The 60,948-nt window shown below is 41.3% G+C and overlaps 2 protein-coding genes and 1 long non-coding RNA gene across 5 annotated transcripts in view; 1 reads left to right on the forward strand and 2 right to left on the reverse strand.

Moving 5' to 3' along the window:
* The window catches only part of LOC134295827 (uncharacterized), a 6,399-nt gene extending 5,658 nt beyond the window's left edge, over positions 1-741 (reverse strand). Inside the window, exons 1-2 of the long non-coding RNA XR_010002425.1 lie at positions 510-741; positions 329-405 (exon numbers count right to left, since the gene is read on the reverse strand). This is a non-coding gene — a long non-coding RNA (uncharacterized LOC134295827). The remainder of the gene's footprint in view (positions 1-328; positions 406-509) is intronic.
* Positions 742-26,486: 25,745 nt separating this feature from the next.
* Positions 26,487-35,597, reverse strand: pttg1 (PTTG1 regulator of sister chromatid separation, securin). The gene is made up of 7 exons (XM_003225204.4): positions 35,468-35,597; positions 33,385-33,492; positions 32,002-32,112; positions 28,858-29,030; positions 27,810-27,900; positions 27,382-27,531; positions 26,487-27,127 (listed from the first exon to the last, which is right to left on the reverse strand). The coding sequence occupies exons 3-7, from the start codon at positions 32,090-32,092 to the stop codon at positions 27,036-27,038; spliced, it is 597 nt and encodes a 198-aa protein (XP_003225252.1). The 5' UTR covers positions 32,093-32,112; positions 33,385-33,492; positions 35,468-35,597; the 3' UTR covers positions 26,487-27,035.
* A 110-nt stretch (positions 35,598-35,707) lies between these two features.
* slu7 (SLU7 homolog, splicing factor) lies at positions 35,708-58,151 on the forward strand. 3 transcript variants are annotated; one of them, XM_062970496.1, is made up of 17 exons: positions 35,708-35,767; positions 38,800-38,902; positions 41,931-42,114; positions 43,240-43,393; positions 43,752-43,832; positions 45,016-45,180; positions 46,134-46,202; positions 46,852-46,899; positions 48,253-48,384; positions 49,540-49,637; positions 51,073-51,140; positions 52,231-52,370; positions 52,714-52,875; positions 55,942-56,046; positions 56,176-56,247; positions 56,767-56,889; positions 57,581-58,151. In XM_062970496.1, the coding sequence occupies exons 3-17, from the start codon at positions 41,948-41,950 to the stop codon at positions 57,758-57,760; spliced, it is 1,764 nt and encodes a 587-aa protein (XP_062826566.1). In that variant the 5' UTR covers positions 35,708-35,767; positions 38,800-38,902; positions 41,931-41,947; the 3' UTR covers positions 57,761-58,151. The 3 variants fall into 3 exon arrangements, with proteins under 3 accessions (XP_062826566.1, XP_003225251.1, XP_062826567.1); XM_003225203.3 differs by lacking the exons at positions 35,708-35,767; positions 38,800-38,902 and adding an exon at positions 38,909-39,043; XM_062970497.1 differs by lacking the exons at positions 35,708-35,767; positions 38,800-38,902 and adding an exon at positions 38,969-39,083.
* Positions 58,152-60,948: the final 2,797 nt, after the last annotated feature.

Raw genomic sequence — 60,948 nt, forward strand, 5'->3', positions numbered from 1 at the left:
CCTCCCAGGGTCCCCTCCCTCCTCTCCCTCCCTTGGCCAATCATCTCCCACATGCAAATTTCCCCCTTACCTCACAATCCCCACTGACCAAACTATATATCCCACTCTCTCCCAGGGGCCCCTCCCTCCTCTCCCTCCTCGGCCAATCATCTCCCACATGCAAATTCCCCCTACTCTCAAAGGAATTTCCTGAGAGTGGAATTGGGACCCGAAGAGACAAGGCAGGCCTCTACTCCTCTGAGGACCTCTTCCCTCTTGGGCCAGGGATTTCTTTCAGAGTGGGCGGGGGGGGGGGGACCCCTGGAGGGAATGGGGGCCCAGGTCTTACCTTTGAGGAGCCACAGGAATGTCCTCTGTGCTTTCGGGGCCCATCCGGTGGAGATGTGGGCCCCTCGTCCCGACTTTCTGCAAAAGCAGAGGGAACCAATGAAGGGGGCCCTCAGTACCAGAACAGGGCTGGCCCCAGGGCCCCAGAGCGGGAGGGCTCCCAAATGGAGTATGGCCCTTACCCTAAACCACGTTTCCAGGCCCATCCTGAGCGGGGAGATGTGCAGGGGCCTGGGCCAGAGAGGCATCCATGGGGGGTGGCCCTGGCTGGACCTGCCTAGACAGCCCTCTGCCCATGTTGGTGGCCAGGAAGGCAATGACGGGGCCAACTGCCTGGAGACCCCTTGGAACCCCCGGTCTCCATGGCAACCAGGTAAACACCACCGGCCTTGGAACCTGTGCAGGAATGGAACCTTTTCAAAGGAAAACAACCACAAGCCTGGAGCTGCTCTTTGGGAGTGTGGGCAGCAGGAGGGAGGGAGGGAGGGAGGGAGGGAAGGAAGGAAGGAAGGAAGGAAGGAAGGAAGGAAGGAAGGAAGGAAGGAAGGAAGGGTGGCCCTGTGCATCTTCCCTTTTCCTCCCTGTCAGTATATGTTATCCGGTATGAAAATTGCTTATTTTATTTCGTGTCAAAAGCATTGTACAACAAATACATTTCAAATAATGGGAAAAAAAGAAAAAAGAAAAAAAAGAAATCACAAGCAACTAAATAGTTTTGGACCAAAAGTGGGTTGAAAATTGCTTATACAGTAGTTTAAACAGTATGGTTTCGGTAATGCAAGGGTTAAAACAATAGAGATGAACAGAATGGGAAGAGTGCCCCTTTTGGAGTTTTTAGAGTAAGCTTTTAGAGATGCCATGAAGCTTCTGGAATGCAAAATGGCTTCCGTGAATGTGATGTGGCTTCTGTGTAGGCAATGTGCTTTTGTGCAGTGTACTGAGATGTAAGCAGATATTACCAGAGAATACTGTATATGTATATTTTGTAAATAAAGATAAGGAGCCGCTTTTGGTTGAAAGCTGAATCGGAGAGTCTGGTGTCTTTACCACTTCATTCCTTCAGGTAGAACTTGCAAGATTGAAGCAGCTGAGATAAGGGAGGCGATTTATCTCTTACCTTCCTTGAGGGAGACGTGGGTTTAAAAAGAGAATTTTCAGAGATACTTCTAATGACTATAAGTCCCATTTGTTCTGATTGACTGCTATTGACCTAATTTGCAAAAGGCCTTTGCGAGGCCTACGTTTGAGAGAAAAAATGCTGATTTTTGGGAAAAGACTTGTTGCAGAAAGAGAGTTACTTTTACATCAGGACATAACTGGTTAGATCATACTCCCTAAAGTTCCCAGGGGATTTGGACTTATGCTTGCAACATAAGTAGATAAGCAGGTGCTGTGATCAGAGTCAGAAAACATGAAAGCACCATTGTCTAAAGAGTCACATGTTGTTACAACAAAGAAAACCAATGGAATTGCATGACAATTAAGATGCTTGTGATGTAGCCAATATTAGACGAATGGGGTAAATGATCTTTGTAAGCCAATAAGAATATGCTTTCTACTTTCTGTAAAAGTAATAAAAAGCCTTGCAACCAGTTTGAAGATGCAACAAATACTTTGATTGCATTGCTGTATGCATTTTTGTTGTTATTGCTATGGCCACGCAATAAAATAGTTTTTTTTTCAGTTTGAAGATCCAACTTTCGTGGTGTTCTTCCTCACCCTCTCCGCTAGAAGGGGCCTCCTGCCTTTGACTTTGGATTAAAAGGAGTATTTTTGCATCTTTGCCCCTTCATCCTGACACGCTCCTCTGCTGTTGTCGACCGCGTTTGGGGGATCGGGCCCCTTTAGAAGGAAGCCGATCCGGTCCTGAGGGAACGGACCTTGGCGAAGCCAAAAGAAGAATATAAGCCGCAATACAACCTGAAGCCTGAAATGAAGAAGGTCCGCCACGTTGAAGGAAAATCCGCCAAGGAGTTTTATTGAGCAATTCAGCTGAAAAGGACGCTAATAGTGATCATTCAATCTACTAGCGTAACATATGTTTCAAATAAAGCCATATTTATACAATGTTTTGGTCTGACAGCCCTTTGAATTTCCCGCCCCGCTTCCCTGCCCATCTGATCGCGGATAGGCTGAGAGGTTGAACGAGGCGGGCTTTCGTTTCCCGCCTTGCTCTGCTGGCCCAATGGGGAGCCGCTTTTTGTCCCCTCTCGGGCCAATCAGAGAGGAGGAGGCGGGAGCTATTGAGACAAAGAGGTGACCGGACAGGAAACATCTGATTAATTCTGGCCCAGCCAATTTCTAAAGGAATTAATGACACCCATCAAGGATGTCCGGGGTCCTGTCACGTTCACAGATTTTAGATATGTCTTTGGGGTGTCAGACGGGAAGTGGTGATTTGATGAGCCATCATTGACGGCCCCACAGGGTGCCTTCCTGCGGCGTCCTGGCCTGAGATGTGACAATGTTTGCCTTGGGGGCGAGTCACCTTTAGTTTGGTGACTCGCCCTATATTGTCCATGCGATCGGAATGAGATGGGATTAAACTGTGGCAGATTATCCTTTTGTTTTTGGGAAGGGGAGGTCTGAGTCATGGGGCTAGAGTTCAGGTTGGGGTCATAATATTTCCCATTTGATTTCATGATCTGCCAATTATATGGGATAAAATGAAAATTAAAAATAAAGTTGGAATATAAACCCAGCTGGGAAAAACACATATTTTCCGGGGATCCCAAAGAGTATAAATACATATAGGCAGATAGGTAGATAAAGGAGATAAAGGAGAATCCATAAAGGTGGGTGACATTGCATAAAGGGGAATCATGAATGATATAAACAATAGAAATAAGCAATAGAAAACATTTGATAAGGACGAAGTTCACAACATCTGGGGAATCCAATATAGAAGTGGGGTTCAAGCAGCATGATTTCACAATTCATGAAGTTAGCCCAACGATTTGAAATTCATACACAGCGAGTCATGAGTGTGTCCAAGTACATAGAATATGAATATTCACAAATGCATGAGGAGAAAGAGTTCATAGGGAATTCATAGAGATGGCATGGGGAAGGGGCACATATGGGTTAGTAAGTCTTTGGAGGTATAGGATTTCATAAGTCCAAGGGTAGGTCTGGGGAAGAGTGTTCTTCTTCTTCATAAAATCACAAAAGTATGCATGGAACGTGGAGTGCACCCGTCCGTCACCCCCTGGCAGCTGTAGAGGGTGAGGGTCCTTGGAGAACTATGTCTCCCCCGCGAGAGAGCGATCCCCCCCATCCCCAATTCACAGAAAGGGGCTAGGGAAAGCCATTCCGCGAGTCGCGGGGAGAGAAAAACCCGGGATAAAGCAGCAACTTGGCTTGGAAAGAGACGCGGTTCCGTTTTGACAGTCAGCTGTTGAGATGCCGAAAACTGGACCGATTCCGGGTCTGCTGGTTGTCTTCGAGTCAGGAGCCTTAGAAAGGGTTAAGACTAAAAGAGGAGCGTTCTAGGGGTAATTTTGATAGAGATATGAGCCAATTTATATCGACCGCCATGTTAATCTATGGCGGAGAAACCTCAACCGGAGTTTAAAGGGACGGGAGGGAGAGAGAGATTGCATGCAAAGGAAAGGAGTCAGAGAAAAGATACAAAATAACCAGATAGAGAGGGTTACTGTTAAAATAAATGCTACTTTTATTGGGGGGATTTGTTACATAGTTCAGGGAAGAGGAAAATGAAGGAAAAAAGGTCTTTTAATAATAGTCTGTTGCGGTCCCGCTCCGTTCTTTTGGAGAGTAATCTATGGAACTCTCTGCAGCGTTTTCAAATCAATTTGAAAGCGGGGGCGACGGTCATCATATTCCCCACTCGGTAAGGGCGGGGCGAAGATGGGAGGAGCCCACTTCGCCCCTGCCCTACCGCATAAGCATTATAACCTCTTAGCGGCAGCATGGCCATCTGCTGAGAGGGGTTCGAATGGTTCTTTTTGCGACAAATTTGGAACAGAGCGGGCAAATGTGACCAACAGCAGCTTATTATTAGAAGGAGAAGGATGACAGCTAGAAAGAGGAGAAAACCTTTCCTTTAGCATCTTCTAGGGTTAGGGTTAGGGTTAGGGTAGTACCTTGGACAGCTCTTAGTGGAAAAGATAGGGAAAGAACAGGGAGAAAAAATAGAAGGGAAATTAGAACTCACGGCTCCTGATTCAGCACGCCGGACAGCTCCCAGTGGGATCGCAGCGTTAGTTCTTCCGAGCGGGGGTTGAAGTGAGGGCCGATTTGACAGCTGTCAAAGCGAGCTGTCAAATGTTTGTAGGTCCAAATGGGGGTGTTCCCGTGGTGCTAGAAGGATGGAATTTGGAGAGGTCCTTGGAGAGGGTCTTGTGCTTTGGTCTCTGGCTTTTGGTCTTTCTCCGGGCCTCGGGAGGGTGTGGGTCAGGACAGTTCGCGGGCGGCGGTCCCTGAGGAGGTGTTTTCCGGAACAACACTTTCAGGTCGTCTCCCAGCTCAGCTGTCCACAGATCTTTGTCTTCCTCACCGCTGGTGGGGGCTGGCTCAGGTTCAGGAGCGCTCTTGAGCCTGGTGTGATGGATCCAGGCACGGATTCCAGCTACCTTGCAAGCGATGTAGGAGGTCAGGAGGGCTTCGAGGAGGTTGTGATGCCATCTTCACCAGGCGCCTCCTAGTGTCCACAGCCAGGTCCAGCACCTCCACCCGGGAGGAGGTCCAAGGGATAGAGAATGCCTCAAGACAGCAAAGAAAAGAGATCACGTGTCCCATCCCCACTCCCCTTCCCCCAAGACCCTAAGAGTGGAGGGTTAGTTTTATAAGGAGGAAAAAAAGGAGGAAAAAAATGGAAATAAATCATTCATACCTTCTGGGACATTTTCAATACTGAAGGTTCCTCTGGCACCCTCGCAGCCATGTTTGGGCTCCCCACTCGCGCATGACCCAGCGACCAACAGCGCGGGTCCTGTTTGTGGCTCCATGGGGACGCACCTTTAGCCTCTGCCACCTCTTCTTCAGGTGAGGAGGGGTCGCCCTTACCTGCCAGCCTTCTCCTGGTCTCGTGGGGGCGCCCTTTCCTCCCTGCAGTTGAAGGGGATGTTCTTCTGCTCAGGATCAGCCTTACGACCCCTGCCAGGGGTTGGAGCCAGCTTGTGGGTGGGGGCCTCATCACCGTGATGGCACCCCACTGGTTGCTCTCGCCTTATCTGAGCTGGGTTTCTCAGAGTCCCTTTATAGCCACAGGAGCGGATGATGGTCCTGGTAGTCCAGGTCGGGGTGGAGTGCCTTTCATCTGGGGTGCCAGGATCCCCATTCTACAGTTCCCAACGGTCCCTTTTATACTGAGAGAGTGTTAGTAAAACCCCTAACCCATTGTATACACAGTCATTCAAGAGATAGCAAACAAGAGGGAGAGAGAGAGAAACAGAGAGGATAGCTCAAGGAAGAAAATCATGAGGAAAAGGAACAAAACTTGGTTCCCCACATTTAAAGGACATACAAAGCTCCAATGTCAAGGCAATCAAACAAAGAATACTACTCAGAGAACAGGGAAGCCCCAGGCAGGACTCAGCCAGTCTCTGAAGATGGAAGGTTTTCCAAAGATACACAATATCCCCCAGAGAGAAGGGGGGGGGGCTGAGAGGGAGATTCAAAAAAGGGGGAGGGGTTTTGCAGGGTTGCCCAAAGGGATTGGGTGAAGGAAAAAAAGGGAAAGGAGTCTCTGAGGACACAGGATCCTTTAGTTTGAACAAATTTTAAGGTGTGACCTGATGATTTGGAAAGAATGCCAGATCAAAGGTCCCACTTGCAAATTGTAACCAACAAAAATGCAAATTGACAGTCTAAAAATTTATGTTCCTCTGGGATCTTTGGGGAGTTTCCAGAGATTTTGGGTAACGTTTTGAAAGCAAACAGAAAAGAAGAAGGAAAAAGGGGATTGAACTGTGACTCAAAAATTCAGAAGCAGATTGCTTTGAAAAGGAGGGAGAGAGGGGAAAATAATTCTTTGGAGAACTATTGACCCAATTTTCAGGCTTCAGATAAAACAGAGGATGGCAATGAACGTTCTTTGGTCTCTGAACAGTCAATTCCTCCTTCCTCTGAGGTCTCATCCCCCCATGGCCCCTCCTTTCCCCCTGTTCCTCTGGTCAAAAAGGACGAGCGAGAGGAAGAGAGGGAGAGATTAAGGGAGGGGGGCTGCAAGGGGGAAGAAGTCTTGGGGTGGAAGGGAAAAAGGCTTGAGAGGGATTCGGTTGGGGAGGGGTGGAGAGGGAATAGGAGGTTGGGCAACGGAGGGGAAATGGGGCTGAGAGAGAATAGAGGGCTGGGAAACGGAAGGGAGACGGGGGGGAAATGGCAGAGAATTGAGAGAGTGAGTCTGGGAGAGTGGGATCCCGGGAAGCAGAGGTTCCCTTGAAGGGTCGATTTGGGGGTTCTGGGTCGGTGCAAGACTCAGAACAAGGGGGAAAACGGGGAATGAGGTGAGGCAAGGGATGGGGGTCGGGTTTGGTAAGGTGGGGGTAAGCAAATGTCTCCAGAAGTTCCTCTTCTGGTGGAGGCGGGAAGGGAAGTAGGTCTAGAGAGGAGCTTCTGAGGGTAGGATTTGGAGCCCACGTCCCTGCATGGGAAGACTTGGACCCCCCCTCCCTCCTTCCACTCTCCCTCTGGCTTGAGGCTATGAACATCGCAGCATAAGCAAGTTGGGACCACTTGCCCTCCCCATGGTGAGTCACCTTTAGGTCAACACTCCGAATTCGGTGATTCAAACGGGGGGGGGGGGCAAGCTGTTCCCCCTTCAAGGGCCCCAAGGGGCCACTTATGTGCTCTGAGTTAGCCCAACCTGGCCTGCACCATGTTTTTCGATGCAAAGCCCACCCCAATTGGCCAGGATCTTTCCCAATGGAGAATCCCTGGGGATGTCTGCTGGGGTGGGACACCCTAGACGTGCTTGAACAAACACCCATCCTTGGCTCAGCCCCTGCCCAGTACCTGACAGTTAATGGAGTAACGACTCACCCACCGGCGGGATGCACTCGTCCTTTCAAGAGTTCTCCCTACACCAAGGCTGAATGGCTGGCGTTCGTAGAATCCGCAGGTGCCCCGGGAACACAATCGTTCCCCTACCCCACGATCCTAGAACCTGTAATCTTACAAGCCAGACTGTTCTCACACACCACGGGGCGCCAGATGTTCCCGCGTTTCACCAGGAATTTGTTACCGAGCCCTGATCCGAAGTGCAATACCTCCAAGGCTCCGCCCACCTGGGTCTCAACAACGGGGCCGGTTCCCTTTTATTTTTACAGGGCGTCCCCTGTTTCACGTTGGCGCCTTTCCTTCGAGGAGCTAAAAATCTGCTTCCTCCTATCTGGCTCCTTTGTTCAGTACCCCGAATCAGATCTAGAGAGAGAAAGGGACTGCCAGAGAAATTTGGATGTGAAATGAGGTCAAATTGTTGGTCGGAGGGCCCTCCTTGCAGCCGTTTCTCTCCCCAACCTGTCCCAGAATATCTGGACCAAGGTCGCCGCTTGGAATTTTAGCCTAAAAAAAATTGATTTTTTGGAACTTCCAAGCAAGTCCCTTCGTGGTAAAGCCAAATTATGTTGTCGACCGCGTTTGGGGGATCGGGCCCCTTTAGAAGGAAGCCGATCCGGTCCTGAGGGAACGGACCTTGGCGAAGCCAAAAGAAGAATATAAGCCGCAATACAACCTGAAGCCTGAAATGAAGAAGGTCCGCCACGTTGAAGGAAAATCCGCCAAGGAGTTTTATTGAGCAATTCAGCTGAAAAGGACGCTAATAGTGATCATTCAATCTACTAGCGTAACATATGTTTCAAATAAAGCCATATTTATACAATGTTTTGGTCTGACAGCCCTTTGAATTTCCCGCCCCGCTTCCCTGCCCATCTGATCGCGGATAGGCTGAGAGGTTGAACGAGGCGGGCTTTCGTTTCCCGCCTTGCTCTGCTGGCCCAATGGGGAGCCGCTTTTTGTCCCCTCTCGGGCCAATCAGAGAGGAGGAGGCGGGAGCTATTGAGACAAAGAGGTGACCGGACAGGAAACATCTGATTAATTCTGGCCCAGCCAATTTCTAAAGGAATTAATGACACCCATCAAGGATGTCCGGGGTCCTGTCACGTTCACAGATTTTAGATATGTCTTTGGGGTGTCAGACGGGAAGTGGTGATTTGATGAGCCATCATTGACGGCCCCACAGGGTGCCTTCCTGCGGCGTCCTGGCCTGAGATGTGACAATGTTTGCCTTGGGGGCGAGTCACCTTTAGTTTGGTGACTCGCCCTATATTGTCCATGCGATCGGAATGAGATGGGATTAAACTGTGGCAGATTATCCTTTTGTTTTTGGGAAGGGGAGGTCTGAGTCATGGGGCTAGAGTTCAGGTTGGGGTCATAATATTTCCCATTTGATTTCATGATCTGCCAATTATATGGGATAAAATGAAAATTAAAAATAAAGTTGGAATATAAACCCAGCTGGGAAAAACACATATTTTCCGGGGATCCCAAAGAGTATAAATACATATAGGCAGATAGGTAGATAAAGGAGATAAAGGAGAATCCATAAAGGTGGGTGACATTGCATAAAGGGGAATCATGAATGATATAAACAATAGAAATAAGCAATAGAAAACATTTGATAAGGACGAAGTTCACAACATCTGGGGAATCCAATATAGAAGTGGGGTTCAAGCAGCATGATTTCACAATTCATGAAGTTAGCCCAACGATTTGAAATTCATACACAGCGAGTCATGAGTGTGTCCAAGTACATAGAATATGAATATTCACAAATGCATGAGGAGAAAGAGTTCATAGGGAATTCATAGAGATGGCATGGGGAAGGGGCACATATGGGTTAGTAAGTCTTTGGAGGTATAGGATTTCATAAGTCCAAGGGTAGGTCTGGGGAAGAGTGTTCTTCTTCTTCATAAAATCACAAAAGTATGCATGGAACGTGGAGTGCACCCGTCCGTCACCCCCTGGCAGCTGTAGAGGGTGAGGGTCCTTGGAGAACTATGTCTCCCCCGCGAGAGAGCGATCCCCCCCATCCCCAATTCACAGAAAGGGGCTAGGGAAAGCCATTCCGCGAGTCGCGGGGAGAGAAAAACCCGGGATAAAGCAGCAACTTGGCTTGGAAAGAGACGCGGTTCCGTTTTGACAGTCAGCTGTTGAGATGCCGAAAACTGGACCGATTCCGGGTCTGCTGGTTGTCTTCGAGTCAGGAGCCTTAGAAAGGGTTAAGACTAAAAGAGGAGCGTTCTAGGGGTAATTTTGATAGAGATATGAGCCAATTTATATCGACCGCCATGTTAATCTATGGCGGAGAAACCTCAACCGGAGTTTAAAGGGACGGGAGGGAGAGAGAGATTGCATGCAAAGGAAAGGAGTCAGAGAAAAGATACAAAATAACCAGATAGAGAGGGTTACTGTTAAAATAAATGCTACTTTTATTGGGGGGATTTGTTACATAGTTCAGGGAAGAGGAAAATGAAGGAAAAAAGGTCTTTTAATAATAGTCTGTTGCGGTCCCGCTCCGTTCTTTTGGAGAGTAATCTATGGAACTCTCTGCAGCGTTTTCAAATCAATTTGAAAGCGGGGGCGACGGTCATCACTGCCTTGAAGCGTGGACTCAAGGGCTACGGGACCCTCTGAAGCCCTAGGTGGAGGTGCCCTTGGCTCCTCTCCTGAAAAGCGCCTCTCCCTTCGGCTCTGGAGGCTCCCTGGTTCTTCCCAAGGGGCCAGAAACTACAAGGGGCCCCCAGACTCTCCCAGGAAGGGAGGAGGAAGCCCAGCCATTGGGGGCATCCTTCACCGCAAAACTCCCATTACCTTGCAGACTCTACTGGGGTCCTTCTTTAGTTTTTCTGTATACAGGGCCCTCTTTTTCCTCTTCTGAAGGTTCAAAAACTCCCCAGAATCTTTGGAATACTAGGGAGGGGATTTGTAATGCCACATGCTTTCAAATCATCAGTGTGATGCACAACTGTTTCTACTATGGGACACATCCGGCTCTCTTTCTCTGTTCTACACCCAGGCCTCAATTTTCATTGGGATTGTGGCCACAGGACCCCATGAAAGCAACTACAAAACTGCTTTTTTGCATGATAGATTACTTCTCTAGCAACCTCTAAGTCATCCAACATGCCTCTATGATCAACTTCTGGCACACGTTGACCATAGAAGCACACTGGAGGATCTAAATATTCCAAGAGGAAACATTTTAATCAAATCCATAAAAGTCAAATCCACAAATGTGAGAGGCTAACTACCTGGGGAAAAATACCATTTGTTTGACAGCAACATTGTAAGTGTGTTTACTTAATGCAGTGATTCCTGTTTTAAATTTATCTTTACTCTTCCCTCTTTGATCTTCCTTTTGCACTTGTCATATTTTTACAGTTTAGGCACTTAAAATGTAATCTTTCAGAACTGTTGAATTATGTGGGGAGGAAATCACTTGTGAGAAAACAGTTGTACATCTTACATAACACTGAGTGCTTAACCTGTCTTACTGCTCCATTCCTTTAGGAACGAGAACATTTTGTCAGTAATTACACAACATTATTTCCACAATTTTAAACAGCAAGTTCACACAATTTAATTACCACTTCATACAGACTCCTATACTTTTCCTACACAGGTGTGCAAAGGCATAGCATTTTTAATTGTACAGTATGTGCAAATGCTGCCTGTGAATCCCCTGTCCATTGCAGCTTTGCAAACCATGCAAATACATATACCGAAATGCTCCTCATAGGGCTTATCTTTCATGCCTTTGATCATTTTGGTTGTTCTCTAGTTTATCAATATCCTTCTTGAATTGTGGTACCCAGAACTGTACACAGAGTTATTCCAGGTGAGATCTGACCCAAGCAGAATGGAGTGGGACTATGACTTCACCTGGATAGATACTATGTTCTTACTGATCTAGGCTGCATACCGTGTCCAGTTCTGGGCACTACAGTTCAGGAAAGATATTGACAAGTTGAACATGTCCAGAAGAGGGTGAGCAAAATGATCAAAGGTCTGGAAGCCAAGCCCTATGAAGAATGACTTAGGGAACTGGGTATGTTAGTTTGGAGAACAGACTGTTGAGAGGGGGCATGATAGCCATGTTTAAATATTTGAAAGGATATCATGTTGATATATTCTGCTGCTGTATGAACTAGGACATGAAACAATTGATTCAAACTGTAGGAAAAGAGAGTCCATCTAAATATTCGGAAGAACTCCTGATGATAAGAGTTATTTGATAGTTAAATATGCTGCCTTGGAGTGTGATGGAATCTCTTTCTTTAGAGAGTTTTAAAGAGAAGCTGGGTGGCCATCTATCTATTGGGAGTGCTATGCTTGTGTATTCCTGTCTAGCAGAAAGGGGTTGGATTGGATAGCCTTTGTGGTCTCTTCCAATCCTTTCATTCTGTAAGATATTGGGGGGTTTTCTACTTTGGAGTGAAACTGCTTTTCAGATTGCTAGATGCTAGATGCAAGAAATTCACTGCCTTCTGCATTAGTTCTATGCTCAGCAGTCAATAACTTCCATGGTAAATTATGTGATTCATTAACAACTCTTTTAATAGAGTCAGAGCAACGAGTACCTCAGTTCTCACAGCCTCCTCTATTATTCTCTTTTTTCTCAAATTCAGGCTAAAGAAACTGAATTCCAAGTGCTCTAATTATCTTCCGGCAGCAGAAAAAAGCAGGGAGGAGCACGGCCACCTCACTTCCATTTTCCTTCAGGACATTATCCCTCAGCACTTCCAGTTACCCCTCTGTCTATCCAGTACTGCAGTTAACATTGGTGCCAAAAACCACAACTATTGCATTTGTATGTTTTGCTTTGTTTCCTTTAGGTCGGTATCTAATCTCTGCAGCTTCTGCTGCAAACACTCAAACAACCAAAGGATAATTAATTCCTGCTAATCCATCTCGCAAGGACCAAACTGGCATCAGCACCCTTGAGGCAAGTGGTCATGCATCGTATTACTGAGCTAAAAAATCCCTTATGCCTATATTGTTGCCCTTGGGTGTGGGAGGGGTCCTCAGTGTACGGCAGCATTTTTGCTTCCCCCCCCCCCCCCATTAACATGAAACCCTAGCCAAGCAGAGCAGGTATGTGGATGTGTATTTCTGGGGTATGTGTATTTCTGCCCATCTGTTTGAAGGGAGAAGAAGGGAGATGCATTCCTTGGACATTTGCCCTGTCATGCTTGAATATCAGCAGTACCACAACAGAGGCAGGTTATGAATTTCAATTTTCTTAAAATTCCTATGCTTACTTCCCAAGTCATTTTAGCATGCAGCAGCAACGAAGTTCTTAACAGCAGTGCTTGTTCACAGCTCCTTCTGGAACAGAAAACCTGTTGTGAATTTCACAAATTGCAGAGTTTGCAGAGAAGGGAAAGTGCACAGTGGGAAAGGATGTTCTCCTCAATGCAAGACCTTCCCCCAACATACAGTTTGCATTAAAGGGTAAGTTTTAGCCTCGTTACTGCTATGTTTCAGGGGTGCAATGACAAAGCTACCACTGGATTAGAGGGGATATCCACCTATGGTGCTCCCACATTTTCAGCTAGGGGGAAAGGTAAGAGCCCATATGATGAACCCAAGCAGCACAGCTACCATTTGATCCCCAGTAACTATGTTTCAAGGCAGCCCCATCCTAGTAGTGGTAGCCTAAAGATTTACTGAAATTAGACCTGTTCTGCCTTTGTTGAAGAGGCGGCATTTGTATACCTTTGCCCATGGGCACCCAGCTATGCCCACCTGCAGGGATGAGCAACTTGTAGTTTTCCATATATTTAACTGTATACACCAGCAGCCTCCACCAGCAATATTCTATGTGGACAATGGGAGTTGTAGCTCAACAGCAGCAGAAGTGAATCAGTTTTCCATGATTCATCTATTCCCACGAGATATAAAGATACTGTACATCTACATTGTGCAGTTTGACACCACTTTGACTGCCCTGGCTCAGTGCTATGGAATCATGGGAGTTATAGGTTTACATGGCCTTTAACCTTCTTTACAAAAGGGGGTTCGTAGCTCATCAAACTACAAATCCCAAGATTCGATAGCATTGAGGCATGGCAGTTAAATTGGTGTTGAAACTCCACCCTAGGCCAATAGTCTGTCAAACTTTCAGGTCCCATCCATTCCACAATGCATTGCCTGCTGAAAAGGGTTGTGGAGATGTGAAAATTGACCTGCCTTGACCTATGAGCCACTTTTACCCTGATTTGCTTACACCCACCTCTAACCAGCTATTAATAGTAAGTTTCAGTGAAAAGCTGTCTATATCAGCTGCTACCCCACCAAATCCTCCCCTGTATGCAATATGTGGGTTGGGGGGGGGGGGGGGGGAGAGAGAGAGAGAGAGAGAGAGAGAGAGAGAGAGAGAGAGAGAGAGAGAGAGAGAGAGAGCGAATGGCAGAGCAATATTCTTGTTATTATCACCATCATCATAAATTCCTATGAAATAGGAAAGGGATTAAAAATGCTGCTACTCCTTTGGCAGAGATTGCAGGCATGCCAATGTTCTCAGTCTTAAGCAATGCTAAAATCCAGGATTTTTTTTCATTGTTTTCTACAGGCAGATATTATCAGTAACAGACATAGAAAAATCCAAGAATTGCAGTTCTTGTTTTTTTCTAGAAAGATGAAAAATGTATTGAGTATGAACTCAGAAGTTCCTTCTATAACCATACAAAATCTTTAAAATAAATTTCTTCAACATACCATTGATCCTGAAGGCTCACAGCCTTAGAACTGCTAGGGTAAAAGGTTTATTACAAATATCATTTGTTCATAAATTTCAAAAACTTTCTACCTTGTTTAGGTGCTTCTATGCTATTTCTACACTGATAGGCACACGATTGCCTGTTAGAAAGAACGATGGTGATATCCCTGCTTATTTCTTTAGAGAGACAAACACTAGGTTCCAAAAATATCCCTCTATCTGATCCATCTAGAGCAACTAAGATTGAAACATTGACATTAAACCGCATATAGTCCCAGCAAGGCTTGTTGCCTCCAGAGTCCCCCACCCCACCCACCCCCAAAAAAACTTGGTGCTTTGGAGACTCATCCAAAAGTGACTTATTGATTACCCTGCTGCAAAGCATCCCGCTGCTTTGAAAATAAAACCAGCAAGCTGCCAATCTTAGCAAGGTCACTCTCAAAACAGTGCTGCCTCCCTGTTGAGAAAATGAGATCACACATCTGGGTCACTAGAAAGCAGTTCAGTCTGCATTTTAGAAAATGTAGGACCTTTTTGCCCATATAAAAGCTGTAAGTCACATCTGCAGCCAGAATAGTCCCTTCAGTAGCTTCATGGATTAATAAAATGCTGGGCAGCAGCCATAGCTTTATGAATGGAAGGTCTACCCTGTACATGCTGTATCCTTTTTTTCCTTTCCATCTTTGGCTCAGCAATAGCACAGTAAAATCCATAATGCACTTTCAATAGCATTCCTATCCATTATTCCCACACCTGCTTTACCCAATTAGTATAGAGCCAATACAGGTAGGTATGGCTGCATTGCACCTCCCATCAGTCCCATCAGTGAAACATCAGGAGAGAATGCTTCTGGAACATGGCCATACAGCCCGGAAAAATGTACAACAACCCAAAGACAACAACTGCTTATCCTAAGAGGTCTTTGGCTGGGGTGAGCAGGAATGCCATCAGGCCACAATTCCTTTTCAGAGGAGCATACAGACAGCAACTGGCAAAAGCTATGATCTTCAGTAGTTCCTCCTCCTCCCACAAAAACATCCTTGGTTAAAAAAGAAGGATGGGAAATGGGGAGGGGGCACCTCTACTGCTGTGTCTTTTTAGCAGGGGTACAGGGCTCTTCAAGTAAAGTTGTCCATCTCCACCAAACATAAAGACACAGAAAAACTCCTTCCAGCCACACTGAAACTTCAAGATTCCAGTTTCTTCTTTGTCTTTGCAGTCTCATTCTCAGCAAATAAAGAAAATCCCTTCCTTCCAGCAATACCAGTGCATTATCTGTATAAATTTCAAGTCACAAGAGTGTCGTTGCTATCCTTTTCTTTTGTAGTGAATAATGTTGATAATAGGCCAGATCAAAAAGGCAGAGATCCTTTCTCTGTGTATATAGACAATAATCCACAGGTTAATAGATTAATCTTGAATTCTCTGATCTCCTGTTCAAACACTGTCTAACTGACAGGGACATTAAAAGGGAGGGAGTGGAATTATCTCTCTCCGCATGCCTTCAGAACCAGATGGTTGTGCCCAGTTTCCTGTAAACATCCTATAATCCTATTTCTGGAACTAATATGTACAAAGATATCTATTTATGCATACCAAGGTCTCAGGTCCAAAATCCTCAGCTATAATTTTGTGCAGACAAATATGCCTGTGTGCTTAGATTCAGATTTTTCATCAATTCCTTTTACATTCACTTTAGGCTTTTTGCTTCACATGCCACAAGCCATTGTAAGAACCTTATTTCTAAAACAGGTGCCTGGAATAGGGATTGTATCTAGACTAAACAGTTTATGATTTTGAAGCACTGGTCTTGTGATCTGTTCTGAAAAGGCTGCTGTCATGCTTTCTGCCCATCCATCATTACTTGTTTCAAATTTTACATTCTTTGAACTGGATCCTGGTGACAATTTGCAAACTGTTTCCTGTAACACTTCTGCCCTCTAGAGGAAAGAAATCTCACTGCCTTTGCTTTAGTAGGCAGGTGAGAGTGACGGGAGAGGAGCAAAAATTCAGCATTAGACCCTGTTTGATTTTGGAAGCTAAGCAGGGTCAGTGCTGGTTAGTACTTGGATGGAAGATCACCAACAAACACCAGATGCCATAGGCTCTATTTCAGAGAAAGGATCTCGCAAAACAGCCTTTTATGATTCCTTAGCTACCTGCCATAAATCAACAGTTGACTAATAGGTGCATACACATGGAGGATAGATCCTGGGTCTTTGCTACTTCAGAGAGTTCAGAATATCGACAGATGTCCTCTACCATGTTAAAATAAACCAGGATAGACTATCAAACTAATAAAGGAGTACAACAGATTAGAAAATGCTTATCAAATGCAATGTTAGATTTATCAAATGCAAACATTCTTGCACAGTTCCTGTTGTCATAGTTATAGAAATTGTATTCCCCGTAGTAACCTATGGATGTGAAAGTTGGACCATAAGGAAGGCTGAGCGAAGGAAGATAGACGCTTTTGAACTCTGGTGCTGGAGGAAAATCCTGAGAGTGCCTTGGACCGCAAGAAGATCCAACCAGTCCATACTCCAGGAAATAATGCCCAACTGCTCACTGGAGGGAAGGATATTAGAGGCAAAGTACTTTGGCCACAAAGAAGACAGGAAAGCTTGGAGAAGATCATGATGCTGGGGAAAATGGAAGGAAAAAGGAAGAGGGGCCGACCAAGGGCAAGATGGATGGATGGTATCTTTGAAGTGACTGGCTTGACCTTGAAGGAGCTACGGGTGGCCACGGCCGACAGGGAGCTCTGGCGTGGGCTGGTCCATGAGGTCATGAAGAGTCGAAAGACACTGAACGAATAAACAATAAACAAACCGGTTGCCATGCAGGGATACACTTTGCCTTGTTTTGTTTAATCAAAGTGTAACTCATCTTAAGCCATGGATATGAAAAAAATATTGAACCACTTCAGAAAAATATAAGCATCCATATGGTAATTGAAAGTCACTTCATATTCCACTCCCATATGGAGGGCACTTATCTGAGTGAACAGCACAGAGGGCTTCAAATTGAAAATGACTTTCAATAGGTACCTAATGAAAAGAAGCACTGCACTGTTTCTTTTAAATTTCCTGTTAAAACACAGTATGGATGAATGATGGTGTGTGGTACTTATGTCCACCCAAATAGCATCAGTGGCACAAAGAACTCAGAAAACAGAGTGGGACAAAGCTAGAACTTTTCAATCAAGTGATCGAGAAATAACTTCAGAATACCACAAATGCATTTTTGGGAAAGTAATAGTTTCCACTGCTGAGCGATGACCCAGAATATGCTCTCATTGCACAACGATGAAGCAAAAGAAGGCATTTCATATTCATGTGACAGAAGGCAAAACCTCTCTCTGCAGCAACTTATGAAAGCTTCACTCTCTAAAATATGTATGTTTCAGTCTTCCAAGGGCATTTGTTGTCCTTGATGCTCTGCTACTTAGCAGTCTCATCAAACTACGTCCCCTGTATTGGATCTCAAAATACTATAATCTTTGAAAATGTTCTCTAGAATATCCTCCTCCCTCAAAAAAGTCAGGGAATAACTATAACAACCTATTTGCAATGTTCTTTTGCATTTCATTTTTGCCAGGTTCTGTAGATGAGATTGCATGCCCAGAATCCTGCACTACATTAAATACATTGGTTGTTGTTGTATGCCTTTGATTCATTTTTGACCTATGGCAACATATCACACTATTTAAGATCCTTTCTTTCTGTGGCAGGACCTGCTAGGATAAATGATTCAATGGAGAGTACAGAGCAAGCCTTGATATTATATTTTGATGCATGAACATTTCATCTTGATATGCAGTTCAATTTTACTTTTACTCATTATTCTGGCCAAACAATGGGCCATTGCTGATTTTTGCTACTGCAGTCCAGAAAGAGAATTCTCTGAATTATTTATTACTAATATATTAATATTGCTGGTACTATTATTCCTTCTGGGGGGAAAGAAAAATAGCCTTTGATGCTTCCAAGTCACATATTACAGCTTCAAAATTCATGGGGTAAATGCAAAAGACAAAGCAATCACTTCCAGTTACAAAATGAGACAGTCACACATATAGAGGCCCTTCCTCCTCTACCTGCCATTGCTCAGATTGAATCAGCTCTTTATCATGAGACCAGTCTTATTAGATAGTGTACCTTGTTTGTAATTAAACAGACAGATGATTTAGCATTTGTTTTAGTGAGAAGCACAGGAATGTGAAATGAATATCCAGAATTATAAAACAATATTTTCTGAATTCTCTGAAGAGAGAAAGAGAATGGTTTACAAAAATGATTTTTTTTCTTTTTCATAATTCATTTGATTTTCAAAAAGAGGACTTAGTTATTCAAAGCATAGCAAGCCTAAGGTCTGTGCCAACGTATACAATACAGTCCCAATATCCATGGTTTTACCTACGCATTCTGAAAATAAAAAAATCAATCACAATGTGTCTGTGGCCTCTCTGTGTCCTTCATTGCGATTCCACAGTATACTTTCAACCCATGCATGGTGAAAATATCGTACAGTAGAGTCTCACGTATCCAACCTTCGTTCATCCAACATTCTGTATTGTCCAACACAATCTACCTACTGCCCGGATCCACAGCTGTTTCTCTAGGATCACAGATTTTTTAAAATATTCACAGGACTGAACTTTTTACGGATTTAACTTCCAACAATGTTGTTACTGTAAGTTCATTTTATATAATTCTATCTTTACTTATAGTCAATTTTTTAGTAGTCAATGTTTTTGCAGTCAATGTTTTCAATATATTGCAATGTTTTGGTGATAAATTTGTAAATACAGTAATTACTGCATAACATTACCATGTATTGAACTGCTTTTTCTGTCGATTTATTGTAAAACATGACGTTTTGGTGCTTAATTTGTAAAATCATAACATAATTTGACATTTAATAGGCTTTTCCTTAATCCTTCCTTATTATCCAACATTTTCGCTTATCCAACACTTTTATTTTTCAGTGATTCATTGGGGGGGGCACCAAAATTCTGTTCGCTTACACTTGAAAATGACCTAGGGCTGGCCCTGTATATAGTTTAAGTACATATCCTAGCAGGTGCCAAGGTACCACCTGGGCATGACTTCCGGCAGCACATTGAGATGACACTGTCCACATACATTTAAAAAGTCTATGTACAGAACAGTGGTTCCCAACCTGTGGTCTGTGGACAACCAGTGATCCCCAAGAACTAAAATATACTCTGTGGCCTCACCATTACTATACCGTTACAAGATTGACCAGTCTCACAAAACCCTCTTAAAGTGTCGAGGCAACAGGGATGTTGGGAAGGGAGAGGCTGACTACCCACGAAAGGCACGACAACAAGCCTCCTGACTGCTGCTTCTCCTCCCCCTCCCTCCCCCTGAGCGCAGCTGTTCCATGTGGCACCTGGAAGCAGGGGTGCCTTGGTGTCTTCACTTTTAGGCCTGTTCCTGGAGTTATTTGGGGTGCTAATTCAGAAAATTGCATTGGATAGACCACATCAGCTTTAGATTATTAAATATGGTTTTCTGTGAGAGCAGATGGTGTCTACTGGATGGCTTATGTTCTACATCAGAAACTAGAACTGATGTGTTCTATCCAGTGCAAATTTCTGAATCAGCACCCCAAATAATCAAACCGAATCTAAAGTTTACAAAAAAACTGATTCATAACCCTTTTTGGTACTAATGTTGGAGATCGGTCCCTGGTTAAAGTGGTCCCTGGTCAAAAAAAGGTTGGGAACCACTGGTATAGAACAAGCAATATATTATTCTACTACCAGAAATGTACTGTATGTATACAAGTCATTGAGAGCCAGCATAGTGGTTTGAGGGCTGAACTACAACTCTGGATATTAGGGTTTAATTCCCCACTTGGCCATGGAAACCCACTGAGTGACCTTGGACAAATGACACAGTTTCAGCCCCAGAAAACCCCATGATAGCTTCATTTTAGGGTCACGATCAGTCAGGAATAACAGCTTACTGTATTTCCTCTGGGCCAGTAGAGGACTACAATGAGCACACAAATTCTGGCTGAAAACAATTGTGGCATTATGAATTATTATTATTAATTAAAGATAAACCTCTCGCGCTTTCTGCATAAACCACACTATTTCCCAAGGTAACACCACTATTTGGGGATTAGAATAATTCAAAATTAAATACATAGACTTGTTTCTAGTTAGTCTGATTTATCTATCAGTCTGGCCACAAAACATAACTATGGGATTGTTTAATCTGTACATTTTCATGTCTACAAAAATCTGAACCAAAAAATATTAAGATTTATTTTGCTTGAATATTCCCAATGATAACATTTTCTTGTTTTCCATTAGTGCCAATGCCACCTGTTGGTTATAGAAATGAATCATTTTATTATAGCTTCCTTCTAAATTTAAAGTGAAAATGTATGACCCTTCAGACAAAGGTACATTCCAGCTCCCACCAATTCCAGCCAATACTGCCAATACCCAAGCATGATGGGAACAGTAATCCAACTTCTGGAGGGACACACATTCCCCATGCCTGTGCTAAATCCTATTCACAATTTAGTCACACTAAATGATTGAAATTGTAGAGCACAATACCAAATACGTTGTCTGTTTAAGTATGGAACTTTTAAAGTCCAGGTTCTGCAATGGGAAGCAAAAGGATCAATACTGGGCAGCGAGGGAGGAACTTCTTGGCATCATAAATGTATAGAGCTGTTGTGGGACTGAATTAAATGTGGTCCACTATACCACCTGGTTCTTCAGCCAGCCAGTCTGCTTAGTTTTTGCCTTCTACAAGTGCATACATGACTCAGATGTTTAAAAGGGAACCACTTTAATGTACCTGAATCCCAGCTTCGACCCATTAATTGTTGTGCCTGTGAAAAATGGACAGATAACTGTTGATGCCTCTTCCATCTCGAAATGTATTCCCATAATCCTCTCCATATTTCATTGGTCCTCCAAACATTTTGGAGTTTCCAGAAATGGCCAAGCTGGCAGGGGCTTCTGGCAGTTGGAAGTCCCAAACACCTAAAGGACCAAAGAGTAGGGCATCACTGAGCTATTTGATATACGAGGGTTGAATAAAAAGTAATGCCTCCACCTTCGTTACTTGGGTTTGGATGGGAATATTTTAATAAATCAAACGCAGTAATAATCCTTAGAATGTGTTCTTTAACTACCACTATTCACTTTTCCACATAATCACCAGACAATTGGATACATTTCTGCCAACAATGAACAAGTTTTCTGAGGCCGTCATGGAAGAAGTTGACACTCTGTTTCCGCAACCAGCGTCTCACAGTACCTATCGTGCACAGATCTTCCAATAGCCAAGCAAAGCAATAATGTGACCCACACGTTCTTGTGAAATACCGATTATGCTTGAAATTTCTCTGAGTGATACGACAATCATCCTGAATCAATCTGTCAACCTTTTGCTTGTGAAACTCAGTGGTTGCTGTCGCAGGACGTCCAACTCTGTCACGCAAGTCAGATATTCCCACCTCAACATTTTTAAACTTACTCATCCAACAGTGCACAGTGCTCACATCAACACAATCACCATAAACAGCTTGCATTCTCTGATGAATCTCCTTTGGGGTGACACCTTCTCCTGTCAAGAATTTAATGACTGCACATTGCTTAAGTCGCATTAACCGACCATCTGCGCAGGGTTCCATACTTCACACTTTAACAACACAACTGTTCAATGCTAAGGCTTCCCGCCAAATGGAACTGTAGAGAAAAGTCTACTGAACAAGCCAGTACCTGCCGCATACTGCCATCTGTTGAGGAGTTGCGAAGGTGGAGGCATTACTTTTCATTCTACCCTCGTATTATTTATTAAACAATGGGGTTGTGCATTTGGGATAAACCCTGACATGTCCTGGCTTTCAGTGGGGGCTCGATCTGGTTTTTGGGAGCCTCCCAAAATCGGAAGGGCAAATATGTTTTCTGTTTGAGGTTCCAAAAGATCAGTTTCCTATCGGACCATTATGGGGGGGGGGGGGGAGGGAGCTTCCCACCCAGGCTCCCCTTCTCGGCATGCGCTTTAAGGAGGCTTCTTCTTACCTGCTGTTTCTGCTCTAGAGGAGGCACTCGACTGCAAGCCCTTTCATAGGAAAGTGTGTGCCATGTACAGGAGCGCCAGGGCCTACAGCCCAGCGCCTCTTACTCTGTGACGCTGGTCAGGAGCCGGGACCCACTCCTGTTTGCTTTCGATTTCCGTAGCGGGAGGGGCCTTCCTGTTCCGTGCTCCCGAAGAAACGAAAGACACAAAAAAATTAAGGAAAAGGGAAAAACTAATTCCATGAACAACTCGATTAAACAATTGTTCAGCTTCATTTGTTAACGTGAATGAAGCCAGTGTATTAACATCACCTGGCCTTTTCAATAGCAAGGTAGAAGCAACAGCTCAAAGTGTGAAATTAGGATCTACTTTATTAGGATTTTTTTGCCACACCACTCTTTTTTTTTTGCATTAGTTATTTAGCACTTAAAAGCTTAGAGGTCCTATTATATAGGAAAATGTAGCAGCCCTACAGAAAGCTGCCTTCATAAGGGAATCAGCAGATAAAATGTAATAGCTTTACATACCAATACACTATAGGACAGACCATTCAAAGAAAGTCCATCAAGCGGCTGAAGAGAAGACTGTCATTTTGATTAACTCAATAAAGCATGTAGTTTCTCAAAGTTAATGATATGTTAAATTTTCAGCGCTTGTTATTACATATCTTAATGTGGTTATCATTAATGCTTTGGTGTCTGAATATAATTTCTAAGGTGTGTGCCTTTGCTATCAACACAGTATATTGGATATTTTTCAATGAAATTATAGCTTACTAATCAGCATATATATTGCTTTTTTATGGCATAATGAAAAATCCAGGCACTATTCAATGAATTCATCATAGGAAGTAATTAGCTAGAAATTGTGGTGGTGTTCATGTAGAAAAGAGACAAATCTTTCTTATCAGATCAACTTTTTATATGGGTCAATACAAAAATAGGATTGTAAAAGATGTTTACAACTAATAGGAACCACATCAATGACTAAATATCCTTCACATTTAGAGAAGAAACAGATGTCTTAACCCTGATAATATATCAGATAAAAGGAGGATAATGGCCCATAAGAGCAAAATTTTCTATAGATCTTACAGGGATAAGAGCCTTCTAATGTTGATAAATCCCTTGCCCCTCCCTAGACTTTATATCTAGGTCATGAAAGATGTTGGTTTATTATTTATTTAAACCATCTGTATTCACCCAGAGAGAGCAGAGTGGCAAAGAGCAAGGTATATACACACATTCCTGCAACTTTTGAATACAAAGTGAAAGAGAAATAGATGGAAAAGCAGACAGGACATTTTTCTTATTGGTCCTGCACAATAAAGCAAACTGGTGGAGTGGCAATCTTTTCTGTGTGCCTCAAAATAATCATTCTATGGGAAGTCCTAGCAGAAATTGAACACACTTTGGAATCTTTTAAAATGTGATCATTGATATTTGTGTGTTTAAAAGCTCCAGTGTGACTATAGATAAGTTAAGTAGCTGCATTCCTAGACTTTACTTAACAGAAAATTTGGCGAGCCAGGTGTATCTGCTCTCACCTTTTGTTTTGCTGTTTACACATGCCAAGGAAGGGACTTTTGTTTACCTTGTCTATTGTGGGCAAACATACATTGCCACAGTAGTGTAGAATCCCATTGTTTCCCAGTTCAAATTTAATGCATTATTTAATACAACCCCATTACTGCAACTTCAAAAGTCTGTGGTTCTCTATTCTCACTTCATCATTATGCTGATGTTTCTAAAAAAAAAAAAACTTTCCTCTACAGCAGTTTTTAAAATATTTTTATTTACATACATTAACAGCTTAGAGTGTAACAGAACACCAAACAATGAACATTTTACAAACACATTACTCCACCACCAAGGCCTGAACAAGTATCATTTGCTTTACAGCAGTGTTTCTCAAACTGTGCTCCTCCGGGTATTTTGAACTTCAATTCCCAGAAATCCAGTCAACTTACCAGCTGTTACGAATTGTGGTCCAAAACATCAGGGGGAGCAGTTTGAGAAACTTTGCTCTACAGAAAGGATGAGGAAAAGTGGCTGGGTATGTGTGAAAAGACTTTGTAAGAAGTTTACTATCAAAGACTTTGTTACCTTAGGTAAATCTGTATTTTTAAATTTTTTACTAGTCTACAAATTCCTACAAAATAAACATGCAGAATAAGTTGTATATTCTCTGGACATGCCTTGGCTGCATCTACACTGTAGAATTCATGCAGTTTGACATTACTTTAACAACCATGGCTCAAATGCTATGGAATGTGGGAATTGGAGTTCTATAAGGTCTTTAGCCTTCTCTGCCAGTCCTGGTACCTCACCATACTAAAATTCCCAGAATTCCTTAGTATATAGCAATGGCAATTAAAGTGGTGTCAAACTACAATAATTCTACAATGTAGATGTGTTCCTAGCTTTGCTACAGTGCTATTATGTACTTGTACATTGCCATCAATTATGCACTAGGGGAAAAAATACTTTTGCACAGGTACAAAAATCGAACCCAACAGTGCCTTATGATCTTTTTTTACCGACTTTTAACATACACTCCCCAGGTACAAGTCCCATTAGACAGAGCAAGACTTTTTTTAGTCAAATCTATATACAATTGCCCTGTTTGTTGCAATTTACACACTTCCCTGCAAACATGGATTCAGGATTGTTGTAAATTGTGGTATCATAATGCCATGCAGCTCTCTTCTTGAACCTGAAATTGAGGCCTATAGAACTGGAAATATGTGGTTTAAAGTATTCCATTTAGCTAATCTCTTTGGCTAAAGAGCTTCACATATTCTCAGTGGAAACAGACACATGCCTGAAGAAAAGCAGAGGCTTTCAAAAAGAAAAAAGGGGACTCTTTAAGTAGCATATTATAACCAGCTGGCTGCACAGCATAAAACTTTATTACCTACATCATGTTAAGTACATTCAATTATGGTGCTCATCTCCAAATAATGGAAGTGATAAGAGTAGGCGGCCTTGGTAATTTGGGGAGCAATAAGACAGTTTGGGTAGTTTTAGATTCATCCATCAGGTTATATGCTTCCTATGAGCATGATTCACCCTGTTAGCTCTGCATATTTTCCATAAAGGTATGTCATAGAATACCTAACCCTTCAGTGAAATCATTTACCCTAAGAAAACACCCTACAGGACAAGATGTATTTCATTTAAGAGGCATGATACATTTGCCAGCAGCCATTTCACAGTGGTTACCATACTGAAAACATCTTAGCTTCCTATCCCACAAGTGCTTTTTTATTACTCCCATCCCCCCCCCAAAAAAAAAAGAACAACCATGACCACCCTGCCTGTACCCATAGTTCAAGGATGGGCAACTACAGATAACCAGTGAGACATATCTTTTAGGCCCATATACCACTTCCCTTGCAACAAAGAAAAAGGAGCCAATGTTGGCCCCACTGCCCTCGAAGAAGTAGGAGCCTTTTGCCATGATTTTAGGGCCAGCATATTTTTTAAAAATAGGAAAGAATATTCTCTTCCCCTTAAAAAAGGGCTTGCAAAAACAATTCTCATGCCATGTCCAATGGACAATTATGGGTAAAAGAACTGACCCCAAGCCACTGTGCTCATCCCAGTAGGGATGAAAGCTATGCCATACTCCTTCCTTAATCTATTTACCTATTGCAGTCACAATGTAGAGTGTGTTAATTTCCATTCTCATTAGCTCAAGCATCTCCATCCTCCCACATGAGTCATGATTATATGTAGCTAGAAAGATGTAAGCCGAAGGTCTTCATAGAGCACTACTTTAGTGGGTTTTTGCATATATATGTAGGCCGTTTAAGCAAATATCTTCTCCGTTTGTTAAATATTATCCCTGTTTGCAATTGAACGTATATTTCACCCCACTTCTTCCTCTGTTCCAGGCTACTTTTTATCATGACCAGAAAAGCATCTTAACTAAAGGAAGTTCTCTAAATGTGATTTCAATAATGCTGAAAACAGCAGCTTGCCCATTACTGTGAAATACAGACAAAGAAAATACTAACTGCCTTGATCAACACAATGATCACTAAATTGCACATTTAAATCTGATCTAAACAGTGATGTAGCACATGAAAATGGCCACATGATGGCAGTGTGTAGCCATCTAAGTTGTTTATCATTTCAGAAAATTATGTAGCAATTTGTTATAAGAATATTAATATTCTATCTTTCACTATCATTGTTGACAAGTCCTGGCTTAGCATTTATTTTAGCCATGTTAAGAAACATGAAAGATGCAAGATGATCAGCACCCAGTGCCACCCTTCCAAGCGGCAGGTCCCAAGAAAAAGAATGAGCTTGCAGTTCCACACTAGTGAAAACACTCAATTACATATGTTTTATTGATATACATATAAAGTAGCAGGTTTCACATAAAAGAAAATTGCCATTAACAGATTGGATGATACTATTTAGAGTTGCAAAGTACCTCCTTAAGTAAATGTTTCAAGGATCACACTTCTGGGGCACAAACCTAAGGAATGCAAATATTTAACAGAAAAACTAGAAAACAGACCCCTTTGAAATCACTAAGCTTCCTTTTAACTGTCACTAGGATTCGTTTGAAAGTAATATTTTCCTCCTGGGTTAAGAACTTCCATCAAATGACCCAAGTACTTTCTTTGACACTGGATGTTACCTATAATTTAAAAAAACACTATCTGGTGATCCTTCTACGATCCTGTAGGTCTATTGTAAAATCCTAGATCAAAAGTAACAAACACCTAAATGCTAAGAATTATGCAACTTGAAGAAATGTTTCTACAGTTCTAGTCCCCTCCACAAAATGAGTCCTTGATTGAACTGCAAATTTATTACCATGAAACTGATAAAAATTTACCAGAATTCAGTAAAAAAATAAAATATTTTTCAATACTGCAAAGGAGATGGGAGATCAATTATTATATCATCCAAGGTAAACAGGAAATCTTTAGTTGATTGCAGAGTATCTGACAGATTATCTGAAATAATATTTTTTAAAGTATTTCAGGTTAGTTACATTCTGGTGGCTTTGATTGCTTTGAGACCTAGCATCAATTTTCTTTCAAGTCCCCATTATATGCATTCACTTAGTCATCTACATTTTGTCAGCTCCTGCTGAGAAGCCATCAAATTGCTTCTGCTCTATTTGCTCAAGTCAATCTTATTCTGCACCTTTTCAGTGCAACATTACAAGACTTAACTTTGAAGAAAAAAAGATAAATACCATACTTACCGTTGTCCCATGACATCAAAGGTTGGTTTCTGGGTGCAGAGACTATACTTGTGAATTGGTTGGATGCTTTTTCAAACATCATGAGAGGAACACCTGTCAGTGACATGTGGCTCAGTCTATGCTCCTCAGGAACTTCAAAACTCTCAAAGTCTGTTCAAATAAAACATCAATAGTTTAGTGCAGCTTTCCATTCCATCTTGAAGTAAGGACAAGCCCAACCCAATAGTAATACGTATTTAAGGTTTCCTCGCTGTTTCACATTGTCCTATACAGAAATTCAGTTTACCACAGCAGCTTTGGCACGTCAGCAGTACCATATCCTGTCATCTGTATTTTTATATATGTAAATTAGGCCAGTTAGAATAATCAAGCTCTCACCTGCATTTTGCCAAAAAAGGTGAAGCTATATATTTTAAAAGAGTTATTACCTAGAGGATCACAGGGAAAGAAATTCTCCTTTTCTGGACAGTCTTCAGGAATCATGCTGCAGCCTTCAACTTTATTTGTACTCTTAATAGCCTTGAAAAAATAAGGGGAAAGTAGTAACAAAATAAAAATTGCAAAAAACTCTGGGTTATGAGGTCAGCTCTCTACAGTTTTAGATACATGAAAATGGAAAAACCATGAAGATATCCAGGAGAGTAAGGCTTCCTTGCGGAGCTGGCACAATGGAGGAAGGTGTGCTGTGATTGGGAGGGAGCCAGTCTTTTGTTCCTTTTTGTATAGTAGCTTGTGTTTTAATATTGCCATATGTTAAGCATGGGTTCCATCCCCCTATTTTCACCTATGATTGAAGAAAAACAATGGCATTTCCCAGGTTGTTCATATTCCCAATTAACAGGATGAGCAAAGCAATTTGGGCCACAGGTCTCCCTTCCCTGATGTGTGTGTGTGTGTGTCAGGAGTAACATGAGAAACTGCAAATTGCTTCTGGTGTGAGAGAATTAGCCATCTGCAAGGACGTTGCCCAGGGGATGCCCGGATGCTTGGATTTTTTACCATCCTTGTGAAAGGTTTCTCTCATGTCCCCGCATGGAGCTGGTAGAGGGAGCTCATCTGCACTCTCCCCGAGTTGGATTCAAACCTGACAGCTTTCAGGTCAGCAACCCAAACTTCAAGTCACAAGGCTTTAACCCACTGCGCCATCGGGGGGCTCCCCTTCTCTGAATTTGATGCAAACTAAAGCATCCTCAACTATTTTTGTTGAGGCACTGCAAGGCAATAAAGTACACATAAAACACTTACTAGAACTATTTTTACCCTTTTCCCAAAATAAATAGGTCAGTTATGACTAGGTATCATATGTACATTTGACAGACTAGGGCACATCTTTGAATACACAACACAGCTTGCCTATATGTTGTCATTGAGACTACCATGAGATTTTCACTTTTATTTATATTCAAACAAGATTTAACTTTAGTATTACAGTTCCTTCTGTTTCAGAGTGAGAAAAAGCCCTACAGCCCATGTTACCTTTTTTGCAGACAGCTTCTTTTCTATAGGACCCAGTTTTGTTGCTGACAAAGGCTTATTCAAGTTTCCAAGGGCCTTCCTGACTGACTGAGAGTTCACATTCCTCAGATTGACATTAGCTGTCCTTCCCACAAGCGGAGTCTTAGGGTGAGACTTTTCAACAAAGATCTTTGCTGCAGAAAGAAACAATAATCCAGCATGATTAAGATACAGAGTATCAACATCTTTCCATTGATACTACGTATATGTAGCATAGCATCAGACAGGTGAACAAATTACACTATCTAACCAAACTTGAAACATTTTCTGTTCCTGGTTTGAAAGTGTTATTTCCTGTTTAGTTGTGCAGTACTTGAAAGTAGTAGCTATACTCCAGAAACTTCCCTTCTAGAATTTCCTGCCACAAACTATATTGAATTGGTTGACACTCTATGAGAACTATAGCAAAATGTGCTGCAGGATGTCCCACAAAAACAAAGATTTTGCAGTTTAGTAAACTTTTTCCATATTTTTAGGATAGAGCCAATTAGGGAATGACATTTATAATCCAGGAACAAAAAAGTGTTTCATAGTGTTTTTGATTGTTATCACTATTAATTTTGCCAGCAATTCAAGGAAGATAACTGTGTTACAATCCAGTTTCCAGAATGCTACTCTAGAGCAGAGTTTCTTAAGTGTTTCCACTCAAGACCCCTTTTGGACTGAGATATTTTTACGTAATTTCAAGTATATAAAATAAGCATAAAAATTACTTGCAAGGCTTGCTAAACAAGTTGATTTTCTTTTATTAAGAACAGCTGAAGCATTTTCTCCAGAGTACACTGTAAACACTACACAACTGAGTCTTATAAAAGTCTAAAACTGCCACTAAGGACCTCATCAGATGGAGGTCCAGAAACCAGGGGACAGTGGGAGAAACCGTAGGGCAGCTCCCAGCTTCATTCCCTTACCATGGTTGGTCGTAGGCTGCCACCCCACATCATTTCCCGGCTGTCCCTGGCTTCCTCTTAGCATGTTGCCAGGACGGAGCCCCAACGGAAGTAGCACTGATGGGCTCCGACGGGCTCATTCCCAGCAGCGTGCTAGGACAGGAAAAAAAACTCACCTGATGGGGTCATAAATGATGTTCAGAAACCTTTGACTATTGCCAAATTTTTGGGACTTTTTAGGATCAGGACCCAGAGTTTAAGGAGCAGTGCTCTAGACCAATACAAGCGCTGTAGACCTTGTCACTTGACCAGGTGAAAGCCTAGTGGGGAAGAAATCTTCCAACCCTGCTCAGCTGTTATGACTTGCAGGGGGGAAAGTTCTCAGTGTAGGAAGTACTACTAGGAGCTTCCTCATGGAAAGGCAGCCAATTTATAGTATGTGTCCCTTCTACCTATTTGTTTATCTTCCTTTTCTTATTTAGTTTTCTTTCTACAACACTGTCTTCTGTCTGCTCATTGCTACCCTTTACACAAAAGCCTCACTAACTCATTTCCAAGTACCTCTTCTTAAGGCATATGTTTATATTCCAACAAGGAACTCAATATGTTATAGAAGAGTTCCCCAAAGGAAACATATTCAACAACTGATCATACCCTTACTGTTGTGAATTAGTTTTCTGAGGCTGTGAGTGATAATGGTAGGATCAGGAGGGGAAGGAAGAATCCTCGCGAGGAGGGCTCACTGGAAGATTTACATAGAAAGAGTGTCAGGGAGATAGATGAGGAATCCTCAGATGAGGATTCATTTGGGGAGTTGGAAGGGAATCCTGAGGTGGAAATGACTGTTGAGGACCCGCTGGTGGCGGAAGGGGTTGGCATAGACTGGGCCCGGGCTCCGGAGGATCGTGGGGAGGAAACTGGGCCCATGGATGCTGAGGACGCTGGAGAGGCTTGGGTTTCTTCAGAAGCAGACCCCACATGGTCTACCTGGAGGAATGAGGGCGATTCCGCCGGTATAGACAGGGTTGGGCATAGGCAGAGTGATTTTGACTCTGATGAGGAACTTGGGACACCTGATCCTAAGGCGTTGGTTGTTTGGACGCCCAAGGAAACCTAAATAAATTGGAGGTTTTTTTGCCATAGTCCCTTGCATGTGGCAAGGTGTTGTTGGGCGCCATTGGGTTTCCTGTATTTGACGCCGAAGACTGGCTTGGGACTTTGCAACCGATGTAAATTTAATCCGGGTTACTCTACAACGGAGGGCTGGAACTGTGTGGGTTTTCTGTGTGGACTGCATTATTATTAATATTTTGCATTAGCTGCTGCTCGCCTCCATTGTCTTGGCTCTTTGTGTTATCCTGCAATGTGGACCTTGCTGTGACTTCACCCTTTGGACCTTGGACTGGAACTCGACTTGGCATATCTCTTCGCTCTTTAACTCGGCTTGGCATCATTCCCGTGTTTGTGGCTGACTACCGTGGCTCACTGCTGGCTTCGCCTTCGACTCCAACGCTGTTCTCCAATCCTGACTCTGGACCAGTTTGACTTCACTAAACATCTCGTTCCTCTGATATCTGGCTTGGCTTTCGATTCCGCAGCGGCTCGTCGCCATTGCCTCAGCGTTTTCCAGCATTGTTCGCCCGCGCCGCTTTTGGCGAAGAACTTTAGCCCTGTTTGGGCTTTCTCTTTAGTTTTGGGCTTTTTGCTGTACTTTTGGGTTTTGGGCCTTTGGGAACTCTTGCCCTTGTTTGTTTTGCTGTTTTGACCTTGCCTTGCAATTTTGAGCTGATTTCAAGCACTTTGGTTTAATCTGGATTATATCTCCGGATAATCCGGATTACATTTCAGTTAGCGTTTTTTGAGGTTTCTTGCTCTGAACCGGTTAATCACACTGAAGTTAAAGTGTTGTGAGTTCTCTGGACTTTGACTGAGATTTTTGTGTTATTTTTTGAATAAACTAAATTTATCTTACTGGCTGGCATCTGACCTTTGACACTTACTACCATTCAGTAATATGGCTGCTTATGAAATGTGCCCCGAGATGAGCAATTATGTACAAGATGTGAAAAATAAACATATAACTGAATACTATTACAGCATGAGAGTAACCACAAAGTTAGTAGGAATTCACTTATTAAAGCCACTAGTATGTACAAGCAAAGAAGTATATTAGTTCTTTTATACAGGCTTTACATTTGAATTAATGCACACTCACACGGTGCTGGCAGCGGTCTCAGTAGATCCTTAGAGGCAGTAACCATGCCAGTGTCACCATTTTCTTTGTCTATGTATATGCGCGTTGCCATTCCTTTTGCATCAGATGGCCCTAAAATAGACACCACAGCTGCAGTAGCACATCCTATATTGCTCACGTAACAATGCCTCACAAATACGACAGGGAACATGTTCTCTCCAGAACACCCAGCCAAACTTCTTGGAGTCAAGGCAAACATTAGCTTGACACACTGTTTAAGACTTGTGAAGTTTCTTTCAAATGAGCTGGGACGAACACCACAGTATTTTGTATAAGGGATTTTTAAAATATTCACTTCCTCCTTGTTACTTTCATCAGAAAAATGAAAACTGGCAAGTTCATCAGTGTAATACTTTAATATTTAATTTAAATAAAAAATACTTGATAAAAGTAAATTTGCAAATAGAACAAATGCTTTTTTCAAAAGCAAAGAAGAAAAGTATTGAAAAAATACAGTGATCAAAGGTTTATCACTCTGACTTATTTGAATACTTTCCATGAATCTGTGTTTCAACAGTCACAACAAATTTTAAAAACTGTACTTTAATAAAGCCAACAACATGCACGCTGACTTTTTTGGCTTATTTTACACAGTTTATCCTGCCTGGGGGAATCTACGGTGTTCCCTCACTTATCACAGGGGTTATGTTCCAGGACCACCCGCAATAAGTGAAAATCCATGAAGTAGGGATGCTATTTTATTTTAATATTTATACATTATTTTAATAGTTAGGTGGCCTTTCTCCCTCTTGCAAGCCCCAGGGAGCCAGTGAAACCTTCCCTACCAGCGCCGGCGGGCCCCTTGCACCGTACCCACCATGTTGCTCTGGCTGCCTCTGCTCCTGCAGCCAGGGAAAAAGGAATGTCACTCCGCCTGGTGAGTGAGTGAGCAAGCGAGGGTGGATGAGAGAGTGAGGGTAGGTGGCAACGGCGGCAGCTCCTGCTTGTGCCACCTCTCCAGCTGGGCCACGTCGGGAAATGTGGAGGACTTGGAAGAGGGGGCGGGACTTGTGGAGGACTCCACCCCCTCTTCCAAGTCCTCCACGTTTCCCAGCATGGCCCAGCTGGAGCAGCAGAAGAAGCAGGAGCTGCCACCGCTGCCACCCACCCTCATTCTCTCACCACCCTCCCTCGCTCGCTCACTCACCGGGCGGAGCGGCGTTCCTTCTTCCCTGGCTGCAGGAGCAGAGGCAGCCAGAGCAACATGGTGGGCATGAAGCAAGGGGGCAGCCCTAAGGAGAGAAGCAGCAATGGAGTAAATACGTGATTAAATTTTTAAAAATCGCAAAACAGCGAGGGAGCGAAAAAGTGAACTGCGAAGTAGCGAGGGAACACTGTACTTACCCAAAATACACTCTCTGGAAGGCAACCAACTGCAGTAACACAGCCAAGCAACACAAGTCTATCCTGGTTGAGATCTTTTGGAAGGAAGCTTCAACCAACAGGAAGCAGCTAGAAATGAAAGCCAAAACACAAAAGCAAAACAAAAACGTCTATCCTTGTTCCTCCTACATTATTGATTATATATATATATATATATATATATATATATATATATATATATAAAAATCTATTACCTATAGACATAATGAAAGTGAAAATCTGTATGTGTGTACGTGGCTTTAGTGTCCACTTACACAGCCTCCCACCTCCACAAAACAGTGCTACAACCCACAGTGCTACGGTGCCGCCAAAAGCACTCCTTCCAATGACATTTTAGGTTGCGAGCGCCATGAACATGTATGTAGCCCAAAGTCTGCCAATGTCCTCCCCAAACACTATGTCCCATCACCCAAGGAATGCTTTCATTCGGAGACAATTTCAGCCTAGATTTTACGTGTTTCCTCCACCACAGGCAGGCATCCCAGGGTTCCTTACTCTCTCCATTGGTGTGGAATTTGCATGACGCTGGCCACTACCTCTCCCTTAACCCTTTCCTACTTTTTTCAACTCTGTCTGCATAACAGAGTAGAACAGAGCAGCAGCTAAACATGCTGGAGGAGTTTGGGGGATTGACTTCACATGATGGAAATTGTAGTTCACCTTGCATCAAGGAAGAGCACTGTGACCCCCACTGACAATGGATCTGGACCACATCTGGCACACAGAACCCTATGACCAACGAAAAATACTGGAGAGGTTTGGAGGGAATTCACCTTGATTTATAGCCATTGTAGGTACTGTATTGGAATGTATAGTTCACCTGCAGTCAAAGAGCACTCAGGACCCCACCAACGATGGACCTGGAACTAACTTGGCACACAGAACCCTCATGACCAACAAAAAATACTGGAGGTCTTTGGAGGGATTTATAGGAGTTGTAGTTCACCTATACCCAGAGCTCACTATGAATCCTAACATACCCAATATGTCCAAATTTGAATACTGGTTGGTTTTGAGGGGAATTGGCTTGGACATTTTGGAGTTGTAGGTACTGAGATGTATAGTTCACCTGCAATCAATGATCATTCTGGACCCCACCAACAATGGCCCTGGACCCAACTTGGCACACAGAAGCCCCATGACCAACAAAAAATGCAGGAGGGCTTTGGCGGAAATTCACCTTGATTTATAGGAATTATAGTTCACCTACACCCAGAGAGCACTGTGAACACAAACAACAATGGATCTGCACCAAACTTGGCATGCATGCCCAATATGCCCAAATTTGAATACTGGTGGATTTGGGGTGGAATTGGCGTTGACATTTGTAAGTTGTAGGTACTGGGATTTATAGTTCACCTGCAATCAAAGAGCACTCCGAACCCCACAGATGATGGAGCGGGACCAAACTTAGCACATAGAACCCCTGTGACCAACTGAACATACTGTGGGGGTTTCTAGGAATTAACCTTGATTTTGGGAGTTGTAGTTCAGCTGCATCCAGAGAATCAGTGACCCCCCACAAACAATGGATCAGGACCAAACTTGGCACAGGGAAGCCCCATGACCAACTGGAGGGGTTTATGGGAAATGACCTTGATTTTGGGAGTTGTAGTTCACCTGCATCCAGAGAAACAGTGACCCCCAGCGACAATAGACCGGAACCAAACTTGGCACAGAGAAGCCTCATGACCAACCAAACATACTGGAGGGTTTTATGGGAAATGACCTTGATTCTGGGAGTTGTAGTTCACCTGCATCCAGAGAAACAGTAACCCCCACCGACAATAGAACCAAACTTGGCACAGAGAAGCCTCATGACCAACCAAACATACTGGAGGGTTTTATGGGAAATGACCTTGATTCTGGGAGTTGCAGTTCACCCTTATCCACAGAGCACTGAACCCAAGCACTGAACCCAAGAAAATAAAGGTCCCAAATCTCAAAACATAAAGAGCATCCAATTAAAAAAAAACAACAGCCCAAATGAAGAGAAAAAGATCTAAAAAGCCCACGCCTCTTAATTCCTCCCAACTCAACTCACCGTGCCTTCAAAGTAAGTTAATCGAGTTCAGTTTAACGGGGGAACTGTTTTTAAATCGTTCACGTCGTACGTTATTGGCTGTTTCCCATCCTGACAGAACGCTAGCGACCCTGATTGGCTGTTTTGCTAAACCAGAAGAAGGGCCGGAGCGGAGTTTGCGCAGTCGAGAGCAAACCTCGGAAAACGCTGTGGGCGTTTCTTTCAGGAGCCAGGCTGCATCTACCGCGTGGAATTCATACCGTTTGAGATCTCTTTAAGCGCCGTGGCTCAATGCTATGGAGTCATGGGAGTCGTACTTTGGTAAGGTGCTCCTTGGCAGAGAAGGCTAGGGGCCCTGGAAAACTACATCTCCCTACGCCTCCCCTGGTTCCCCAGCTTTGTTACAGCTTTAACTGCCAGGACTCAATTCTATGAGATCCTGGGAGTTGTGGATTTACCTTCTCTGCCCAAGGCTGTTGCCTCACCAAGCTACAAAACTCCAGGATCCCATCGCCATGGCAGTTAAAGTGGTCTCAAACTACTACATAGATGTGGCCTTTTTGGATTGCAAATCCCAGAGTCCCCTAGCCAAGTGTGACCAAGGGCCGTTTTGAGGAATTCTAGGAACTGCTGTCCAAAATGTGGTGTGGTTATGTAAAATAAAAAATAAATTGAAGCTTTATCACCATCTTTAAATCAAAATAAGCTGCTGTGAAATAAGGCTGTCACATAGGCTTGAATAAAACAATAACAGTATCTTTATTCAGGTTCAAGAGTTCAAACACGTATATAGGCAAACAATATGTAATAGTCCTTTTAAATATGCCTCATCTCTTCTTTAGTCAAATTTTGGAGAGCACGGCAGCCATTACATTCCTGACCAAAAATTCCTGTCAGCTTCTTTCCTCCACTCTCCAGAAGAGGAGAGTGAATAATGTCAGATAAACCATTGGTCTGCCTGCCAAGCCAGAGGCAATAACCAATCAGAATGCTGGCCATAGCAGCCCTGTCCAGTGAACTCAACTTAATATGGAGTCTTTATTTCATATTCCCTCACACAAAACACATCTTTGCTAAGTCATTAAATAATGAGACTCAAAGGCAAGCCAAGTGTGGAAAGCTACAAATCTCCCAAGTGGATAGCGGCTTTATGTGTTGTGAGACATTAAAGCCCTTTCTGGTTTTTGGCAACCCTAGGGCCCCACATACCCTGCTATATAACCGCACTGAACTGCATACAAGTGTGCTGATTGTTATATGGCAGTGTAGATGGCGAAAACAGATTAACATTACCAGGTGATCATATTTACTCAGCAAGAAGTCCTTTTTAATTCTGTGGGGTTCCTCTGTAGATATCTAAGGCCCCTTTTACATTGCCATATAATCCAGATTATCAAAGAGAATACATATGTTTTGAACTGGATTATATGAATCTACACTGCCATATAATCCAGTTCAAAGCAGATAATCTGGATTTTATTTGTAAGTGTAGAAGGGTCCCAAGGAAGCTGTGCCTCAGGTTCATTCCACACAGCCATACAACCCAGAATATCAAAGCAGGTAATCCACAATATCTGCTTTGACCTAAAATAATCTGAGTCCACACTGCCTTATAGTCTGGTTCAATGTGGATTTTATACAGCTGTGTGGAAGGGGCCTCAGAGCTGTCTTGAAAGGTAAATACGGGAATAGAACCAACCCAGCATTGTCTTTTACTGTGTGTTGCAATAGTACTCAGCAGGGAACCCTTCACATTGCAGTTATCGCACTTTGATGGCCATTGTTGGATCCTAGGCAGTCTTGCAACCCAATCAGTTGCTATAGTGCTATTACTCTACTTTAACTGCCCTGGCTGCATCCTGTAGAGTTCTGGGACGTAGATTGGTGAAGCCTATAGCTACTGGACTAATGGATTATGACCTGTTAGGATCACAACCTAATGGGGATTATGACCTGTTAGGATCATAACCTATTGGGTAGCAGAGTTTCAGAGGTGTTCCTTTAGTTTATTGGGTCATGAATGATCACTGGGCATGTAAATATCTTGTTTCTATTCCACACTTTCAGCAGACAAAAATTCAAGTAGACTTCTTTAAAATAATATGTTTGTTTTATTCACAACTCCATGTATTTAAATATACAGGTACATTTCTTGTCAGGTTAAGCTTTAAAACATTTCAGTTTGTATCTTTAACTTATAGTCTTAAACTATCTCTTCAAAACTATATTGCTCTGTACAGCTCTCTTTTATAACAGTTGACTTCCAAGGAACTCAAGCCTCAACTTGTCTTCTAACTCCTAACACTGGCTTCTGCATTCAAGCCTTAACTGTCATCCTTTTAAAACTGTATTCTAAACCTTCTCTGAACCAGTCACATGGTCTGCTTGAAAAGGTTGCATTCTCCAACAATGGCCCTTTCTACACAGTATGTAAAACCCAGATTGTCTGATTTGAACTGGATTATCTGGCAGTGTAGACTCATATAATCCAGTTCAAAGCAGAAAATCTGTATTATCTGCTTTGATAATCTGGATTGTATGGTAGTGTAGAAGGGGCCTCAGAGCTCTCTGGCTGAGAATTCTCCCTCAGCTGGAATTTTCAAAGAGTATCCTCATGGCATTTAAAGTGAAATCCCAGGATGGTTCCATATGGTGTTGTCATAGCAGATGAAGTGTAATAATAGTGCTACAAATAATAGTGTGATTCTAGCTTAGTCAGAGGCGCCCTGGCTGAAAAGCTTAAGGGCCCTTCCCTAAACTGGCAATCCCAAGACTGCATGAGATGCTGCCATGGTAGTTAAATGTGGAGTCACTGTGCTGCCGTGTGAGTGGTGTGACCTTGGGCAAGTCACACTATCTCGGCCTAAGAGGAATGGAATGGCGAACCCTATCTGAACAGATCTTGCCCACAAAACATCATTTTTGGGATTGCCAACGCTGAAAAATCTCTCAAATGACACAACAGCCCAGGGGCCTTCCACATAACCCAGAATGCAAAGGCAAAAAATCCCACAATATCTACTTTGAACAGGATTATCTTAGTCGACACTGCCATATATTCCAGTTCAAAGCAGATAATTGAGGTTTTATTCAGATGTGTGGAAGGGGGCCCAAGCTGCATAAAAAGAAGAGTCCAGCGCTCTACATTGCCATAACGCTTGAACCGCCATGTCAACATTCTGTGGCATTCTGGGACTTGTAGTTCATCGAGGCACAAAAGCTCAATCAATGACTGTGAGTTCTTAATGCCCTTCCCTAAACTGTAAATCCCATGATTCGATTGGGATGTTACCATAGTGGTACCCTAGCTATGACCCTGCAAGTTCTTAAACCCAGTCCTTTTTTACAAACAGCAGGAAGAGCTTCACGGCCTAGCCATTCCTTCTCTGCATTGACTCTGAGCGCTGGGCAGCCGAAGAAAGGCCAGCTGATTGGGAAGGATCCTTCGGAGGTGAAGTGAGTTCTAGCCCTTTAAGAAGAAAAAAAAGGAGTGGAGAACGGGTAGGGCCGCGCGCTGCATTGTGGGAAACGGAAGTGAGGCCTGCTTAGTGTCGCAGCCTCAGTAACGTTGAAGGAGTGAAGGCGTTCGACTTCTGGGTGAGCCTGAGGGGCTTTTCCTGGTGTTTCCGGAAGCGGGGTGTGTTTGTGTGTGTGTTGTGGTTTGTTTTCTCCTGGCATCTCAAATTCTCTTCAGTGTACCTTTAAATTACTCTTGTTTACATAACAGACGTAATCCCTCGCTCTTGTTGTCAAGTCAATTCAGATTTATGGCGACCGTAAAGCGAATCTGTCACAGGATTTCTTGGCAGAATTTCTTCAGAGGGGGCTTGACTTTGCCTTCCTCTGAGGCTGAGAGCGTGTGACTTGTCTGAGGCCACACAGTGGATTTCTAGGGCTGAGCAGGGATCTGAATTAGTCTCCCAGCTGTACTGTCGAATCAGTTTGACACCACTTTAACTGCCATGGCTCAATGGTATAAAATCCTGGGAGCTGTTATTTCATAAGGCTCCCACACTCTGTGGCAGAGAAGGCCAAAGACCTTGTCAAACTACAGATCTCAGTGAAAGTGCTGTCATTGCATTAATCCTACAGTGTTGTTGCATCCTATGTTGCAGTAACCCTGTAGTCATATAAAGTCAGAAAAATCTTCTGCAACACCAAATGGGAGTGCCATATTGTTTGCAGCAGGAACAGAACTTGTTTCTGTGAATGCTTTCCGTGAAACCACGGTAATAATAATAATAATCTTTATTTATAGACTGCTCTATCTCCCCGAAGGGACCCAGAGCAGTTTCCAAACATATGGCAACCATTCAATGTCCAAAGAAAACTATACAAAACAGTTTTCATTAAGACAAAGCACATTAGACAATATAAACAACCTAATTGCAACTTAATAAAACAACCAACAGAATAAGACTAACAATGAAAAATGAAATAAAAATAAAATAAAACCTAAAATACAAAAACCCTGATTAAACATATTATATATATTTACATCAAACTGAGTATATAGAAACTCCATCAGGCAAGGTTCAGTAGTCCAGTGGTCAGGAGTACTAAAAAGGACCTAATCAACTATAAAAGGACTGGACAAGGGATAGCGCAAACAGTGTATCGCAGGGCCAGGGCAGCAGGCGAGGTGCAGAACAGATTATTATCAGGCAATTAGGGACTGGGCCTAGGGATTAATACTTCCCAAAGGCTTGTTGGAACATCCAAGTTTTCAGTTACTTATGAAAAGAGGGCAGTGTGGGAACTTGCCTAATCTCCCTGGGGAGGGAGTTCCAAAGCAGGGGGGCCATCACCAAGAATGCCCAGTAGGTACACCTTGCTTTGCTATTTAGTTCCTCTATATTTGTGTATTTGATTTGTCAATACGTATCTGTCCAGATGCCCTAAAGGTGCCAGATCTCATCTGACCTTGGAAGTTAAGGAAGAACCCCAACCCCAGTTAAGACTTGAAAGGGAAAGCAACAAATAACTTAAGGGGGGTTCCAAAATAATGCCTACACTCTTAACAATTTCAAATTCTGGAAGAAATCCTATTCCTGATTGAGAGTCTTTCTTAATTTATTGCTTCTGAAGTACTTCAAAACATAGTGAAAAAGTCTATGTGTGGATATGTGTGTGCCTTTAGGTTGATTTGTGTTGATTTATAGGGTCAAACTGCATTAATTCTACAGTGTAGAAGCACCCAGGGACAACATTGTTGAGTTTTTTAAACAGCATATGTATTTAGTGTCTCAAACATCTATGCATGAAGGAATTTTTAGAAAGCATCCCAAGTGTAGTTATGACTTTCTCAGCTCTGTTTCTTACCACAATCTCCTTCAAAAGCTGTCAAAAAAGCTAGTTAACTGTATTGAGCATTCCTCCCTGAACTAGCTAAGAGGAATTGTTGAAAGACAAAATCATAAGCAGCAGATAGACATATGGAAATATGGGCACACATAAGTATTTGGCATCTGGGACATTTATTCTAAATACGCTATAATTTGTTTCACAGTGTGGATTTCTTTAATCATAATCTTTTTTGAACAGATTGTAATCTTTTCAAAAGCATTTCAAAGCTTTTACACTTAAATTAATACTGACCTATAGTTTCCTTTACAGCTTTCAAAAACTTGACTGTTCAGAACCTCATTTATTGTTATTGCTGTTGTTTTAAAAATGGTACTATAGTTTATGTTATGTCCACAGAATATCTGTTATAGTAGCATGTAAAATTGTTTCACATAGGGTCACATGATTTAACCAAGCATAGTAGCTTAGATACTAAATTGGCTTATGTAGCTGGCAGAGCTGTAAAGCAGAGGTCTTTCCATCCCTGGTTCTTCATCTCCTTGCCGTTGGAAATGTATAGTAAGCATATGTACAGCCCTCAGGATGTTATTCTTCTCTATTAAACACACAGTTTTGAATACCACATTTACTTAAAAAAAGTTAATCCATTGTTGTTTAGAACAAATAGATGCTAGTTGAAATAGATGAGGGAAAATTTAAAAATCGTGGAGGTGATAATGAAGCTATGATCACAGAGAATTTTTTAAAATCATGTCAGAAACTATTTGAGAACATAATGCAAGTGGCTTCTGGTGTGAGAGAATTTGCCATCTACAGAGACGTTGCCTAGGGGACACCTGGATGTGTTACCATCCTGCTGGGAGGCTGCTCTTATGTCCACATCACAGAAAATAATAATAATAATCATCATATATTATTATTATTATTATTATCATTTTAATTGAAATTGCAATATCAACACAAAAGTAGGAAACCTGCTAGAAGTGCTAACAACCTTCTCAAATGAAGAAATACTAACATAAACTCAAATGTTTGGTAGTTTACTTAGATAGAAAGAAGTTCATTCATTCCAATAACAGCAATTATTCTTATTGGAAAGGGAAATTCTATACCTTAACCTGTTGTATATAGTATTATGACCATTCTTAACCTATATTCATTTGTTTATCTGTATAAGTTACTAGAAAAAAGACTATGGAGTCTGGGAGCATGGAAACAATAGCTACTAACCCTCCTGGTGGAGGTTCAAATGGCTTAGAAGAGCCTAAGAAAATGACAAGGGAAGATTGGAGAAAGAAGAAAGAGTTGGAAGAACAGCGAAAACTGGGCAATGCTCCTGCTGAAGTGGATGAAGAGGGAAAGTAAGACTTGCATAATTTTCTAACTACAGCATTTCCTGCATCTCTGCCAACTGGTCCCTGTTTTCCACATTGTTGATTCTTCCCTACACTTTGTAGGACAAGCAGGCAGTTGATAGAGAGATTAAGAAATATAGGTTTTGTCAGTTTTCAATGTTAAATATTGTGAGTTTTAAAATCTTTGGTGAAGATTTTGGTGTAGTATTTCTCTGTTGATGCTTGCTAGGTACAATAAAACTTACCTTCCATTATATTTGTGTAGAACTGGAGCATGTATCAATGGCCTTCCTCCTAGTGCAAATGCTGACAATTTATCTTTTCTATGTGAAGTATCCCAAGATGGCCAATTTCATGTTGCTATCTTGGGATACTTGGGAGCACAGTCATTTTCGCCTAAAACAGACGTTAAGCATTCTTGATCACATCAGACAAAATTTTGGCAACAACTGGGATTTTTCTAATAACAACAGTATCATCCTTGTGGAGTTCCCAATGACACCTGGGATAGCACATGCAACCATAGGGAATAGCTGGAGTCTTATCTGGCTTTTGTCCACCAAGATATAAAGCTATCTTGGGGACTGCCACACTGAAAATATAAATTGAGGTAGATTTTGGTCATTGTGCCATTAAAACCAAATTCTAACCTTAGTGACCCAAAAATGGATGATGACAATGATGATAATGGTTTTAATTGGACTCACATTGTAGTAACTTGCTAACAGCATTTCAGCTTAATGTTTTCTTCAATACTTTTTCAAAAATAGGAACATCTGGTGATTTTATGTCACTGTTCTAGTCACTAAGGGCCCTTCCACACAGCCATATAATCCAGAATATCAAGGCAGATAATCCACAATATTTGTTTTGAACTGATAGCTTGCTGAGTCCACACTGCCATATAATCCACTTCAATGTGGATTTTATTCAGCTGTGTGGAAGGGGGCCTAAAGCATTCTCAATATTTTTAAAGGCAGCTTCTCTGACCTTATAAAACAGCAAGATGTTAACAGCAGTATTCCCTTGCTTGTTCCTTCAGAAGTAAGTCCTGTCATTTGTATGGGCCTCCTCTCTGGTAAGCATATAGACTGAACAATTTTCTGAGATGTTTTTTTCTTTGTATTTCAGGGACATCAACCCGCATATTCCTCAGTACATTTCTTCAGTACCCTGGTATATTGATCCTTCCAAAAGGCCCACACTGAAGCATCAGCGACCTCAGCCAGAGAAGCAGCAGGAATTTACATTTTTGGGGGAATGGTACAAGCGAGGAGTCAAAGAGGTAGGTCACAGTGTGTAGTAAGCGAACAATAGGACACTAAAATATGAACATATGCTCTCACCAGTTTGCTGTATGGGTTTTTTTTCTCAATCTTGGCATTCAAAAGATTGAATTAAATGATAGTTTGTCATGCGTCCCAAGTACAAAGTGTTGTGTATATGTTTTATAACAGATGGTTGTTGGGTGATATTTCTAGCTAAGGATATAATTGCATGCAGTTAGCATTTCAGCACAATTGAATTTGAATAGCCAAGCTGTTACTTTTTGGGGTCATATTGGTATTATCATATTTTTCATTGTCAGGAGGGGAAACTTAATGTACTGTTGCTATGAAATATTCATGTGCGTTTCTTTTTAGAATTCTGTGGCAACTAAATATCGCAAAGGAGCCTGTGAGAACTGTGGTGCATTAACACATAAGAAAAAAGATTGTCTGGAGGTAAACATTAGCAGTTGTTGTTACTCATTGAATTGGTTTAATCACATTGCAGATGTCAGTATAAAGTATTACAGGATCAAGTTTAATCACACACCTAATATGAATTTTAAAATACTTGTTGAAATGTTCTTACTTTTGAATGCTGTTGCTGTCTTAGGCTCTCAATCACTATTTTTTTAAAGTAGCTTCTAAAAACAAAAATCATTAATTTATCACCTGAGAACATATGGCGGGAAGGCCAACAAATACATTCCAATTCTTATCTGGATAGGAATCTGGAGAAGCAGAAAGTATCTCTTCAAAATTGAGATGTGTAGTTTTTCGCATTTAAAAATAAACTTAAATAAACTAAAGCAAACCGTTTGACTTAATGGGGATCAGGTGAATGTTTACTTACCATTCAGCAACTGATTCGTTGACTGTTCACTAGTTGGCCTAGCAATTTAAAAAAGACCAAGGATTTTCTCCAGAAGAATGTCTCTTTGAGCTAGACTGTTAAGTATCACAAATCCAAAGGATGAACTTTCTATGGTTAGTGCTACCCTTTTGTGCTGACAGGCAGCAGAAAACACTTTTCAGGAAGGAAGTTGATCACTAAATGTTTTGTTACATGATGGCTGAAATAATGCCAGTGCTGGGCAGTGCTGTACTATACCGGTTCTATTTGGCCCTTAGGACCAAGGATCTTTATGCTCCTGTGATAGATTATTTTTTCTGGAGCTTCTGCCCTCTGACAATAGAAAATCAAGCCTATTATAAGTCATTCCAGTAGTGTTGACAGTTTCATGTATAATGGATCACATTGGATTGATAGACCACAGAGTTACCTTATTGTGACAGAGCTGAAGTAGCCATTGATCGCGTGCTTCGGGAGGAAGATTATTTTTCTGAATTTATCTCTTCTGCACATTCTTCTATATCCATATTGCAGTTGATACTTTTCACTGGTTATGTGTTTGTGGTTTCCATGTGATCAGCATCCATATTACATTGCTAGCTATAGAGACAAGTAAATGACATGAGGAAGATGGGCAAAATATGGTTCTATATTGTGTGATGCTTTGAAGAGAATATTTGTTGTGTCATTATGCTCTACCATCAGACTTATGTAATAATATGTCCAGATCCCATTCCAAAACCAGGGATAGAATGCAACATTTGGATTATATTTTTCTCCCTGCAGAGACCTAGAAGGGTTGGAGCAAAATACACAGGAACTAACATTGCCCCAGATGAACATGAACAGCCTCAGCTGATGTTTGATTATGATGGGAAACGGGACCGGTGGAATGGCTACAATCCAGAGGAACACATGAAAATTGTGGAGGAATATGCCAAAGTTGACCTAGTAAGTAGGTATTATTTTCATAGAGATTACTAACTGATGCACCTGTTGAACAGGTATAACATGAACCAACATAAAAAGTAGATTGGTTTTGTATACAGCATTTAATTAACTCGTGTTCACTTTCACAGATATGAAAACAACTGTAGTAATCTTATACTGAATGAGACCCATGGTCTTTCTAGCTCAGTATTGTCTCCACTGATGGGCATTTTTCCAGAATTTCAGACATGAGTCCTTCCATCTTTCCTGAAGATGCCATAGAGTTAATCTGAAGTCCACCCTACAATTAGTAAAATATTTAACTTTACAATTTAGATAGTAGTGGACGATATTATCCATAAACTTATTTTTGGTTTGCATGCTAGAGATGTAATGTTATCTCTGTAGGAGTTTCTCTCCACTATACATATTTTTTCATCTTTAATCTTGGTTCAACCTTGATAATGTTCTGAGGTTAATTATAGTCACAGTTCCCTTGAAAACCACCAAGTGGTTTTCCCTGAAATTGCTCCCAAGTGTCAGTGAGCTTTCCAGAACAGTGTATGAGGGGATTGCAGCACAATAAGGAAATTGGGAGAATTTAGCAGAACTCTGTTGAAAAGAATATGCACAAACATTTCTGGATCGAAGCCTCAGTTTTGATAGAATCTGGTTTCAACTGACTACAGAGTCCACAAAGAATCTGGTTTCTGCTGAGTGCCCTCGGGGAGATAGGGCAGGTTATAAATAACTTTATTATTATTATTATTACAGAGTGGATATCTAATGCCTTGGTAAAATTAGGGAAGAAGGGGTAGTTTTCAGATCAAATATCTTAGTGAATTATACACTCTAAAGACAAACCACTGCTACATGAAAGATGGATTTTCCCCTCCGCTAATGACATAATTCTAAAGCAATACTGTGAAGTGACTAAATACATGTGGATAGTAATCCTGGTTTCCTTTTAATAGGCTAAACGGACTTTGAAAGCACAGAAACTGCAGGAAGAGCTTGCTTCAGGGAAACTGACAGAACAAGTGGTAAGTGAACTGGAAGGAAGGGGAAATATTTCGAGAAAGTAGTATTGATAATGAACTAACATTTTAATTGTGTTGTTGAAGGTTTTCATGTTAGGTATCATTGGGTTGTTGTGAGTTTTCCAGGCTGTATGGCCATGTTCCAGAAGCATTCTCTCCTGATGTTTCACCTACATCTATGGCAGGCATCCTCTGAGGATGCCTGCCATAGATGTGGGCGAAACCTCAAGAAAGAATGCTTCTAGAACATGGCCATACAGCCCAGAAAACTCATAACGTTTAATTGTCTCATTAAAATTGTATCTTTATAATCACTCATTTGCTAATAATCCAAAGTTTAAGAATATATTGATTTATCAACTTGATTGTCAAAACTATTTATTTAAAAGTGCATGAATGCAATATTTATTTGTAGCTTGAGAAACTAATCAACTTGAAACAAATCTTGTCTATAAGCTCTCTTTCTTTGGAACATAATTAAAATTCAAGTTGGCAGCCTATTTTCTGCTGGCTTTTAAATTCCATTAGATATATTTTCTTTAAATAGCATATTTGCTCCATCTCGGAAAAGTTATTCTTTTTAATTTCTCCCACAACTTTGCTATGTGGTTTTCTTGGTATTGTGCCAATATATTTATGTTTTTGGCTGCAGAGCTCCCCACGACATCGATGGGATGAAGAAGAACCAAATTCACAGACGGTGAGAAACCCTTCCCGCTAAAAACTAGTTTTGGACTTACTATATCATGTTCTGGGGGTTCTTTACTTTAGATCTGTATTTATACAAGATCTAACAAGAAAATATTTGCTATTCTTTCAGTTGTCTTCCACTTTCTGGGTAGTTGGAGGCAGGTGTAGAAAAAGTTTAGTATCCAGTTCTGATATTCCTGGCCTGAAAAAATCTGTGGTGTAGCACTAACATTGTCTTTGTAAATTCAGATCCTACTCAGATCATATCATACCTTTAGAAGCTTGCATCTATCATTTGTCTCCCATAGGCAAAAGGGCCCTTTCATGCATGGACACCTTGTGATCTAGTGGTACATTTCTGCTTGTGTGATAAAGGAAACAATATTTATTGGTTCTGATCTCCTCCTGCACTTGCCCTCTGTGTTCCCCGAAAATCTATTTTGAAGGTTTAGAGTAGAACTTTCCAAACTGTGTGTCATGACACATTTGTGTGTCGTCTGCAGTGTGTTGGGGTTTTTTTTTTTTTTTTTTGATGTCAGGAGCGACTTGAGAAACTGCAAGTCGCTTCTGGTGTGAAAGAATTGGCCATCTGCAAGGACATTGCTCAGGAGATGCCTGGATGTTTGATGTTTTTACCATCCTTGTGAGAGGCTTTTCTTATGTCCCCAAATGAGGAGCTGCCAGAGGGAGCTCACCTGCTCTCACTTGATTTGAACCGCCGACCTGTCAGTCAGCAGTCCTGCCGGCACAAGGGTTTAACCCATTGCATCACTCGGGACTTGTTGTTGCATGAATGTAACAAAAAAATTCTAAGTCCATGTGAAATAAGCAATAAAACTTATATTTCTATAAATATAAATAAAAGGTTTTCATGACATATGCTGTGTCCCCATACATTTCATTATTACAATTTATGCACAAGTCCACATCTCTTATAAGGGGAGGGTTTAACCTCAGATTTGCGAGTCATACTGAATTACTGTGTCACAAAATGGTGCATGTTTAAAAAATGTGTCACCAACATAAAATGTTTGGAAAGCTCTGCTTTAGAGGATCCCTAAGGAACCGGGAAAGATGCTCCAACTGGATGTAAAGTACCTAAAATTTCTTGTTTCCTCCTGGCTCTATCCAGGATGCTCCCATCGACAAACATTGCGTCTAACCTGATTTTTGTGCTATATGTATGCTGATTCTTATATAACTGTGTTCTTATTTGAAGAGTATTTAGACAACTATGTTTACTCTTCCAATAATGAAACCACAGATATTTTGCATGTAACTAAAAGCCATCACATAGAGGTCAACTGCATGTGCGTTGCCTCCCTGTCACTCTGTTATTTAATATATCTCACTGTGTTTTCAGGAAAGAGATCATAACAGTGAAGGAGAAGATGAGGACAAATATGCAGATGATATTGATATGCCTGGACAAAATTTTGACTCCAAAAGACGCATTACAGTCCGAAACCTTCGTATTCGAGAAGATACTGCTAAAGTAAGCTAATGTATATTAACTATTGTCCTTATGTAGTTAGTATCTTCCATGTTGTTCTTTTTCTCGTTTTAATTTCTTACTATAATTTTTATTCCAAGCTATAATTACTGTTACTATATAGGCTGTAATGAGACCAGGTATTTCTCAATGAGCACTGTTCCTGCTTCTGCTACCACAGATGCATAGTCACAATACACACAAAGCACTGAAACAGCTTCTGATAAGTTCCTTCTCCATCCTTCCCAGAAGCACTGGAACTGAAGGAAAAGGAGAGTCTTGGTAAAGCATTTGTCTTATATGGAGATCATAGGAAGAATGTATCCATTTTGGAACAATGTATTGTCTGTTTTTGACTCCATCTACACTGCCATATAGTGCAATTTCAGAATGGACTTTAACTGCATTGACTGCATATGGCAGTGTGGACTCATCTAATCCAGTTAAACTGGATTCTGAAACTGCATTATGTTGCAATGTAGATGAGGGCCTCAGTATTCCTCTGCATTGATCCCTGAGTTTTATCAGGAGCCTATTCAGATCAGCCTATTGTTGAGGGCTGAACTTCACTTTGAACAAACTCGAAAGGTCTCCATAGAAGCAAAGGACTTCTGGAAAGTTAAATCTCTTTCTCTTAATCGGCTTTATAAAAATGTGCAAGCAGTAAATTAAAATTGCCTCCAGGTAAGTACAGATAAAGCCATTTACTTGTCCACCATACATCCTGCCTGCTGGTATATGGAATTATTCTAAAACGATTTCATGGTAGACAAAACAGGAGCTATCAGAAATTGCATTGCCTTTTTTAAGAGGCCAAAAGACAGAACTGTAGCTCTTTTTTTTCTCTTCTGCTATAGAGCATACCTTCTAAAACAGCTGAATGGTAGCTGGTTAATGTGACATAGTAACACTAATTACAGGACATTGGAGTGCACCCCCATTTTAAAGAGCCTGGGTAAATTTTAAAATATTGGGATGACATTTTGACCTCTAAGTGTGGCTTCTTAAGAAAAAATTGCCAATATTTTGGGGAACCCTTGCCTTAGATGAGTCGTGATTTCAGATTAGTTGTGTTACACAGAATTGTGTCATCTTTTCAAAATTGCTGTCATATTTTCTGACCCAGTGTTTCAAGTCAGCATTCTCATATTTTTACAGTACTTGCGGAATCTAGATCCCAACTCTGCCTACTATGACCCCAAAACCAGAGCAATGAGAGAGAATCCATACGCCAATGCAGGAAAGAATCCAGATGAGTAAGTCTATAATTAGCTTGCTTCAGTAATTTAATAAAGGAGCTATGTTTGGGGTTGGACTGTCCCTTACACACACGGCCATTACCACCAGTTATATTATGGAAAGGTTCTCAGCAGGGAGAGTGTATGTGTGTATATATGTACGTATGACTGTCTGTATCCTGTGTGTCTGTATGCGCATTTGCACACAAAGACCATCTCAAGCTCCCACTTCCTCTGTACTGTCCCTCCAAGTGCTACTTCCGTCAGTTATATTGTAGTAAACTTAGTTATTTCTAATAATGTTTATAGTGGCTTTTTAATGAATTGTTATTTTTATTGTTGGTGTAAGCTTCTATAGCACGATTTGTCTTCTAATACATTGTAACAAAGTTGAATTAATTAAATTGTGCATCTTTGGAAGCATAAATATTTTCTTATTAGAGAAATTGTATTTATCAGTAGAAATTATGAGAGAGTACTAATCAGATAATATAAGAGTGAAATAGCATTTAATGCATATATTTAATCATCATAGGGTTAGTGGAATAAACTCCTGTCTCTGAATCCGGGTAAGCAAAATGTGTTCTGTGGCTCATTAATGCTGTTTTTGCAGCCCTTGGCTCTTCTTTAGGCTCCATCGGGACATCGTTTTGTCCTCAAAAAAGTGGCAATTTATCTTTTTAAATGGGTTGCAAGCCCCCCCCCCCTATACATTTCAACATTAAAAGAAGAAGAAGAAGACTTCTGCTTGTTGATTTTAATGATTGTTTTTATTGATGATGATGTTTTTTACTGGGATAATTGTTTTATTGCTTTGTTACTGTTTTGTTTGTTTTATCGGGCCTGGCCCCCTGTAAGCCGCCCCGAGTCCCTTCGGGGAGATGGGGCAGGGTATAAAAATAAAGTTATTATTATCCATTATTTGCTTTTGACTTTTGGCAGTCTGCCATGACTCTATAGAGTCTTAGCCAAAAAACTGGCCCCACAGCATTTGCTCACTCTTCTCATTCCTCAGTGAAATAAATGCAGAGGGGCTTGGAATATGAAGGAGGCTTAGTGAGGAGCCCTGCTATGTTTCTCATGCTATGTTTCCACAGTTGATGATGGTGTAACTTACCCTTATTTGCGAACATGAAAAAGATGTCATGTACAGTATTTTGCCCAGAGGCACACCAAGAGACTGCCCTTCACAGGGTATTGAGAACCAATAACATATATTGCTTATTAAGCCATTTTCACATTTCTGTCAACATGGAAATTAGTCTTTCTTGTTAAAATGCAGCATGAGAAATACAGTGAATTCTAATGCTGTGTCATTAACAAGCAAAAAAGATCTCTTACTGTAATATCATTAATTAGTAGGACAACCGTTCTACTTCTTACGCATATGTCTGTACAAGGCAACAGTAGGAACCTGTCTACTTAAAAAGCTAAATGCTTTCTTTTTTTTCAGAGTTAGTTACGCAGGGGATAACTTTGTTCGTTACAGTGGAGCTACCATTTCTATGGCACAAACTCAGTGTAAGTACTATTTTGAACAGGTTAACATCTCCACACACTTTTTCACTTTAAATGAGTCTCTATGTTGGGAGCGGGGGGAATTATGGAGGGATGTCTCTTTTGCAATGTAGAAGGAAATATAGGAGAAGGTATATAACAAGGATCAGTCATAATTCATGGCATCTCCCAAGGCAAATCATGAATTTAGGAAAGGTTATCACTTGTACATCTCCCACCCTTTAAAGGCTTGACCACCTTTCAGAGGTGAAAGTGTGAGTGTATACTGGACTCTCAGTATCTGCTGTGATTTGGCCCCAGGATCCCCTGTGGATACCAAAATCTGTGGATACTCAAGTCCTGTTATATACAGTACCATAGTAAAATGGCCTCCCTTATATAAAATGGCAAACAATTGAAATGAATGGTAGAAAGAGCCTGAGGATCAGTGAAATGGTGAGAGATTACATCAGTGTAGTGCTTGGCACACAACAAAATCAAGATTTGTTTTTGTTTTGTTTTTTTAATACATAATTTTGAGCTGTGGTTGGTAGAATCTATGGATTCCACCAACCACTTGCTGCCTAAAGCATGTAAGCTGCAGAGAACAGCATGTAGTGGTGTGACTGATCAGTCCTTTAGAGAAAGGAGTTAACAGTTTGCTTCCCCTCAGCATAAAAGTGGGTTTCTGATACCCACATATCCCCCAAACCCAGATTTGCCTCTTAAGGTGGAAGCAGGAAATACCTTGGAGAAGGCACTTTCTCCAAGCTGATGCACTTTGTTCTCCCAGTCCCTAAAGTAGAAAGGTATTGTGCCAACAGTAACTGCTATCCTTGGAGCTGGCTGTGTGGAGTGAGGCTCCAAGGGACACGTGGTTAGTATTCTGGGGCCTAGATGCATTTCTTGGAGGAGAAACAAGACAAAAAAGAGAACCACCTTCTCTTTGCTGTGCTCTACTCCATTTCATCCCACTTAGCCACAGATTTTTATATTGGAGAGTCCTGTTGAGATAATCCTGGATAATAGCTTGAATTCTTATCTATCGTATTTTATTTATCTGTTTATCTATCTCGGAAGAACTGAAGATATTTCCTTATTCTATTATCCATAGTATTTGCCTGGGAGGCCTACGAAAAAGGCTCTGAAGTTCATCTTCAGGCAGACCCTACAAAGCTAGAACTCTTGTACAAATCCTTCAAAGTGAAGAAAGAAGACTTTAAGGAGCAGCAGAAAGAAAGTATCCTAGAGAAGGTATGTAATTGGTCATCATGAAGATGTCTTTTTAGCAAAAAGAATGCACATATTTTAGGGTTATAGTTCTGGAAAAAAATCAAATGACAAAAATGTTTTTTAAAAAAAATACAGATCTATATACATCATTTTTTTTGAATGGAATTAATTTATTATTATTGCTTTGGACTGGAAATCAGTATACAGTTCTAATTTACTGAACAAAAAAAGTTTACTGCTGTATTGCAGTGATTTATATTGAATGAATAGAAATTTAGAAGAAGCCTCAATATACATGTGATCTCTTAAATGAAACCCAAACACAGAGAGAATATTAACAATTTTTCAAAATCTCTTTTCCTAGTATGGTGGAGAAGAACATCTGGATGCCCCACCACCTGAATTACTTCTTGCTCAGACAGAAGATTATGTGGAATATTCTAGACATGGAACAGTCATTAAAGGGCAAGACAAGGCTGTTGCTCGTTCTAAATATGAAGAAGATGTTCTGATCAACAATCACACGGTACAAGAGATTTTAACTCAGGCTGTTGAAGTATAATGCACTTGATCGTTGTCTGTCAGTGTTCTTGTACCCAAGTATATTTATGTTATATATTTCAGTTTGTTTATTATCTCAAGAGCTCAGGTAGATATACATAAAATTTTGGATCTTTACCCTCACCCTCTGTATCTTCACAACACAGTTGTGAATTAAGTTAGATAGAAATGGGATCTGGCCTAGCATCCCCCATTTAGATTTGAGTGGGGATGAAACTTGACAGAGTGGCTTTGGATGAGTCACTGAATCCAATCAGTATGGCACAATTATGGCAAAGTGAGAAATTGTCTACATGAGGCAAAAATGTCCTTCTCAAGGTAAGCTATTATTTCTAAAAGACAAGGCCCTGAATTGAAATATTCTTTTATGACTAAGCTCTTCAGAGAGCAGTGTGACATGTTAGTCGTGACTTCATTGTCCCAGTGGTTAAGTGGAGCTTAATCTTAATGAATTTGTGGACAGCTAAAGAGCTTCTGAATACATCTCTTCTTGGTTTTTATATCTGATAATTATTTCAGAAATTTTGCATAAGATAAATGCATAAAATCAAAAGAGACTCACGGTGTCATATCTGCCATGACAACCATGGGCTTGTCCCAGGTGGTCTCTGCCCCCATTCATCCTGCTGAGAAAACTCTAGACCATAGTTTCTAAAACTGCTCCTCCAGGTGTTTTGGACTTTTGTTGTTGTTGTTACTGTTATTTTTATAAATATGTTAACAATTATATAGACATATGTATATGAAACATAAGTTCACCATTCTTATGTCTATACATTTTCCCCCTCTTTTATTTTCTTTCATCCCTGCTCTCCCCTTCTCCAGAGCCACCTCTTCTGATGTTAGGCTTCAATTTGATGTTAGGTTTTAATGTTATTTTCATATGTGGGGTTTTTCTGGATTTTATGTCAGTATTTGTTTGTTTTATGAGGCATTGAATGTTTGCCGTTGTATGTTGGAATCTGCCCTGAATTGGCTTGAAGAGATAGAGGAGAATACAAATAAAGTATTATTGTTGTTGTTATTGGCGCCTCCGGTGGTGTAGTGTGCTAAAGCGCTGAGCTGCTGTACTTGCAGACCGAAAGGTCGCAGGTTCAAATCTGGGGAGTGGAGTGAGCGCCTGCTGTCAGCTCCAGCTTCTGCCAACCTAGCAGTTTGAAAACATGCAAATGTGAGTAGATCAATAGGTACTGCTCCAGAGGGAAGGTAACTGTGCTCCATGCAGTCATGCTGGCCACATGACCTTGGAGGTGTCTGCGGACAACACCGGCTCTTCAGCTTAAAAATTGAGATGAGCACCAACCCCCAGAGTCAGACACGACTGGATGTAACGTCAGGGGAAACCTTTATCTTTACCTGTTGTTGTTGTTGTTGTTGTTGTTCTAAAAGCCCACCAAAAGCTCAATTCTTCATGTGGAGAACACTCCCATCTTCTTTTTCCAATACTTTTTCTAAAAATCTTCTCCAGATACTTTCAAAGTCTTTTTTTCCTTTTTTTTTTACCATTCATCAGTTTGTATTGTCATTTTCCCTTTCCAATATTTTGCTATTAATCATCTGACTGTTGTTAATAGCATGTCTGTTAAATTTTCTCCTCTTATATTTACCTTCATCTCTTTTAATTGATAGCAATATTTCTGCCAGATTCTTTCTAATTTCTATGTTAATAATATTTTCTATTTCCCTTATAACCATTTCCCAAAAATCTTGTACATATTTACAGTCTCATCACATATGAATATAAGTTCCAGTTTCCAGCCTTCCAGATGTTTTGGACTTCAACTCCTACAATTCCTAACTGCTGGTAAGCTGGTTGGGATTTCTGGGAGCTGAAGTTTAAAACACCTGGAAGAGCACAGTTTGAGAAACACTGCTCTAGATCACAAATGTAAAACTGGCCCCCAGCAGTTTAGGCTTCCAGTTCCCAAAAGCCCTAGTCTGCATGTCCAATGGCCAGAAATTATGGGAGCAGAAGTCCAAAACACCCGGAGGGTCATATGTTTGACACCTCTATTCTAAATCAAACCTGCACAACCTGTGGCTTTCCAGATGTTTGGACCTCCAACCCCCAGAAGCCCTTCCAGCTTGTCTAATGGCCAGGAAGTCCAAAACATCTGTAGATCCACAGGTTGTGCAAGACTGCTCTAAATTTTGTGTTCTGAACGAGGGGGTTGCTGGGGGGGGGGGGGTTATGGTGATCAGAGAATTGATGGGGTTTTTATTTTTCCGTTATCATGGACAGATAATTTCTTGGTCAGGTTTAAACTTGTAAGGACTCAGAGCCTCTGCAAGGGTCAGGTATCCATTAAGATGATCTGTCCCAGGAGGCTTATGGATCCAGATGGGTTCTTAGGGAGCTTCCTGCTTCCCTGGAATTGGGAAATGACATGCTTGGGTCCAAGTTGTTTGAAGGACTATTTCTCCTTTGTAAACCCATTATAGCTGTAAGATCCTCTGAGGAGGGCCTTCTCTCTGCCCCACCACCCTCTTGTGCGAACACAGGAGAGGGCCTTTTTGGTGGCTCCTCCCAGACTCAAACTGCCAAAAGAGACCAGGATGGCCCCATCCTTGCTCTCCTTCCATCACACTTTAGACAATGACTAAGGGTCACCTTTTAATGCTGTGTAATGCTGTTTTTCGGGTTTATATATAGTCCTTTGATCAATTTTAACATTTTTAATGTTTAAACCTAATAAAATATTTAATTATTTTTAAATCTTATATTTATATTTTGTTAGTATTCTTATACACTTTTATTTATATTATTTTCATTATGTTATTAGCCATTATTGGGAGAGAGGCAGGATATAAATAAATAAAATAATAACATCAGTGATGCTATGTTTCAAGTAGAATGAAAATGTGACTATTGATTTTATAAATCTTCTATGAAGATTGAAATTTTGTTTCTAGAAAATGTTGTATTTTTACATTTGTTGTGTTTCTCTTGAAATATATTTATAAAAAATATTGAATTTGGCAGTAGAAGCCATTGTGATGATTTATTGCTTTCTTTTTTCCTTACCTGCAGTGTATCTGGGGTTCCTATTGGAAGGAAGGCAAATGGGGGTATAAATGCTGCTACTCATTTGTCAAGTATTCATACTGCACAGGAGAAGCTGGAAAAGAACTTGCTGTAAGAACTGGCTTATCTACTAGATTTATAGACTTCTAATCACACCTCTTTTTTAAAAAAAAATTTTTTTAAAACCCCAGCCTCTTTTTCAGAAATGTAATTCCCCATCTCTGTTTCTTCTTTCTACAGAATGCTGATGAGGAATTGCCACATGACCTGCCTGAGGATGGGTATATGGCCATACCCAAAACTCTTGTAGAGGTAGGCTGCTTTTTTCTGCTGGCTCTTTCCCTTTCTGCAGAAGCCTGTCATGTGGCAAAGAGTGGAACAAAGAGAGAGATTACTTTAAGATATTTGCTTGAGTTTGTTGATCTGTCTAATGTGGTTAACATTTCCTCTATGTACTATGTATTCTTACATCCTAATGCCTTGGAGGTACTGAATGTAAAATGCAGATATTACTAGCTTTGCAATGCAGATGGGTTATGTATCTTTCTTATAGTGCTTATCCATTGCACTTAGCCTGATAGTGTTCTTCTACACAGCTCTACAAACAATGTACTTAATGGGACTTTTGATTCAGCCATGCTGGGGAGAGCGCTATGCATGTTATGAAGGTGGACGTGTACACGCTTCCTCAGCATGGCATAGCAAATAAGGAAATATCTAAGCAATTGGAAGCTTTTTATGCATATTATACATACAAACTCCATGCAGCTTGATGTACACTATCTTCTACATTATGTATTTTATATCGTTGCCCTTTCTCACATTAAACAGATCCACCAGGAGAAACAAAAAGAAGAGAAGAAGAAGAAAAAGAAGAAGAAGCATAAGCATAAGAAGAGTACAAGTTCTGACAGTGAGGGAGAAGAGAGAAAGAAACAAGAAAAATTGAAAAAGGTACGCTTTTGATAGCCACCTGCCAGCTGCAGTTGTCTCATATATTTGCGCAAAAAATCCCATTGTATAGCTGAGCCGCTCAGGGAAGGAGGTGCTTTTCTTACCTCCAGAAAGATCTAGGTGGGTTGAATGCCCACCTCAAGTACCCAGGTGATTATCAGTCATTGGATTTGTAGGAGATTCTGGCAGTCAAGAATTCAAGCACTGCAGTTTTGATTCTTAAATGTATTTCTTTTAGAGGTTGATCAGAAAGGTTCTCCTCTTCTCTAAACTTCTGTGACAAGACCTTTACCACAATGTATAGGCGCATTAGATAGTTGCGAAATAGACAGTTGGTCTTGGGTTGGGGAGCCTGGTAGTAGCATATATTTAGAAATAACCATTGTGAATGTGAATTTGTTACACAGAAAGGATGAGTTTCATTTTCCTGTTAATCTGCCTTTGTAGCCTCCTTCATGACGCAGACTGCTGACCAGTGACTGATATTCTAGGCCACATCCAGCCCATAATGGGCTACTTGGCCTTCTAAATACAAATAACTCTCTGTATATTTTTTTTCATCTTATTTCTGTTCTTGCCTCTCAGTGAACAGTCACTTTCTTCATTGGTTCTTTCCATGTCTTTGCTCATTTCTGTAAAATGTTAACCTTCCAGACTCTGTTGTTAACACTGTTTGGGATTTATGTTCCAGGCATTAAATGCAGAAGAAGCTCGTCTCCTTCATGTGAAAGAAATCATGCAATTAGATGAGAGAAAGAGACCATACAACAGCATGTATGAAAGCCGGGAACCAACAGAGGAGGAAATGGAGGCTTACCAAATGAAGCGCCAGAGACCTGATGATCCTATGGCTTCATTCCTGGGACAGTAGTTTTGAGGAAAGAACTTGAAAGTAATGTTACATTTAATGACCAACTGGACAGACCTCTGCTGATTTTCTCAGAATTTTTCTGAGAGAAAAGATTCATGGTTGGGCCAGGAAAAAACCTTTAGAGTGTACAGTGTTGTTGTATATATCTGAACCTTTTGACATCCAGTCAAAATAAGTGTGGCATACCTCCTGTTCAAAACCATTGTGCTAAGGATTTTCAGAAGATATTCCCCATCGAAGTTGTCCAAGGAGAACAAAGGAGGTCTGCAGCTTCTGCTCAACATTTGTCTGGTAACCCATTCAGGGATAGAGATTATATTGAACTAATGTAAAACCTGTAAAACTGCAGAATTGTGGAAACATGGTTTTTAATTAAAAACTATTCTAGCCACTTTTCTGAAATCTTTCTTTATAAAGCTCAGCTGTTGACAGCTTCTCCTCAGATTTCAATTTAGTATTCCAAACATCTTAAGAGGTTCAAAGAATTCTGTCTTAAGCAGATTGTGTATTCTGTCACATTTTTATTCTTTTTTCAAAGCATCTTATAATTTGGGAATTACCCTCTTCCTGCCTATATATATCTTCCTACACACAGCACAAGTTCTGTCCTGTACATTTAGACCTGCGTATACACATTGAAGGCAAACTGGATTGTGCTGCTTTTAGAGAGAGCTCTAAAATGCATTGCTTGGTATCCTATTTTACTATGTTTGAGCTAAACACATCTTTTCACAATCCTTGGGTTTGGTTATGATTTCTTCCCAGGTGTTCTTTTTAGGAAAAATTCCTAAAACATTTTTATGCATAAATATTCCCCTTGTTGCCATATCACTCGTCTATCCTGCCAGAATGGTTTTAGGAAACTCCATCTAATAATAGGGTTTTAATACTTATGGCTCTGGATTAAACCTATATTTTTTCAACATCAACAAAAATTGTTTTGTCAAATCCACTAACTAGATTCCATTTCTTACGATTTGTTAAATAACACTTCCTTTGGAAGACGTAAGGACACTGTGGCATAGAGTGAGGAACAGAGACCGTGGAATGCTAACTAGACAGCATTTCTGTGCACAGTCAACAAAAGTTATGCTTTAGATTCATGACATAGTAATGAACAGAAATACAATCTGTCCAATATTAAACCAATTTAATATTGAGAGAAATCTCAAATCATAAATGGGAATAAAATGCACTGGTACACCAACTTTGATCCAGTGAAGTAATTCTTAATCTTTTCTTTATGGGGAACCACCTTTAAATACATTTGGCTGCTTTCAGATTTAAACCCTTAAAATGCATAAAGTAAACATTTGAAGTTCTTCCTCGTGGCTTTTCAAATTTGGAGAAATTGAAGGAATAAAGGCACACCCATTATTATAATAACAACACGGTTCTGGAGCCAAGGTGAAATTTACGCTAAGACCTAGTTCCTTCCCTGTTGTCATGATGGAAGTGCTGCTGATGATAATACTATCAATATCATTTTCACAGCTCCCAAACCAACTCATAACTGAATAGAAACTAACTCTTGTTCCCTGGCAAGAGTTGCCTGCACACACTTACTGTTGAGTTTGCAAAGAAGCCATGAGTTGAATGGGATGGAGGAGTGAGAAAGGGGTCCACTGTCAGGTGATGGTGGAGAGCCAGTGGGGAAGTCTCATACACACACACACACACACCTCTTTCTCCTTGGCTAAGGAACAAGAGCAGGGCAGCTTCCCCAACATGGCCCTGGGAGAGAGCAAAAAGGGAAGGGCAATTCTGATATTTCTGTTGAGTCCTAGTCCTTCCATATTTTCCCCCATCTCTCTTGTTTTTACTTGCTCATTTTCTAGAAATCAACATGCAAACTTTGTCTGGCCAGTCCCTGTCTTTTAAGTGTTCTTTCTCTTGCATCTAAATTCAGATTCTTATCACTCCGCTCTCACTTGATCTGATGACTGCTGTCTCCTCTGCACTACCTTTGTCAAAACACGGGTTCAGATAATAATGATGTTTTCTGTTGCCCTGATGGCTGCAGCCCTCTTCCATTTACTGTAGCCTTCCTGTCCAATATGGGAATTAGCTTGTGTTTGGTTAATTGGTTTAGTGTAACTTTTAAACAAAAAGCAGAAGAGGTCAAGCAGAAAAAGAGAAGGGGAAGTCATGTCCTACATGCAGCCTACTCTTCCCCCACCCTCCTGTGGTTTATGTGGCCTTTTACATCATTAGACTCATTAGACTTATCTCTTTTTAGCTAAAGAAGAGGGGCTGGACTTCTCTGGGAATCTTGCAGGAGTGGCACTTCACCTTTTCAACAGGTTTCAAGGCCCCCTGCAGTAATTTAATTTTAAGTACTTCTTTTTCTGAAACCAGAAGTGGCTTCTGATCACCTTTGATGGTTGGCCTTTTCAGCCATCTAAGCCGCTCCCAGACAGCCCCTGGGGCAATAAATGGGCACCCAGAGCCACCCACAGGAATTGCCCATCCCTGCAGTATAATCTGTGGACACAAAAATCAGCTCATCCCTTTTCCTCCTCTAGGCAGAATTGCTTCCATTCTTAAAGGCTAATTTGTTTAGCAAAATCATTAAGATAAACAGTCTTTTTAAGTTAGAAAGGTTACAAAGAAGCATCACAAGTCTGTTTTTTTCATGACTTTGAATTCATTGCTCAGAGCCCCAAATGTGCTTCATTTCCTAATAGGTCTCAACACAGTTCGATGCTGTACAACAGTCTGGCGCATTATCTTTTCTCTGGAAGAAAACAAGCACAAACTAGAACATATGAGCCCTATTTCCAGCCTAGCCTGTTTCCTTTATATTCGCAATCTAAGCCTCTTTTTATAAGTTCAGTTAGCATTCCCAGGAGAGGCTGTTATTGCTTCTCTTGGTCTGCTTGAAGTCTGAGAAAAATCAGGAAAAGACTTTTAGCTGTAGTAATAATCTAAGAGCAACTGGGATCTGGCTGGCCTCATAAAATCATATGTAATCTTTGCCTACAATTTTGTTTATACTAAAAATAAATTATTTAGAATATGTTGCCCCTAGGGAGGCTGCACAAACATTCCCAGATTGCAGAAGAAGATCAGGCTAGTAAAAATATGCATGGTATTCCTTTTTGAAAACTCAAAGACGTATCACCCTCAAAGCTTATGAGCTTCCAAAGCTAGTGTGATATACATTATCCTGTATGATTGTTTGTTTT

The sequence above is a fragment of the Anolis carolinensis genome, chromosome 2 (assembly GCF_035594765.1).
Source record: "Anolis carolinensis isolate JA03-04 chromosome 2, rAnoCar3.1.pri, whole genome shotgun sequence".
Lineage (NCBI taxonomy): Eukaryota > Metazoa > Chordata > Lepidosauria > Squamata > Dactyloidae > Anolis > Anolis carolinensis.

What these genes read in the sequence shown, in the direction of transcription:
- pttg1 (XM_003225204.4), bottom strand. Translation starts at nt 32,092, where the DNA reads ATGGCAACGCGCATATACATAGACAAAGAAAATGGTGACACTGGCATG. An exon ending in AGAAGCTGTCTGCAAAAAAG is followed by an intron (nt 27,901 to 28,857) that starts GTAACATGGGCT and finishes TATTTTTTCAAG; the next exon opens with GCTATTAAGAGTACAAATAA. An exon ending in CTTTCCCTGTGATCCTCTAG is followed by an intron (nt 27,532 to 27,809) that starts GTAATAACTCTT and finishes TTATTTGAACAG; the next exon opens with ACTTTGAGAGTTTTGAAGTT.
- slu7 (XM_062970496.1), top strand. Translation starts at nt 41,948, where the DNA reads ATGGAGTCTGGGAGCATGGAAACAATAGCTACTAACCCTCCTGGTGGA. An exon ending in AATATGCCAAAGTTGACCTA is followed by an intron (nt 45,181 to 46,133) that starts GTAAGTAGGTAT and finishes TCCTTTTAATAG; the next exon opens with GCTAAACGGACTTTGAAAGC. An exon ending in TTCTATGGCACAAACTCAGT is followed by an intron (nt 51,141 to 52,230) that starts GTAAGTACTATT and finishes TATTATCCATAG; the next exon opens with TATTTGCCTGGGAGGCCTAC.